At 41.9% G+C, this 72,089-nt stretch overlaps 2 non-coding genes across 2 annotated transcripts; both read left to right on the forward strand.

Moving 5' to 3' along the window:
* Positions 1 to 18,506: 18,506 nt before the first annotated feature.
* Positions 18,507 to 18,644, forward strand: LOC119935276. Its single transcript, XR_005453163.1, has one exon. It is a non-coding gene; the product is annotated as a small nucleolar RNA SNORA7 (small nucleolar RNA).
* An 11,870-nt stretch (positions 18,645 to 30,514) lies between these two features.
* On the forward strand, positions 30,515 to 30,652 carry LOC119935282. Its single transcript, XR_005453169.1, has one exon. It is a non-coding gene; the product is annotated as a small nucleolar RNA SNORA7 (small nucleolar RNA).
* Positions 30,653 to 72,089: the final 41,437 nt, after the last annotated feature.

A 72,089-nucleotide genomic window follows, 5' to 3' on the forward strand; every position in this document is an offset into this window, starting at 1 on the left:
GTACAAGTTGGCAACATATAGAGACGGTCCCTACCCAACAGTGGGCTCACGGTCTAGAAGATTCACAGTCTAGAATCTCAGGAAGGAAAGGCCACTTCACGCATTCTGGGCCCCCACTAAGTCTGACCAAGCCCCAGATCCCCCACTGGAGAACAAGTTAAAATGCAAAGAAGAAACATTCAACTGCAAAGGCCGAGTATCCTTAGACTAGGGAAGTATGAACTTAAATCCTTGATTTTGAACTTTGACTGCTTGACCCTATTTTTTAAAAAAATGTATTCATTGGCAGAGTCAAAACCTGCTTGGTAGACGCCTGAAGATTTAGAATGGTGATGGAAGATGTTAACAAAGGTGCATGGAGGAGATGGAGGGAGGAGAAAGAGACCCAAAGGGAATCATGCAATCAAGGTGGGCCCAGATTGCTAAAATGCCCCTGCTCAGCTCAAGTAGGAGCCTCAACCCAAAGATTTGAATCACCTCAAGTTGCACAATCTTCCCTGCAACACCTTTCTCCTCAGAACTTCCGAGTGGGTTTATAGCCCGGAATCCATTTGCATTGGAAAAGACATTCCACATTCAGTTTTCACAGTCTGCATATTGAGTTTGGAGAGTCTCCATGCCTCAGTTCTCCTCCTCCTGCTTGAATTTTGGCCATTCTGCTATAAATTTGTATCTCCCACTCAGAAGGTGAGCTGGGGAAATGAAATGCTAATCTGTCAGATTTGCTTTTAGTTAGCAGAACTGGTCAAAATTTTGGTATAGCCTTGTGTAATTCCCATATACGATGGAAGGTGATAACCTAATTTTATTCTATCAGGTAAAATTTCTGTGGACAACAAATGGCTATAGAATCAGAGAGCACTCTATTTTCCTGGCATATCCTCTCTTATGAGGCTTATGCTTTGGAAAATGAAGAGGAGCGTTTTTGTGAAGATCCAGAATTGCCTCTCTTCCCAATTTTTTTTTCCTCTAGGGCACCAGACTAAAGCAGTGAGATTTGCAAATTAGAGAAAGGATATTCTGCCAATCCAGAAAGACTTATTGACATACTGAGAAAGCATAATAAAAATATATAATCCTACTGTGATGCAGACCAAAACGTGAAGAACACCCAGAAGAGTGAGCTAATATTTTGTGCCCGGAAAGAGAAGTGTAAATAGTAGATTAGTGAGTGAATTGGGAGGCATGGGAGTTTCACTGCAGAAGGAATTGTCCTTCCACTTGAAAAATAAGCAATTTGCTAACGAAAGATTCTTCGGGCCATACTGATGAGCTATTTTGAAAAGGGACAACTCTTCAAAAAGCAACTTCCTATCACCCTACTCCAGACTCTCAATTCCAGTAGAGCCCAAGCGGCTGACCCCCTGATGCCAGACAGCGCATTGGCGATAAAGAAGTTGAAGTCCAGGTTTCTTCCAGAGGACGTCCTTTTTTTAAGCAGTTTGCAAGTGCTGTTATTAATAATAATATTTATTAAGCATTTAATGAGTGTCAAACACTGTATTAACCACTGGAGTAGGTAAAAATTCACAGTCCCAGTTTCACAAGGGGCTCTTATAACTCTGGAAAGGAAAGGCTTCAGAGGGTTGCATGGAGGTATACGCTATAGAGACCTCTCAAAGTATTTACTGGCTGCCTTCATTGGCCCTCTCAGCTCCCACTTCTGAGGGTTAGGAGAACTTTAAAAGGACCGCTCACCTCCTTTAAGCATTTATACAGTGCCTGGCACATAGTAAGCGCTTAACAAATACCATAAAGAAGAGAAGCAGCACGGCCAAATTGATAGAACACAAGTCTGACAGTCAGAAGGACCGGGGTCCTAATCCTGACTCCGCCTTGTGTCTGCTGGGTGACCTTGGGCAAGTCACTTCTCTGTGCCTCAGTCACCTCATCTATAAAGTGGGGGTTGACTGTGAGTCCTTTGTAGGATGTGGACTGTGTTCAACCTGATTATTTTGTACCAACTGCAGCGCTTAATACAATGCCTGGCACATAGTATGCACTTGACAAAAACCATAAAAAAAAAAAAAAGCCTGGGCAGACTAGTTTGTGTCTAGGGGTCAGAAGGGAAGCTCCCATCTCCCACGTGGATATTTCAACTACGCCCACTCAATGGACTCCAGGATAGAGCTGGGTTTTGGAAGCTCTATAGCCTTACTAAAAGAGGAGGATATGAAGACGGGCCTTCCAAGCTTTGTGGGATATCAAGCTTTCCTTCTCAATTGAAGACGCAATTTGATTTGACCTAAGAAAACAGAACAAAGATATAAATTCTTGGCATAGAAACATGTGTGAATCTAGTAGGGTTCCCATCCCTGTCCAAACTCTTTAATAACATAACGCAGGCCTTAAGGGTCCTGCTAAACAGCATGCGGGAGAGCAACAAATCGTAAATTATTTTGATGAATCTTGAAGTTTTTGCTGTTGTCTGTCAGAAAGCCAAAAAGGCCCTTGGTACTATCTGCCAGAAATGGCATTGCATAACACACCCCAAGCTGGACATCTGTGCTGTCCTACCAGGAAAGGGTTACATTGTTTTGAGCCACTAAGGAGGAAAACACCATGGTTAGGATTTGGAGAACAGCCATGGAAGCTGATGGCTATTTGCAGTCAAAATGGTTTTACTCCTGCATCCTTTGTTTGGCTCTGAAAACAAGATATGTAAACTTGCACTTCCATATGTGCCTCCTTGTGGGTCGGCGAGGAAAGGAAATGGCTTAAGAGTGGCATTTAGAGACTCATACTTATTCTGGTACTTTAATAGGTAAGTAAAGAAACCTAGTGGCTAAGGGCATTTCCTTCTGTGATTCCTTCACGTTTTGGGCCCGGCATCCTTGTGCTGTGGACAAAGGATATGTATGTGCTGCTAGCCTGACTGATTACAGTGCTATTATTTTGCCCATCGCACTTGTCCCGGAAGGTGGGATTTGAACAGGTAAATGCCTAGCTTACAGTAAGCCTTAACAGGACATTCAGTTCGAAAGTTTAGTCTTTTGTGGGTTTCTTTTTTGCCTCAGCTGATCTAGAACCCTGTAGCAAACCCCTAACAAGGACAGCCTGTCCCAAGAGAGGTAAAACTGAGGTTCAAGGTGACCCCAAATCCTGCCTTGGCTCAGTCTGTACCGCTAATTTGCTGCCCATTAAAGATCAGTTTCTTTTCAACAAGAGGAAGAGGCCAGTCCACACCAAATTCCATCCAGGCTCCTGCTCTTAATTCGGCAAACAGTTCCGTTTTATTTTTTTAGGCTATTACACATCGTTTCAAACCTCGTTTCACTATAGGAAATGAAAACAGATGTTTTGCCCCTTGGAAGTATCTGATGGGAAAAACAGGCTACCAAGCTCCCCGCCTCTTTTCCAAGTGGGGCTATTTGTAGAAGGGTGGAGAGGGTACTTGTGGGCAAATTACTAATCATCCTCTTTTATAGAGGTATTGTTGTGCAAATATTCGTTTCATTGTGCATTAATCAATTGCTAATTTAAAAAGATTTAGATCTATAAGCAGTATGTTTGCCTTGGAAACATTGCTTATGATTTCATCTAAAAAAAACTGTAATCTAATTCATTTGCCCGGATATAAAAGTGAAATACAACTTTCAATAGCATCAAATAAAATTCTTTCTTGAAAGGGTTTGGCTCTTTCTTTATCACCATTCCAGAGCAGGTGCAAGGTGATAAGCAGCCGATGGGATTAACACTCAGGGGAGTGTTTAGTGAACTGTGCGTGAATAAACAATATGCCAAGGAAAGCCCGGCTAAATCCAATAATAGTGTCTGGAAATTGCAACGGAAGTTGGAGAAAATGGTTGTGGAAGAATTCATTTCTGATCAACTGGGCAAGTCCTTGCAATTTTCCTTTTAGTAAATTAGGTGAATGTACATAGTACTCTAGGTAATTAAACTGTCTCCATATACCTGGATTTTATAAAAGGAGAAAAGAAACACTACCAGGAAGGATGGGACAAGAATTGGGAGGCCAGCCAGCCCAATCCACAGCAAAAGAGGGCTCCAAATTCTTACCCTCATCCCACATTTGTGACTCTGGAAGTAGAAATATCTATTTCACAGAGGAGGTGAGAAGCTAAATTAGTAAAAAGACATAAAACACTTTAAAGGGGAAAGTGTTCCTCTGCTGGGAGGCAGCGAAGTCTAGTGGAAAGAGTGTGGAATGGAGTCAGGAGAGCTGAGTTCTAGTTCCAGCTCTGCCAGTGGCCGGATGATGTTTTAGTGCCTTAGCTTTCTCATCTGTAAAATGGGGATGACACCTGCTTTCCCTGCTTCTTGGGATAGGGACTGTTTCATTCCATTAGACTGTGAGCCCGCTATTGGGTAGGGATTGTCTCTCTATGTTACCAACTTGTACTTCCCAAGCGCTTAGTACAGTGCTCTGCACACAGTAAGCGCTCAATAAATACGATTGAATGAATGAATGAATAATCTTACATCTCCTTTGCACATTAATACCATAATTCAAACCTAAGAAGAATATATTCATAAGAGTTATTTTACTCCAAACACCAAAAATACAGGTGTAATTAACCGAGAGCCAGTCTGCTTGTTTCTGAAGTAATAATAATAATAATGATGATGGCATTTATTAAGCACTTACTATGTGCAAAGCACTGTTCTAAGCACTGGGAGGCTACAAGGTGATCAGGTTGCCCCTTGCGGGGGGCTCACAGTCTAATCCCCATTTTACAGATGAGGTAACTGAGGCCCAGAGAAGTTAAGTGACTTGTCCAAAGTCACACAGCTGACAATTGGCAGAGCCGGGGTTTGAACCCATGACCTCTGACTCAAAAACCCATGCTCCTTCCACTGAGCCATGCTGCTTCTCTTAAGTAACAGCATCACCAGAAGAAAATCAAGATATTTCATTAGCACCATAAAATAAGGTATAGTGTGAAAAGATCATGGGACTGGAAATCAAGGGACCCGGATTCTAAACTCAGCTCTGCCACTTGCCTGCTGTATGCTCATGGGCAGGTCACATAACTTATCTGTGACTAAATTTCCTATTCTGTAAAAGGGGATTAAATACCTGCTCTCCCTCCTAAGACTGGGAACCTGTTGAGGGAAAGGGACTGAGCCCCCTCCTTCCCGTCCCCCTCCTCCTCCTCCCCACCCACCCTACCTTACCTCCTTCCCCTCCCCACAGCACCTGTATATATGTATGTACGTATTTATTACTCTATTTTATTTGTACATATTTATTTTATTTTGTTAATATGTTTTGTTTTGTTGTCTGTCTCCCCCTTCTAGACTGTGAGCCCGTTGTTGGGTAGGGACCGTCTCTATATGTTGCCAGCTTGTACTTCCCAAACGCTTAGTACAGTGCTCTACACACAGTAAGCGTTCAGTAAATGCAATTGAATGAATGAATGAATGACTATGTCTGACCTGAATATCTTTTATCTACCCTGATGCTTTGAACAGTGGTTGGCGCATAGCATGTAGCAAATACTATTATTCTTATTACTGTTATGATTATCATTATATGTGTGTGTGCATGCATTATGGGATGAATGATGCATTTTAGTGGGTGAGAATAGCTATATTATTTTGTCAGTTATTGAAGCCGTCAATCAGATTGAGCACTTAATGTGTGCAGAGCACTGTATTAAGCACTTGGGAGAGTGCACTATAACTGAGTTGATAGATATGTTCCATGCCCCTTTACTGGGATAGGAAATATTATAAATAGGGCAGGCCACATATTTGTGTTTCCAGGTTGGGCAGGTAGAGATAGGACAGGTGAGTGTATAGACAACTTTTGGGTGGATGGGAGCAATGGCAGCTTGGTGCTAAAATCTATAAAAAGGAATGGCAGGAAGTCCAGGAGACAGAAGAAGTGGCAGTCAATGGCAACCCAAGTCTAATATACCAGACACATGCTAGGACCCGGCAAACGTTCAGAGTATTAACCAATATTTCCCTGATATACACGAGGTAATTGAAACTTTGGAGAGAATTTCAAGTTTCTAAAAATTGTACATTCCTTTCCCCATTTCCAAATCTCTTTGCCTCAGCTTAGATCTGCTCTCATCCTTTCCCTCCCTCTGCTTGGGGAATAAAGCCCAATCAAATTGGTCCTTGTCTTCGAGTTTGTGTTTGTTTAATTAGATGGTTTTCTACATGACTTATTATAAAGGCCGTAATCATACAATCAAATCCCAGCCAAAGTAATAACTTCATGCAAAAAAAATCACATTTGGCAGGGTTTAAATCTAAAACAATAGTGCAAAAATCTAGTGAAAGTACTTCTGAAAAACAGGCTAAATTTATCCCAACTTTAATTTCCTTGCTCTAAAGCACAAAGGAATGTTTTATCTGTCTTTATTACTGTTCTATTCCATTTTATAGAATGTTTAAAACTCTACAAGGCATTCTACAATCAACTGGTGTGCCAATCAAAGACAAGATCCCTCCTCTGAAGGCTTTTTATTTGAGGCACTCAGGTAAAGAACCAGACTAGACAATACAAACACAAATCAAGCAAACACAGAGTGGCAAGCAAGTCACTGAAGCTAGAATGCTTTGGGAAATCAAATTTTAGTCCTTGAAGGGATCCTGAGAAGAGCCTAACCCCATCATCCTACCTCAAGGTAAGTCGCCCTTAACTAAAACCACCTAGGAAAGGTAAGAGAAGCAGCGTGGCCTAAAGGAAAAATAATGGGCCTGAGAGCCAGAGGACCTGGCTTCTAATCCTGGTTTCATCACTTGCTTGCTAGGCGACCTTGGGCAAGTCACTTAACTTATCTGTGCCTCAGTTTCCTCGATTATAAAATGGGGATTCATTACCTGTTCTCCCTCCTACTTACGCTGTGAGCCCCATGTGGGTCAGGGACTGTATCCTACCTGATTAAATTGTTTCTATCCCAGCACTTAGAGCGGTGCTTTACACTTCGTAAGCACATAACAAATACCACGAAAAAAGAAGCCACTGTATTTTTAGATCGGTGATTCGGCGGTAGAATGCTCACCTCCCACAGAGGAAACAGTGGATCCATTTCCAGCGTGTTCAGTTTTGTTTTCAAGAAGAACTTGGATAAATTCATGGACAAGAGGTCTTCACTGTACTGCTAGAGATATAGAGAGAAAAATGAGGTTTGTTAAAAGGTAAATCCCTAATCTATGATGGGTGTCTGAGGACATTCATTCATTCATTCAATTGTATTTATTGAGAGCTTACTTTGTGCAGAGAACTGTACTAAGTGCTTGGGAGAGTACAATATCACAATAAAAAGACACATTCCCTGCCCACAATGAACTTACAGTCTATAGGGGGAGACATATATTAATATACATAAATAAATTACAGATTGGTACAAAAGTGCCGTGAGGCTGGGAGTGGGGATGAGGGAGGGCAACCATCATATTATTCTTCCAAGCATCTCACTGGGCATATGGGAGAAAGACTGGCTTGGGTGGACCATGTTTTGGACTTTTTTTTGACATTTGTGTTCTGAGTAGAGTAGATGTCACAAACACATCCAGTCATCCGTTCCTACATTATAATTATTTCTATTTTCACTATTCTAAATCCCTCTTGCTATACAAGTTAAGATCGTGTGCTTCTTGTCCAGATGCTGAAGGGGATGGAGAAAATCTGGTTATCATCCTCAATGTAAAATCATCAATCATCTTTATTGAGCGCTTACTGTGTGCAGAGCACTGTACTAAGCGCTTGAATGTCTTCATGTACGCAGGATCTTCACGTACACAGGACTGTTGATGAATCATCCCTCAGGTGACTATTCTAATAAGAGTAAGAATCACTGTGGTATTTGTTAAGGTATCTGACCTTGGCTTCACAGACTCCGTCCTCTCCTGGTTCTCCTCTTATCTCTCCGGTCGTTCTTTCTCAGTCTCTTTTGCAGGCTCCTCCTCCCCCTCCCATCCTCTTACTGTGGGGGTTCCCCAAGGTTCAGTGCTTGGTCCCCTTCTGTTCTCAATCTACACTCACTCCCTTGGTGACCTCATTCGCTCCCACGGCTTCAACTATCATCTCTACGCTGATGACACCCAGATCTACATCTCTGCCCCTGCTCTCTCCCCCTCCCTCCAGGCTCGCATCTCCTCCTGCCTTCAGGACATCTCCATCTGGATGTCCGCCCGCCACCTAAAGCTCAACATGTCGAAGACTGAGCTCCTTGTCTTCCCTCCCAAACCTTGTCCTCTCCCTGACTTTCCCATCTCTGTTGACGGCACTACCATCCTTCCCGTCTCACAAGCCCGCAACCTTGGTGTCATCCTCGACTCCGCTCTCTCATTCACCCCTCACATCCAAGCCGTCACCAAAACCTGCCGGTCTCAGCTCCGCAACATTGCCAAGATCCGCCCTTTCCTCTCCATCCAAACCGCTACCCTGCTCATTCAAGCTCTCATCCTATCCCGTCTGGACTACTGCACCAGCCTTCTCTCTGATCTCCCATCCTCGTGTCTCTCTCCACTTCAATCCATACTTCATGCTGCTGCCCGGATTATCTTTGTCCAGAAACGCTCTGGACATATTACTCCCCTCCTCAAAAACCTCCAATGGCTACCGATCAATCTGCGCATCAAGCAGAAACTCCTCACCCTGGGCTTCAAGGCTGTCCATCACCTCGCCCCCTCCTACCTCACCTCCCTTCTCTCCTTCTCCCGCCACGTCATCCCGCGGGCCTGGAATGCCCTCCCTCTGCCCCTCCGCTAAGCTAGCTCTCTTCCTCCCTTCAAGGCCCTGCTGAGAGCTCACCTCCTCCAGGAGGCCTTCCCAGACTGAGCCCCTTCCTTCCTCTCCCCCTCGTCCCCCTCTCCATCCCCCCATCTTACCTCCTTCCCTTCCCCACAGCACCTGTATATATGTATATATGGTTGTACATATTTATTACTCTATTTATTTATTTATTTATTTTACTTGTACATTTCTATCCTATTTATTTTATTTTGTTGGTATGTTTGGTTCTGTTCTCTGTCTCCCCCTTTTAGACTGTGAGCCCACTGTTGGGTAGGGACTGTCTCTATGTGTTGCCAATTTGTACTTCCCAAGTGCTTAGTACAGTACTCTGCACATAGTAAGCGCTCAATAAATACGATTGATTGATTGATTGATTGATTAAGCACTCACTATGTGCCAAGCCCTGTACTAAGTTCTGGGGTAATTACAAGATAATCAGGTTGAACTCAGTCCCTATCCCATATGGGGCTCACCCTCTAAATAGAAGGCAAAAGAGGTATTGAATCCCAAATTTACAGGTGAGAAATTTGAATCCTTTGATTCCCAGGTCCGTGTTCTTTCCACTGAGGAAGAAAGAAGGAGTTGTGGCTTGAAAGATTAAGAAGTAGGAAGGCTGCCCCAAACACAGGAGACAACTCACAGGTACCAAGTCCTCAAAAGTGGGTGAAGAGAAGTCAGTGGGGCATTCTTTGCATCAGTCTTTTCAGCCTTACCCATGATGCGAAAATCTTGAAAATCTGTGTCAGTAGCTCCACACTTCAACTTGAATAACATCCACTAGGTGTACTCACAATTAAAAATGGTCCCTGTCAGATGTAAGTTGAAGGGTGTAAGAAAGAGCAGGGCCTATTGAGAATAATAATAATAATAATGACGATGATGATGTTGGTATTTGTTCAGCGCTTACTATGTGCCAGGCACTGTTCTAAGTGCTGGGGTAGATACAGGGTAATTCGTTTGTCCCACATGGGGCTCACAGTCTTCATCCCCATTTTACAGATGAGGTCACTTGAGGCCCAGAGAAGTTAAGTGACTCGCCCAAGGTCACACAGCTGGCAAGTGGCAGAGCCGGGATTCAAACCCATGACCTCTGACTCCCAAACCCGGGCTCTTTCCACTAAGCCACACTGCTTCTCTAGGTCAGGTCAGAAGGATCTAGTTTCTAATCTCAGCTCCACCTCTTACCTGCTGTGTGACCTTGGGCAAGACACTTAACTTCTCTGTGCCTCAGTTACCTCATCTAATAAATGGGGATTAAAGACTAGGAGCCCCATGTGGGACAGGGACTGTATCCAGCCAGATAAGCTTGTATCTATCCCCGTGCTTAGTACAGTGGTTAGCACATAGTAAGCACTTAACAAATACAATAAAAAAACAAAAGAGGTAATCAGAGGTGCAGAGGAGATGAAGTAGAGAAAATCAAACTTGATGTTGAAAAGACAAGGCAAAGATATGATGAAGAAAGCTCTCTGTGCTGGACAGACAGAAAGAGGTTCTTGAAAGAAAAATGTGTGAGGATAAAATGACAGGGTAAGATAGGAGGATGATAGGAAATTCCAGCCATTCAGAAGAGTTCTCATTTGAGCATGGACTTCACCATGGCCTGGTGGAAAGAGGAATCAGGATAGCTGGGTCCCCCGCTCTGCCAATACCCTACTGGGTGACACTGGGCAAGTCTCTGAACCTCTTCGTTGCCTCAGTTTTCCTGTCCACAAAAAGAGGCTGATACCTGAATAATAATGGCATTTAATAAGCGCTTACTATATACAAAGCACTGTTCTAAGCTCTGGGGAAGTTACAAGGTATTCAGGGTGTCCCACTGGGGGCTCACAGTCTTAATCCCCATTTTACAGATGAGGTAACTGAGGCACAGAGAAGTTAAGTGACTTGCCCAAAGTCACACAGCTGACAATTGGTGGAGCAGGATTTGAACCCATGACCTCTGACTCCAAAGTCCGTGCTCTTTCCACTGAGCCACTCTGCTTCTCTAACTCCCTGACTCCCTCCCTGAACTCCCTGACTCTTCCACTGAAAGATTCACATGGGTCAGGGACAGTATCTGATCATCTTGCGTCTACCCTGGGGCCAAGCCCAGAGTAAGAACTTAATAAATAGAATAATTATTATTATCCAAAAGGAAACAAAAGGCCTCCGTGGGTGTCTTCCCTTGAGGTGAATGGAGTGGAGAAATAATGAAAAGATAATTAAGAATTGAAGACTGATGAGAGTGATGGTGGGATTGGGAATGCAGGAGAAATTGAATTGGGGAGCTTGAAAAGAAAAGACTGGTTAGGTTGGGATCAGTTTCATGAAGGTAAAGTTTGAAAGGCCCTGAAGCAAACTATTTTCTCTGGACGCACTATTTCACACCGCATGAGGACACCACAAGCAACTGTCTCTTGCAACCAGTTTTATGGGCAGTCAGTCACTTTGGGGGGCAATTAGCCTGGACAAAATTTTGGTGAAGAAAGGTAAAAGGACATAGAGGTAGATTAGGAAGTCATCACTGTTTAGGAGAAAGGGGTGCACATATATAGAACAAACTGCCAAGGTGGCAGAGCATGAAAGGAAATAAAAGAAAGATGAGGGCAGAGTCCTCTGAAAAGTTCTGGCAACTCAGGAAGAGGAAAAAGCTCCTTTAATGACAAATGTTCAACATCTATATTATCCTACTGCTGAATGTAGAAACCAAGAACTTCCCCAAATGAAAATGTTTATCATTTTGATGCAGTCTACCTACGTTCCACCCTGATTTTTAAGTGTAATCATGATACTTCTAGACTGTGATCCTGTTGTTGGGTGGGGACCGTCTCTATATGTTGTCAACGTGTACTTCCCAAGCGCTTAGTACAGTGCTCTGCACACAGTAAGCGCTCAATAAATACGATTGAATGAATGAATACCAGCTTGCTCCCTTATTTTTTAACCTCTTGCTTATGTATCAACCCCTGTTTTAAGTGCTGGGGTAAATACAGGTTTATCACTCATTCATTCAATTGTATTTATTGAGTGCTTACTGTGTGCAGAGCACTGTACTAAGTGCTTGGGAAGTACAGGTTAGACACAGTCTAAATAGGAAAAAGAAGGATTTACTCCTCATTTTACAGATGAGATAACTGAGGCACAAAGAAATTAAGTGACTTTTCCAAGGTCACACTGAAAGCAATTGGCAGATGCAGGATTAGAAACTAAGTCCTCTGATTCCCAGGCACATGCTTCTTCCCTAGACCATGCTACTTCTCACCCTGACTTTAATTCATTGGAGTTATTTGGGATATATCTGTCTGTAAGAACTCGATGGCTGAAAACCATGCTCACAAAGGACTGTGGTGCATATTGATCTCTTTTTGATATAAAAAGTGGTATAAAACCACTTTTTTTTACATTAATGTAGTTCCAAAAGGTTATGCCTCCTATTCTTCCCTCCTCTTGTCTTCCCCATCACTTCTTACCCTGAAGTAAAACCATAGAAATTGATTCATTAAAAAAAAACACTACCAGGGTTTAATTGGGTGATGTGATTAAAAAAAAAATAAAACCCGGTACAGTTTTGGAGTGTGCGAGGATGCTTTGTTACCCCATGGAGCAGAGTGGTACCAATAAACCTTTTTAAAAGAACTATGAAATCCCAGTTCTCCTTTGGAATCTGCCATCTTGTATAATTCTACATAGTATGAGATTGTACTATAAGGACATTTAATTTTACCAGACCGCAGGTAATAGATGCGGGGACCATACCATTTATGGTGGAGACTCTGATTTCACTCTCTGCCCAGAACAAATAGAAGATACAACCCCAAATGAGAAACCAAGTTCTGAGAAGTGGTACATTGATTAGCAAAGGTTACATGCCCTAGTGCACTACATTAAATCAGAGACTTAGAGGTTAGAGATTTGCTGAATGAAACTGGGGGGTTCTGAAGGAAAAATCAATATTGCTGGGGCAGGGAAACCCACTTTGCACATCTTTAATTAGTCTAGAAGAATCTGATGGATTTCCATATTACGACTGGATCAAACTTATAAAATTGGCTTTGATCCCAGACTCATTCTACACATATGGTACATCCTCCAGAAGAAGCTCCATTCCAGACAATCAAAGGCTTTTCAGCACTGAATGATCCCCCAAGATCACTCTCTCAGTTCACATCCCTTCTGCATTATGTTCAGTGTCTGTCTAATGTTGTCTACAGCAAATCTCCCTGGAATTAGCCTGTAAGAGCTCCATTTATAAGAACAGGCAAAGGATCTTCAAACTGGTTAGCTCCAACTTTGGCTTGAACCTGCAAATCCATATTAATAAGTGAAACCAGGCATAAAGAGGCACAGCTCTTCAGATCTTTTATTTTTTATAAATCAAATAAATATTGGCCATATTGTTTGTATTAGGGCATGAACCCCTCCGTAAAGTCGTGCAATTCTAATAATGGAGTTGGAAAGGGGTTTCTGTATTTCTTCAAGTAATCAATACCAAAGCTGCTGATGCAAATTTATTTGAACCCCAGGGAACATATCTTTTGAAGTTCTGGGAAAATGTAAAATATAGCATACAATCAATAAGTGGACAAACCACTCCTGGCTGTCAGTGGTGTTCATTTTTATTTTGGGAGGAAATGTATCTTTAAATGCACTGTGCTCACCCCTCCTGAAGACTTCTTCCAATCGTTTCTTTTGCAAAAGGGTCTAGTGACGGACAACTGAACCTAAAACGCTCTTGTTTGGTCACAATTTGGAGCTCTGCGGAGAGGAGGTGTGCTCCTCTGGGCCCTTAGCTAAACTTCCCCAAACTGAGAGAGAGAGAGAGAGAGAGAGAGAGAGAGAGAGAAAGAGAGAGAGAGAGAGAGAAAGGAGATAAAGTCTTTTTGTTAGCACCTCTTAGTATTGTTTTCATTCTCAAGAGGATGAGTGGGTTGGAATACCCTCTGCCTTATTCCCTGTCCCCCCTAACATTCCTCATCCAGCTCAGAGCCTGCAGCAAAGAGGTTGTTCGAAGTCTTTCTTGGAGGGTTTTGTGGGAGGTGTTTCTTTTAATACGATGTGTCCCTAAGATTCAAAAACTATATTTTCATTACTGCCTATTTCTACAGTCCACTGAGCAAAAACACAAAGTGATTCTCTTTCTACCCCCTTTCTCCCCTCACTCTGGCTTCTTCCCCTGTGGAGTTCAAATTAAAGAAAGGCGAAAATTGAAGCTCTTGTACGCACGGCGATTGCAACATGCATATTTGATTTTTATGATGGATCTAAATTGCTGAATAAGGCCATGGAACAAAGGGAGACTGCGGCTTCCTGCCCATCACAGGCAGCCACTGAATGCAGAACAAAAGCTTCGGCCATTAGGGGCTCAGCAGGGAGACACATTATATAAATGACTTTGTCTTCTCTGCCCCCTCCCCCCCACTGGGTGCACTGGACAGGGATGTGTGTATGTGTGTGCGTTTAGGGGGGTTATGATTTGCTAGCACAGGAGATGAAGATTCTTGGGAGCGAAGATGGGAATGGAAATGAACAGCGGGTTATGATTCTAAGGGACTGCGCTTCCCGCTCTGTCGCGGTTCCCAGACAGAGTTGTGCTCCAGGACAATCTCCTGCAATACTTGGGATCTTTTGACCAGGGCTTGCTCTTCCTTACACTTTTGATCCCTGAATCAAGAAAAGTAAGGAGGAAACAAGCCCCCTGCCACCTCTTTCCTTTATAGCTTTAAGAAAAATCTGGAGGCCGAGGGTCTTGAATTGTGGTTTAATGGCCCAGTGCACAATCCAAGCCATTCCTAGACATGCTTACTGGGCAAGAGGACTTGTAATTCAACGGGACATTTATCCGTGCTCTAGCAAAGTTTTCCCCTTCTCCTCCTGCCTCCAGTCTCAAGTTTCTCTTTGGGAAACAATAAAAATAAAGGCAAATACAATCTTCTTCTTAGGTATTGCATATGTATATATCCTTAAATTATATGTTATAAATTATTTATTCTTATCAATGTCTGTCTCCTCCTCTAGACTGTAAACTCGTTATGGGCATGGGATGTGTCAGCTAATTATGTTGTACTCTCCCAAGTGCTTAGTACACTGCTCTGCACATAGTAAGTGCTCAATAAATATCACTGATCAATTGATTGTCACTGCTGCTATCTACTGCCGTCTCCCAAACCCACCTTCCTCCCAGCTGATCCCAGTATCTGTCTGACCTTTGGGAGACCCTTCCTGTATGCAGTGACCTTTGAAGATGCTAATGTTTCAACAGGGAGCACCAGAGGGATAGACTCTACTCTGAGAGTCTACCACTGCCTAGTGTTCTGTACTCAGTTCTTTTAAGGGGACATGAATCCTTAAATAATCTAATTAGAGCTTTCATATGGTACTAAGGAAAAATTCATGAAAAAAGACTATTTCCACATCATCTCTATTCAGTTCCTGTGAGTAGCATCAAAATGAGCGATTCCTTTCAGATTAGGAGGAATACTAGTTGGGCGAAAGGGCAGAGAAGATCTAGTCTTTATTCACCCAGCAATCTCTTCACCGGCTCCACCGGGTTTCGTTTTGAGGTGATTACATTTCTCTTTTTGGAGAGAAAACGGTCTGTTAATCAACCTACTAGTCACATGTCTTCTTTGTACAGGCTGCTTAATGGATTAGCAACTCCAAAGAGATTCATACCCCGCAGTGGCTTTAAGCAGCTGGTGTGAATGTGCAGAAAGAGTACTGGAGAGGCCTTCTCCCTGAATACTTGGCAAGGATGGACACAGAAGGACTACACAGAAGGGGATTCCTATTTCACTCCGAGGGTCTTGTTGTTTGTTTAAATACAACTCGAAGATCGGAGACAGAAAACACCTGCAATCACTCACTGAGATCTTCAGACACCTCAAATCTAGCCCTGTTCTATTAAGGGTCGATCTTGCCCATCAATTGTTTTGAAAATTGATCCCTTTGATGTAGCCATAACGGCGGGTTTCTTGCTGCCCACGGTCAATGTGTATTGGACAGATTTATTTGTTCATATGCATAACTGCTGGTAGGCGCTTAATATGCAAATTCGGAGGCTGGTAATGAACAGAGTTTCTGGCCCTCTCCAACCCAAATTTGTTCAGTACCAACTTTATACAAGGCTCTCCTACTGCTCCCACACAGTTGCAAACACCAGTAATTTGGAAGCGTGTGCTGTTATTAACAGAAGTTCATCATGTGGCTGATACCCAGGACAAGATGAATGGGTTTTTGCCTACCCAGAGGTATGTGGGTTTTCTCTCAGGATATAGACAGCCAATTCTATGGCAGGTCACTGAACAAGTGCAGCAGTGCCCAAAGCTATTCTCTCTGCACAAATTTTGATGCTGGGAAACTAGGACTGTCAGTTCAAAGTGTTCCTTTGTACTGCTTTTTGCAACCAGGAAACTAACTTATCTTCTAAGTAAGACTTCAGAAATGAAACAAGACCAGTAAATGGAAATGTAAGGAAATCACTTTGGCAAGTGAACGACCTGTTTGAGGTCACTAGTCAATTACTGCTCCAGTGCTCTTAAGGGTATCCTAATGGCTTGACAGGGGAAATCACCTCCCAAAGTGCCTTAGTGTTTTTTCAGAGAGAAGCCTACACACCCACAGTATCTGGTCCATTGTCCATTACTTCTAGACTTTCACTTATATTCAGCAAGCCTCTGCCCACCCCAGCCCCTTTCTCTCCCGCAGGACAATCACTAGAGCAGCAATAGGAATTGTATCTAAAGCAGAACACCAGCTCTGGGCAAGCAGAAACGTATATGTTAACTTTATACAGGTAAGAGTATTTTTTAATCCGATTCATTTTACAAATATTGGCAAAATCTAAAACATGTCCGTATGTGTGACAGCACATTGAAAACATTTGTATTCATCTCTAGCAGACATAACCAGGGAAACCTCTTTATTTATACAGACACTATTGACTATCAAATTACAAGATAATTATCACAAAGAGGAGGAATGATAATAGAGCAATTTCTCTCTTCTAAACAATAATTCTGGCTATAATATGCATTTTTCAAGTGGGAAAAAATGGATATACTAATTAAACTCTGAAGTTACCAAAAGAGAACTCTCTTCCCAAATTGATAGCCCTGTTGGTTTGAAAGGAACGAAAAAGAATATTGCTCTCCTTAAGATATTTTGTATTTAACAAAAATGCCAGAGTCATGAATACTTGAAATTTTGCAAGGGAAGAGTAGAACTTTAAGAGGGTCTGGTCTCATGAATGGGATCATAGAAAACAGAATCTGAAAATCTAATCCATCCCCTCTGGGCTTATTAGAGGTTGTTATTTAACAATATAGTTCTTGATGTTTTGTCAAATCTGGTTTTAAATCTCCCCTGTGATACTCCCCCCATCACTTTCCTTGGGCATTCCATTTCCCCATTATAAAGGTTTTTCTGTTAGTCTAAATTTCCTCTTCCAAAATTTCATTTTTAGGAGGTAATGAGCACTTATTAAATCTCCTAGTTATATCCCCCCTGGTGCCATGCTCGGTCTCCCCTTTCTCCTTGAAGTTTCAAATGTTGGTAAACAGTTATCCAGTCCTCATTTAGTCTTTGCTTAGCCAAGCTATACATGTTAAATTCTATTAATCTTTCCTCATAAATCAATCCCTCTAGCCCCTTAATCTCTGTAAAAACACTCCTATGAATTTCCTCCAATTTGCTTTTAATAAGGTGTTCAAAACTCAATGCAATATTCTGAGGGTGGTCTCACTAGAGGGGTAGAATTAGCGCAACACTAGTCCTTTCAGTTATGTGCCGAACCAGATTTTCAGAGAATTCTTGCTTCAGCCAGCAAGAAAATATCTGCTGCAGGCTCCCATCCCTCTTCTATTTTCAGCCCCAGCCTCTCCTCAGACATCTTAGCTATCCTCCAACCCATTCACTGATTTCCTTTGAGCTTTACATTCGAACACCTCAGTTTTTCAGTATCTTCTGGATTTGCTCCTCTACATTTTCCTTGTCCCCTAATAGCACATTCTCTAATGCCAGTCCTTGCCATTTACTTTGTCTCTCTTCTCTGAGCCCTCACTCCGACTCGACTTGTGCTGCCCAAGCCTTATGAATCTGAGTCACTGTCTCCTCTGCCTCTTAAAGTCTCCGTTTGCTCTCTGCCCTTCAACTGACCCTCCCTGTGAAGCTTTTTGTGATACTATTTATAAAAGCTGAATCAAAACTGCCTGTTACTAGGGAGTAGCAGAAATGTGTGACACTATAAAGAAATGCACTTGGACTACAAGGCCAGGTCTACACAGGAAAAAGGGAATAGAAAATTACCCTGGGAATTTGGGGCCATCTACACTGCCAATCCAATTCATTCGGGGAAATAAAATTATCTTTTGCCTTGGTGATTTAGACTACTTCAGGAAACACCAGATATTATTAGCTGGCTACATAGGCCTCGATTTTCTGGATAAACTTGCTGCCCTCTGCTTCACTTTGACTAGGTACCCAAGCCCAAAGAAAACAAACCTGTTGTTTGGAAAAATAGAGTCCTTTAAGAATTACCTACTAGCCTTGAAAGGCATCAGTTTTAACTGATATTAAGAATGGGGATGTTTTCAATTCCTTCTCAGTTATTTCGTGTTAGTCTTTTGAAATGTTTCAAGGTGCGGATCTCTCTACTTAAAGCAGTCAGTGGTATTTCTTGAGCATTTACTTGGGAGAGTAAATTAGAGTAAGTAGACACATCTCTGATCTCTAGGACCTTATGATCTAGTAGGGGACACATACGTTAAAATAAATCGCAGGTGGTATAAGGATGTGTACTTAAGTGGTCCCCCTTTCAGGATCGCACCTGGAGGGTTTCCAGTACTCTACCAGTCTCGGCCATGTGAGGGAGAGTCAAGCAGAGGCATATCCATTCCATTTCTACTTTGGCCAGTGGGTAGCGAGTGGAAGGCAATCTGCTACGAGTCAAAACTCACCTGTGCTGGGCAGCAGCGGGATGAAGGAGAGTCGAAAGCAGAGACTCAAGTTTACTGCGCAGAAGAAGGCAATGGTAAAACAGTTCTGTTTAAACTCTATGGATACAGTACCAGAACGATTGCAGCTGGAGGTGGGCCATTCTGGGAGAGATGCATCCATGGAGTAGCTATGGGTTGGGAAAGACTTGTAGGATAAGACAAGACAATCAATCAATCAATCAATCAATCGTATTTATTGAGCACTTACTGTGTGCAGAGCACTGTACTAAGAGGTTGGGAAGTACAAGTTGGCAACATATAGAGACGTCCCTACCCAACAGTGGGCTCACAGTCTAGAATGGGGAGACAGAAAACAAAACCAAACATACCAACAAAATAAAATAAATAGAATAGATATGTACAAGTAAAATAAATAAATAAATAAATAAAGTAATAAATATGTACAAACATATATATATATATATTTATTTAAGACGACATAAGTGGTGTGGGGTGATTGCGTATATGCTTAGGGGGAATGAACACAAGTTCATGGGTGACACAGTAGGGGTGGGGAAATTAGATGGAGACGTGAGACTTAAGTCAGGGAAGGCTCCCTGGAGGAGATACGATTTTAATAGGGCTTTGAAGGTTTTGTCGGATGTAGAGTTCCAGGCAGGATGAAGGGCGTGAACAAGGGGTCCTTGGTGAGAGAAGCAAGGGTGAGGCACAGTGAGGAGCTTGGCATTTAAGGAGTCAAGCTTGCGGACTAGATTATGAATTTCTTTTCTTCAGGTCCTTCTTCTCCAGGCTCAGCTTGGACTGTAACTGTCACATACACACTCGTTTACTGGGCATACAACACCCCCAACTCCAGTAAGGTTGTTTACAGGAATTCCTGTAAAGCTTCAATTATTTCCTGAGCGTTTGTCCTCACGGTAATGACCCTGAATCTCGGTAGCACTAGCTCGTTAGTGTATTCAACCGCCGAAACGTAGTGTTCTTTTGATAAATCTCCTCCCCAACCTTCAGTCTATTTTAGGTGTGCTGAAATACCACTGGGGTGAGGTATGAATTTGTGGAAACAGAATCATTATCTATGGATATTGTTTCATTCATCCAACAATAATTAATATTTAATTCAGCAAAACTCCACGCCTGAGGGAGAGCTGATTTTAATGCATTCAGTTCACACTTTGTATAGAAGAGATAAGTGAAAAATCTTAAGGGAATAACATCAAAAACAGTAAGATGGAAATAGTGGAGGAAGCCCACAAAAGAAGAAACCCGTGGGACTTTAGAAATTCCTTATTTTTCTTTTTAAGATTTACTAAAAACCCAGGCTAGGAGAATAGAGGGCTTTCCCCTTTTCATTTTCATATAAGCTGAAGGAATACAGAAGCTGGATGAGACAGGATTTTTTAGGGTCAATTGCCCTTACGTGATGCTTACTGACTATGAGTGTAAACACAGCCAAACAGCCCAACAAAAACTCACCAAATGGGACTATAAAATAGGAAACAAAAAGGAGTTTGGGAAGAGCTGTAGATGTTTCAATTGTACTTTTTGATGGCTGCACATTTTTTCCCTTTGTTCGAAGCTCCCCAGTGGAGAGGGAAGTGGTGCCCAGATGAACCAGAAATTCCCAGAATGCGTTCTGCCACGTTTGGGGCCACACATCATTAAGGCTACCTAGGACTTTTTTTCTTCTTTGTTTTTTAAGAGGGCAGGATCTAGTAATAACTCAAATGCCTAGACCTCTCCCCAGACATCATTTTTCTAACGGTCCAAGAGGAGCTGATCCAAGGTCATAGGTCATAGGCTGTGCTCCATTTGCCAGCTGGCAGTAAGCTCCCCGGACAGAGGGTGCAAGAAGCGTGACGATGCCTCAAGATGCTCATTCACACGGCATTGAAGGTATCCCCACGGATAGCTCAAATACTCATTTTATCTCAGTTTAGTTGGCCCCCAAAACAGGGGTCATTTTTTTCCTGTGATAGCTTTGCAGGAGTCCGCATTCAACAACCCCATCTCAGCATCCTTAACTCTATTTTACACTGACGCAATAAGGTTCAAGATAAGATAAAATGTTTCTTACATCTGTGTTCATAGATATGTGCACATATATCTATGTATATAAACATAGACTCCAAATAGAGCATAGCTGAAAGGAAGGCAAACATCTGGAACCAAGGCTTGAGGAATAGCAGAAGTTAATGTAGACATTACAGTTGGATGTAAAATTAAAACTTTTAAAACCGTAAGGCAATCTAGGCGGTATTTTTTTTTTTAGTGTGCCTTTCTCAAACTTCTTTCCCGCTTGCTGGTGACCCAACCCCACTCCACACCCAGAGCTTGCCTGGCTGTGGTTTTCCCCTGCCAAGTCGCTAAACTGAGATGCTGTGTGTAAGAAATGGAAAGTGACAAGATATGACCGAAGCATTGGAAATCAATCCAAACTAAATGTGCTTCTTAACTATAAGTGAACAGTTGAAAACAATCCTCTTTTATAGCCATGGAGATAAATACTCTGTTTTTATTAGGAAAAAATTGCTTTGGACTGAATAAAGTCGTTTGATTAACAAGTCAAAGCAGATGGTTTATTGATGTTTCAGAAAGGAGTTTACAAGGTCCAGTGAAAAAAGAGACCCAGCTCTGAATTAACAAATTACCTTGGTATATGGGACATTGACAGTTCACTGCTAATAGATTTATGGGTTACTGCTGGGTGTTTCATCCCCATTTGGTTTATTATGATAAAATATTGGGGCATGGGTAACCTATAGCCTTATTGCAATATACTATATCGACCTCTGACCTGTAGGACCTGACAGCAAACCTATGTATTAGATTCTTAATTTGTCTTAATCTAACAGGATCAGCATCAGTGTAGTGTGGTTTATTTTGAGGAGGACATTCAATACAAGTTGGACTGAGGAGGCCTTTGCTAGAGTTTAGGGTAAGGCAGACCGAAGAACCCTCAAGCAGGGATCGAAGACTACAAAGTAAGTCTCTGTAGTAAAGTGCGTATTTGGCGGGATGGAGAAAGCACCTCTATGGTTAGTATGTATTCAGTACAAGATGGGACTGAAGGAAGAGTTCTTTAATCACTTAGGGAAATTTCAAAATTTCTGGATGGCAAGGTTCGTCAGCTTGAAAAAAAATGGGCAATTGCTGTTAGTAATTGTTTGTTTTCGCTAAAATAAATTAGGGTAGAACAAGCTAAGCAAGTAGTAGAAAATTTCATATTCCAACTTCAGAACAGAGTGTGAGGGGATGGGATTTATAAAAGTATTTTACTCAACATGTAATGTCAGTCTTGACCCCAAAATTAGATCCGTGTCCTAAAAGAAATCTGTGCAGTAATCCTAAATATCCATAATGCCATCAATCTTCTTTTTCTCACACTCTTTTAAAAAGCCTTGGTAACATGTATTGCATTTGCATTATACAGGATTTTGAGATAGTGTATATAAGGTGGCCTGCTTAAAGGAGTGCCATTAAAATGACTATGCATGAACCAGGGCCTGCATTAAGTATTCTGCTCTATTCCGAGTACCATCAAATTTTCATGATACAGAAGACATTAAGTTTGTCATATTATCCTTTTACCTTTTGGAGATATAATGGATCATTTCATATACTAGCATAAATACCTATATATGGAAATAATTGTATAAAGCATCTACAGGCCTGTAAACATTTTCACCTTTCCATAAAAATTATCATCAGCCTATTCAAGCTTACTTAGTCAATGCCAACTCTAACCATTCCTCCTTTTCCTCATTTTACTGGAGTAATAACACCATATAGCTACCACCAGCCCACCAAGCCTAGGTAGTATCTGCTTCCAGACTGAAAAAATAATCAAGCAAAGGTAAAGAGGCCAAAAAATGTATAAGAAGTCATGAACTGCAGTAAAGAAGGGAATATGGAAAATGAGGGAGGAAGAGAGGAGAAAAGTGGAGGAATAAGATGGTATAGGAAGGGGAGGAGGAAGGCCTTGTTGGAATTTTTACTGACCCTCCCTCGATTATTTTTAAATGACAGGTTTAATCCCATAGGGTATGTGGTGACAAATATTCTTAAAGTCCAGTCTTATTCCACTTTTCTTTCTGGGAAATGCTTTCAAGAAAATTTGCTTTATTCAGAAAAATCATTATAACATTTTGCAATTCACATTTCTCTAGGAATCAAATCACCCTCTAGGTCTTGGAGTGAAGACATGTCATTCCTGTGACTTCTCCAATCTAAAGAATGTGACTTTCACCAGCTGCCCCAGCTACTAGTACCTTTCTTACACTGGTCACATTCGCTTACGATAGAAGAAGTATTAAGGAACATTCCATGGGTGATCTAGAGACCTAAGTTCATTTACTGTATTAAATTTTAGAGTTAATTTTTATTTGGGGAATGTAAGAGAGTCAGGCTATTAGTTGAGTTGGGGACAAAAGAGCAGGGGCTCGTTGTTTCTTTGCCTCATTCAATTCTGCCAATGCCACCTCACTTCTCTGCAACTAACCCTGTCATTACAGCCCCAGATTCCCATACAACACTGAAAATTGCCCCCTATCTTCATCTCCATCACATCTAATTATTTCACGATGGGATTCCCTATGGCTTTGCCTGTGCACCTTAGCCTTCCTCTGCAACACCCCGCCCCAAATTAAACTCCACCCAAATCTGCCATTATACTTATCTGCTAGCCTGCCACTAGTATATTAATTTGCCTTTATTTAGATCTTATGGGGAGAGGCTTTTTTATGTTTTAAGGCATCCGACCCAGAAATCACAACATTAATTTCACTGGGGGAAGGGAAGGAGAATGTGGGAGATGCTTCTCGACTCATTTGGTGAGTACTTTTGAAATATATTCGTATTCTGGGGTTCAAGATTAAATCTCACACCAAGGCAATAAGAAGTCAACTCGTCTATAATATTTGAGAAGATCCCTGAAAGTGAAAGGAGAGCATCAACCTCACATGATATATTGCCAGTAAACGAGACAGGGAAAGAAGCTGGAATATTTTGAACAGGGGCAAAGGGAAAGCTCTGGAATCAGGGAGTATGTGCTAATTTGCACTAAATCCCAGTTCTACAGCGGTGCTAAACAATATCTGCATCTGAAGATGACATGGTGATGAATGGGACACGAATGCATCTTTTATTGCCTCTACCGCTCTCTCTCTCTCTCTCTCTCTCTCTCTCGCTCTCTCTCTCTCACTCTCTCTCTCACACTCACTCTCTCTTTTAGGAACTGCTGGACAGCTGGATACAGAAATTCATATGATTTGTTCTGCAACCACTTCTTTCTTCACTATAATAGGATCTGCAGAAATAATTTAAAAGGCTGAAAGGTAATTTAGTATCTTCAATCCCCAATCTCCCCCTCCCCCTTCTCACTTCTCACAAGCACCAGGTATCCTCCAGATGAACTAATCCTGCTGTAAAATATTATATCTAATCTTTATTCTTCTAACTTATTAACTGCAATTTTATTTGCAAGGCTCTGGACTTCCTCCAAGGAATTTACAGTCCCCGGTTTCTGTCTGCTTTTGGGACTTGCTTTACTTTTGTTCCTTCTGTTTTCTCCCTTCACTATCTCCTTGGTACCTTCTTCCAAGAGGGGATTCTTTAAAAACAATTGTTTAGGTCTTATTTTTATTTTTCTGCATTCTCATAGCTTTCCTTGCTGTTTTGCAAAAAATCTAATTGACGGGAATTTCGATTTGCCAAAAAAATGTAAATAGTGCCTTGAGAGAAACATCTCTTTTTGAACCTGAAACATGACAATAGGCTTAAGACTCAACAGACCTGGGTTGTTAAGCAGTTCAACTTGCACGTGACTTAAAATAAGGTATATACATGAACTTGATCTCGCCAAAAATCTGGTCTTCCTGACTTTCAGGGCAAACCTATTATGGCACTTAGGTACTGTGAATCTTTACGTGCAGTCTATACAGCATTGTTAAATGGCCTTAAATGATTTACTGAAGTAAGCCCATACTTTTTTTCTCTCCAGTGAACCCACCCTTAACAAGATAATGGCAATGTTGGAGCAAGACAGTGTAGTGGGAAAAGGCTAAAGAATATCTTTATCAAATGTGCTTCTCTCTCAGGTTGCACATTTTTGTATGTGTTTTTTGTTGCTTCATTCCTTCTGCTTGTTGGTTCCCTGAAACAACACGATGGGTTAATAGTGAAGTATAAACAATGACTTAGAATCAGACCAACATTGTTCAGGGGACAGGGAAGAGGAATAAGAGGCCCAGAGGCCCAGGGGGATAGCTAATCTGGGGTGCAAAGTATGACAAGATCCTGAAAATAACAGTGGCTCTTATGCTGGCCAGTTTGGGTTTTTTAAAAAATTAGTATAAAGGCACAAATATCAATCCCTTTCCCTTCTATTCTTAGATGTGAGATTAACCTCCCCACCAAAAAAAAAGAAAACAGATCTAAAGGTGGGAGGACATTTGGGAGCTGGTAACCACAAACTAATCGAATTTCTGATGCAAAGGAGGGTTACAATTATGGAGAGCCACAGTAGGACATTACAGTTTCATAAAGCAAACTTTGTTAAAATGAAGAAAATAATAGCTACTGTAAAATAGGTTACAGCTGGGAAAAGGGCAGAGGATGGAAGAGTTTAAAAAACAGAATACTACAAGCCCAAGGCAAACAATTCCACCTCAAATTAAACATACAAGGAAGATAAAAAAAACTGGTGGATGAAAAGAGGGTTGGTGAAAGAACTGAATACAAGAAAGAATTGTATAGGAACTGGAAAGAGGGGAGATTGAAAGGATACAGTATGTTAATCATCAAGGAATGCAGACATAAAATAAGGGAGACAAAAAAGCAAAATGAAATAATGCTCACTAGGGGAGTTAAAGGAAATCAAAAAGGACTCAATAAATACATTCAGAAAGAGAAAAATTAGGGGAAAAATAGGATCACTATGAAGTAAGAAAAGCGAGTATTTGGCAGGAATTTTAAATAGCTCCTTTGCTCAGCTTTCAGTAAAAAGGATAACGAGAAAATCAAGAACTCGGTGCAAAAAGCAGAGAAATTAAAGACAATAGTTGCAAAGGCTATAAGCCTAAAGGGTAAACAAAGAAATGGTGAAAGAGACTAGACAAAGCCGAATACAGTGTATGTAAATCTGCAGATCTGGATGAAATGCACTCCAGAGTTTTTGAAGAACTAGTAAAGGAAATCTCAAATCCTCAAAAACAATTCTAAAGCCTTGATACATGCATGGTAGAAAAAATGAGGAGAAATATCCATGTCTTTAAGGGGGAAGAAGCAGAAGAGTACGTCACATAATCAAGCATCCGCTCTTCGCAAATTATTTAAATATACATTAGATAGAGTCCAGGTGATTTTTTAAAGAGGTGTCATAAATGATGAGGATCTTTGATTTTATAAAAAATCATTGCAATAATGTATCTTCATATAATTAAGGATTTGATTGACAGCGGGAATTCAATAAAAAGACATCAAGAAATATTTGAATTTCAGTCAGATATTTACAATAGTGTCATGTAATAAATTTATGAAGACACTGGATAAATTCCAAAAAGTTAAAAATATTCTAGCATGGGTTGTACACAACTGAGGAAAAGTAATAATAATAGTAATTATGGTATTTGTTAAGCACTTACTATGTTTGGTTTTGTTCTCTGTCTCCCCCTTTTAGACTGTGAGCCCACTGTTGGGTAGGGACTGTCTCTATATGTTGCCAACTTGTACTTCCCAAGCTCTTAGTACAGTCCTCTGCACACAGTAAGCGCTCAATAAATACGATTGATGATGTGCCAAGCAGAGTTCTAAGCACTGGGGTAGATACAAGGTAATCAGGTTGTCCCACATGGGGCTCACAGGCTTAATCTCCATGTTACAGATGAGGTGACTGAGGCACTGAGAAGTTAGGTGGGTTGCCCAAGGTCACACAGCAGACAAGTGGTGGAGCTGGGATTAGAACCCACTTCCTCTGATTCCCCAGCCTGTGCTCTTTCCACTACACCACACTGCTTCCCCATAAAAAGTTGAATAAAAGTAGACTAAAAAGAATCCCAACTATCTGATTGGTTCTGGTGATCAGCTAATCAATGGTATTTATTGAGTGCTGATTTATGCAGAGCCCTGTACCAAAGCACCTGGGAGAATACATTACAACAGAGTTGATAGACCTGTTCTCTGCCCACAAGGAGCTTACCATTGAGAAGGGGAGAAAGATATTAAAATATATTATGGATATGAACACAAGTCCTGGGGGCTGAGGGAGGGGTGAACATTAAGTGCTTTAAGGGTACAGTTCCTAGCGCCTAGGCAACGCAGAAGGGAGAGGAAGTAGGAGAAATCAGGGCTTAGTCGGGGATGGCCTCTTGGAGATGTGATTTTAATAAGGCTCTGAAGGTGGGGAGACTGGTGATCTGTCTTATATGAAGGGGGAAGAAGTTCCAGGCCAGGGGGTTGGTGGTAAAATAGATGCGATCGAGGTTTAGTGAGTTGGTTGGCATTAGTGGAGAGAAGTGGAGAGAAGTTCAGCACTTAGAACAGTGCTCGGCACATAGTAAGCGCTTAACAATGCCATCATTATTACTAAGTGTGCAGGCTGGGTTGATTGAGTGCTTTAAAGCCGACGGCAAGGAGTTTCTGTTTGTTATAGTGATGGATGGACAACCATTGGAGGGGGTTCTTCAGGAGTGGGTTGATGTGGATTGAACATTTTATTAGAAATAGCATCACTAGACAGCAGAGCCAAGTAAGGACTGGGGAGAGAAGAGACAGGATCATAATAATAATGATGATGATATTTGTTAAGTGCTTACTATGTGCAAAGCACTGTTCTAAGCGCTGGGGGGATACAGGGTGATCAGGTTGTCCCACGTGGGGCTCACAGTCTTATCCCCATTTTACAAATGAGGTAACTGAGGCACAGAGAAGTTAAGTGACTTGCCCAAAGTCACACAGCCGATAAGTGGCAGAGCCAGGATTACAACCCATGACCTCTGACTCCCAAGCCCGTGCTCTTTCCACTGAGCCACGCTGCTTCTCAGGATGCAGGGAGGTCAGCAAGGAGTATGATGCAGTAGTTAAGGCAGGATATGATTAGGGCTTGGATCAGTGTGGTAGCAGTTTGGTTGGAGGGGAAAGGGCGGATTTTAGTGATGGTGATATATTATCTTATGTAGTTTCCCTCTTTTTCACATGTTAAGAGTTTGGTATTTTACTTGCCTACTTTGCTAAAGAGTGAATTTTAAGCACCAGCATATCACAGGTGAGAAAGTGAATGGTGAAACAGCAGTAGACAATAGTGGAGAGACCACTGAAATTAATACTGGCATTTATTAAGTGCTTACTATGTGCTAAGCGCTGTTCTTACACTGTTCTAAGTGCTAGGGAGGTTACAAGGTGATCAGGTTGTTCCACGGGGGGCTCACAGTCTTCATCCCCATTTTACAGATGAGGTAACTGAGGCACAGGAAGTTAAGTGACTTGCCCCAAGTCACACAGCTGACAAGTGGCGGAGCCAGGATTTGAACCCATGACCTCTGACTCCAAAGCCCGTGCTCTTTCCACTGAGCCACGCTGCTTCTCATGCTGCTGAAAGGAGAATTGTATAAAGGGAATACTGCAGGAGAGCATGCATCTCTACAGGTGCCCCCCAAAGTTGACGAGGGAGCAAAAGCAATACTGGAAGAGAAAGATCATGCAGAAAAGAGTAAAGTTTAGGCATGAAATGAAATGTTCCAAATGTTCTCACTTCTAAATTTGGCAATGGCAGGTTTGAAGCATAACGAAAGTCTTCCTTTCCATAAGCATAGTAAAAGATTTGATTTCTATGGAGTACAGACTTTTGAAGAATCAAAATTCGATGGTGTTTGCTAAAAGTCAGTTACGAAAAATCAAGAAAGTCAATGAGTGTGTACTATTGACACCAGTCTTTAATATAATGAAGACAAGAAGTATTCTCTTCCTCAAGATATTAAAGGAATAGGGAGTTGACCACTGAAAGGAGAAAATATCAGTGGTCCCTCACAGAGCAGTCAAATCTATGCAGACATAAATAAATTATAATGAATGCAATTTATCATAGAGCCACGGCATCTAGCACTGTTGTGGTGCACAGAGGAGAGGTGAGAAGTACAAAAACCTGTAGTTTCAGACAAAATGATTGAATACAGGGAAAGCTGGGAGCCCTGGAGAGTGGGTTTGATTGATTTATTATAGAAGAGGTCAGGAGTCACAGGCCAAGGCAGTGAGTGTTAAAACAATATTTGAAGAGTCAAGAAGTTTATTAGGTCCTTGTATGCAAAGAAGCTGTTGCTAGTTGGAGAGGCCTGTGAGGAAACATCTGCCACTCACTATAGTGAGACAGAAAGGAGAGGGTAGGAGAAGTCTTGTATTTTACACAGTGCAAGGGATGGACTAAGGAATCGAATTCTGGGCCACATAGAGCAACTTTCTAAGTGATTGGGGAAGCAACGTGGTCTATTGGAAAAAAAAGGGGCCTCTGACCTGGGTTCTCATCCCAGCAATGCCACTTGTCTCCTATGGGACCTTGGGCAAGTCACTTAACTTCTCTGGGTCTCAGTTGCCTTACCTGTAAAATGGGGATTTGATACCTGTTCTCCCCCCTACTTAGTCTGTGAGCTCCATGTGGGTCTCGTACTGCATCCAACCTGATTAACTTGTATCTACCCCAGCACATAAAATGGTGGTTGATACATAGGAAGCATTTAACAAATACCACAAGGAATAAAGAGAAGTAGTATCCCACACACTAATCTCATTAGCTTTTTGCCACCTTATATTTTGAGGGATTGTATTTAGGAGATGGTTAGAGCTGAGACTCCAGAAAAACTTTGAGCTATCAACCTGATTATTGTGTAATCAAAATGAACATGTGTGTGTGTGTGTGTGTGTGTGTGTGTGTATACATAATCTATATATAGAGAGCTATATATTATATAGATTCATTATTTAGCTTGGAGAAGGAACCTGGTTCTGTTCTTAATATGAACAGAGTCCTTGGTGAGCAGTTTCAAGATCCAGAGGGGCATCAACAGGAAATATGGCCTTTAGTGATGATGATGATTTTCATTCATTCATTCAGTCGTATTTATTGAGCGCTTACTGTGTGCAGAGCACTGGACTAAGCGCTTGGGAAGTACAAGTTGGCAACATATAGAGACGGTCCCTACCCAATCCCTATCCATGATGATGATGATAATGATGATGATGGCATTTATTAAGCGCTTACTATGTGGAAAGCACTGTTCTAAGCACTGGGGAGGTTACAAGGTGATCAGGTTGTCCCACAGGGGGCTCATAGTCTTCATCCCCATTTTACCGATGAGGTCACTGAGGCACAGAGAAGTGAAGTGACTTGCCCAAAGTCACACAGCTGGCAATTGGTGGAGCCAGGACTTGAACCCATGACCTCTGACTCCAAAGCCCGAGCTCTTTCGGAATTATAATGGAGGGACTCTTTGGGGCTTGGAAAATTACAGGAACTGGGAGACTAATGAGAAAGGTTATGGGCAATGGAGGTGCCCAAAACACCTTATGAGTCTCCTCCACCAATCAGTGCTGTAGAACACCCCCCTTTTAGACTCCCCCCTTTTAGACTCCCCCTTTTAGACTGTGAGCCCACTGTTGGGTAGGGACTGTCTCTATATGTTGCCAATTTGTACTTCCCAAGCACTTAGTACAGTGCTCTGCACATAGTAAGCGCTCAATAAATACGATTGATGATGATGATGATGTAGAGTGCAGAATTTATTCCCTCTCCCTCTGCCACCTACCTTACAGTCCATCCCTTGGATAAGCAGGAGTGAAGCCGCACAATTACCTGTCTGCAGCCTTGGATATACCCCTCTCAAGGTCACACCTGGAGAGTTTCCAGTTCTCTACCAGTCTCAGCTATGGGAGGGAGAGTCAAGCAGAGGCATATCCATTCCATTTCTAGCTTGGGCAGTGGCTAGCGAGTGGAAGGCAATCTGCTACAAGTCAAAGCTCACCCGTTCTGGGTATCAGCGGCATGGGTGAGTCGAGGGCAGAGACTCAAGTTTATTGCATGGAAGGAGGCAATGGTAAACTATTTCCATATTTTTACCAAGAAAATTCAATGTATATACTACCAGAATGATTGCAGATGGAGGTGGGGTGTTCTGGGAGAGATGTGTCCATGGCATCACTATGGGTCGGAGATGACTCCACAGCAAAAGACAAGAAAAGGCAAGCCTTAGATGTCAAAGATTTTCAGCCTAATCTTATCCAATCATGTCCCAAGGACCATTTTAACATATAATCAAGAGAATTCATATTCCATTAAATTCGGAGGCAATAAAGAACATAGTAGAAAGAGAAAATTAGGCTGTGACTAGACTCTAGCCTGCAAAAAGAGAAAGAGAACCTGAAAACTGAGAATGAATGTGTTAAACTGAGCTTCTTGGGGGTTTAGTGGAGAAGAATTAACAGAATTGCCTGTCTTCAGTTTTGAGAATATGGAATGTTGGCTTGAGGCCAGCTTCATCTGCCCTCCACTTCTGAAGACAATTTGGGTTTGAGTTACTCAGCTATGGGATAACTGTGTGTCCTTTCCCAACGGATCTTTCCGGGACGACGGGACAAGGCAGTAGCCATACAAGGGGGGCTTCTGTCCACTCAAAAGGCTAGGTATCCTTAATGATAAGGGGTCACTTGTCAAAGGATATGAAGCAGAATCAGCAGTTATAAATGAGTAGTCGCTTGTGCAGTATTTCAGTATAATTTACTGAAGATGAATATACTTGTCCACAGTGTTCTAAGGCTTAATCATTTTTATTACTTTTTCTATTTTGTCGACATTAGTTAGGTACCGAGTTGCCCAGAAATGAGCACCGCTTTCCAGATGCCATTTCACTAGAGCTGTGTAGAGAGGGAAGGATTATCAAAGTCCTGCTCTGTGGAATGATGTATATGCACATGTAGTCTTCAAAATCACCATACCATAAATTCATATCTAATTTGTTATTCACTCTCACCCCTAGGTCTTTTTGACCATTACTGGTTTCCAGAGCTCTCTCTCCCTTTGAATACCTATTTTGTTTTATTGTTTTTTCCTCATGCAGTAGTTTATATTTTTCCAGTCTGAATCTCATTTTGTTATTTCCTGTCCATCTATCTAAGCTCTCTAGGTACTGTAATATTACTTTTCGGTCCTTAATGGTATTTGCATCACCTCCCAATTTAATATCATCTGTGAATTTCATTAACATGCTTTCTACTCCCTCTTCTACATCATTAATGTAGGAGCGATATAAGACAGGACATAACTGATCCCTGCAGCACCTAGACACATCCCCCAACTTGATACATTGTCATTTATGGTTTATCAATATCTTTTATGGTTCTTCAGCCAGTTTTCAATCCTTGTGACTGTGCTTATATTCAGAACAATTTGAATTAATTTTGCAAGTAAGATGTCATGAGACACTGCATCAAATGCTTTTCTAAATTCTAGAAATATTATGATCTATTGTGTTTTCTTCATTCCTTTATTTTATCACATCAAAAAAGATCAAATTTTATGTCGTGATGCATTCCAGTATTGCTTAATATTTATAATTCAATTATTTTAGATCTTTAATTTTTCTTTTAATATTGTTTAATTTATTCCATTATTTTCTAATGATGAATGCTACCAAAGCAAAACGTTCTGAATTTGCTAGACTATCTCCATTTTTTTAATGAAGACATTTGCTTTTTCTTCTCAACAACCTAATATCTCCTTATCGATCAATCATATTTATTAAGAGAATAATAGAGAAGCAGCATGGCTCAGTGGAAAGAGCACAGGCTTTGGAGTCAGAGGTCATGGGTTCAAACCCCGGCTCTGCCAACTGTCAGCTGTGTGACTTTGGGCAAGTCACTTAACTTCTCTGGGCCTCAGTTTCCTCATCTGTAAAATGGGGATTAAGACTGTGAGCCCCTCGTGGGACAACCTGATCACCTTGTCACCTCCCCAGCGCTTAGAACAGTGCTTTGCCCATAGTAAGCACTTAATAAATGCCATCATTATGATTATTATTAAGGGTACTGTACTAAACACTTGGGACAATATACTTTAACAGTATAACAGAGTTGGTAGACACATTCCCTGCCCACAACAAGCTTTCAATCTAGAGGGGGAGACAGATATCAATATAGATAAATGAATTATGGATATGTACATAAGCGCTTTGGGGCTCAGAGAGGAGTGAATAAAGGGAGCAAATCAGGGCGACGTTGAAGGGAGTGGGAGAAGAGGAAATGAGGGCTTTGGAAGTCCTTTTGGAGGAGATGTGCCTTCAATAAGGCTTTAAAGGTTTCCCTGAAGGGGAAACAAGCAAGTTGTACCTATTAGTGTTTTTATTTGATTACCTCCCCTAGTGGTAACTAGTGACCTGTTTTCAGAAGTGATGAAGAGGAGCCAGAAGCTCAACCATTGAATGATTGCCGGGGAAACCTTTAAGCAAAAACACTCTTCTAGTTCCATTTAGTTAGAACCCTAGACTAGGGGAGGGGCAGGCATCTAAAGCATTGAGTCCTCACTCTTTGAAAGCCAGTCACAGAACCTTAATGGGGATGGTTTCAACATTCAAGCCCGCCTGGGGTCTTCGTGGGAATGGGGTGTGTCGACAGGGAATTAATCGATAGGGAGGGGGTCTAAAGGAGGAAGGCAAGGAGAGACTCGGTAGACAAGCCACTTGTCAGCTGTGTGAGCTTGGGCAAGTCACTTGGCTTCTCTGTGCCTCAGTTCCCTCATCTGTAAAATGGGGATTAAGACTGTGAGCCCCATGCGGGACAATCTGATCACCTTGTATCCTCCCCAGCGCTTAGAACAGTGCTTTGCACATAGTAAGTGCTTAACAAATGGCATTATTATTATTATTATCATTATTACAAGCTAAGCAATCGTTTGCCTGCTCACACGTTAGTCAGTGCCCTGCGGCAACTCCTTGGGCTCTAAAATCTTCATATTGGTTATTTCAAAGTTGGGTGAGATGACCCTTGTTTTCCTGTGTCTGTTCCATCACAATAGACATCTCCACCATCCTTTCTGTCTCACAAACCCTTAACCTTGGCATTATCCTTGACTCTAATCTCTCATTCAACCCACATACTCAACCTATCACTAAATCTTCTTGGTTCTACCTTCTCAGTGTATAGACCACGGCCCTGAGACTCAGAAGGTCATGAGTTCTAATCCAGGTTCTGTCTCTTGTCTGCTGTGTGACCTTGGGCAAGCCGCTTCACTTCTCTACCTCAGTGCTTAGAACGGTGCTTGGCACATGGTAAGCGCTTAACAAACACCATAATTATTATTCTCTGGGCCTCAGTTACTTCATCTGTGAAATGGGGATTGAGAGTGTGAGCCCCATGTGGGTCAGGGACTGTTTCCAATCCTGTTTGCTGTATCTTCCACGGTGCCTAGTACACTGCCTGGCACATAGTAAGTTCTTTAAAAATACCACGATTATCATTATTATTATTATATGAAGAGGGAGAGTGTTCCAGGCCAGAGGCAAGATGTGGGGGAGAGGTCCACGGTGAGATAGGTGAGATCAAGTTACAGTGAGTAGACTGACATTAGAGAAGCAAAATGCATAGTCTGGGTTGAGGTAGAAAAACAGGGTTTTGGGCTTGCGAGACAGGAAGAATGGTGGTGCTGTCTACAGTGATGGGAAAGTTCCCACCCGTTTCAAAAAAGAATTCCCAGTACTTCAAAAAACTCATTAGCTAATTCCCATGACATCACAGGAAGTATCTTTGTAAATATTCAACTTTCCCAGTGATATCTTTTTTAGTGATGCATATTTTTCTTCTCCATTACAAAATAAGACCCAAAAAACAAAAAAAAAACCCCACAACCACAATTTTCCTAAAAGGCCTAACAGTCACAAAATTAAGCTCTCTATTGAAAGACCTCTTGGAGGTGTGTATTGTGTAGTGGGAGGAATTCCCCAAACAAACCCAATGTACTAGATGTTCTGTCCATGTAACCATTGTATAATACAGTATTTCTGATAATTACATGAAAGAAGGATCTGATTCAATATTTGTTCTATTTTTCATTCATTTTATTGTAATTATTGAGCACATATTGTATCCTAAGTACTGTACTATTATTGCCATGTTATCAGCAATTCTTCAACAGGAATCCGGGAAGATGAAGGAAGAGGCTAAAGAAATGGTTATGAAGTGTCTTTAGGCAAATTGCTTTTCTCCAGTGAATTTTGATTTTTTTTCTAAATTAGGTTTGACCCAACTGCTCCACTGCCCTTGTCTTTTTTTCTTTGAAATTTATAAGAGTGAAAAGGCAGAATGACTCACTTTCCTTTGAAATAATCTCCTGAATCAATGTGCTATGGAGACTAGAGATCGTGTTTCACATGAGAGGAATGATTTGAAAGAAAGAAGATCATATATTTCCCATATGTTATACAATAACATTCTTCCTATTCTTGCTATATTTTTATACTTTCTTGAGGGATCTGTTTTTTAGTTCCAAGATCCTACTTGACGTTATCTTTAGTCCCCTTCTTGGTGATGATGATAATGCAGGTTATCATAAGATAAAAATTAGCCGAAGAACCTCCCCATCATCACCACCAATAATAGCCTCTTGTCTTTCATTTAGGAAGACAAAAGTATCTTTCTTTTACTTGGCAAGTTTAGAAATGCTGAAACCAGATGGAGTTGCTTCTGTACTTTGACAAAATTATCTTTTAAGATGAGAAAAAAAAATCAATAGAGGCTGCAAGTGGCCTGCCACTTAGGATGTTAAAAAGCAAACAGTTACTTGTTATGTTCTTGAGAATCTATCTTTTCTGAGGGATTTCATACAGTCATTCTATGAACCTTTGCCAACTAGCATGTGGGAAGTCCCAGCTTTGGCATTTTAGCGTGCTTCTGTGGTAATATTTCAGAATGAGTAACACTAGGATTACGTGTCTGATGGTGCTGGGGTGTGACTGAAAAGTGACAGTAAGGTTTTAAAGATTCCCTATTGGTAATCGACCCCAAATCCCCCAAACACACACCTTAATTCTGTTCTTATTGATTCTTATTGCTAAACATAGAATCGTAAAGTTTGAAAGGAACCTCAATAAATCATGTGACCCAGTCCCAGATTCTAGGCAGTTAAATACCTAAACTATCAAGGGTAGATAGTCTAGTGCTTTATTACCTTGAAGTTCGAGGAGTTTCCTCATGCCGACTTCCAGATGAAACCCACGTTTACTGCTTTTTACCAAATGCTGATTTGCTTCTTAATTAAAGAGGAAGAAACAATTTCCTTAGTTCCTGAGGGCAGGTTGAAAGTGTGAGGTAATGCTTTCTGTAGGTAAAGCAACATTTTTGGTTGCTCATGAAAACATTTATGAAGCCGCTGTAAATTCCTGGCTGTCTTCAACACTGTTCAACACTATTCTTTTTTATGGTATTTGTTAAGTGCTTACTATACACCAAGCATTGCACTAAACACTAGGGCAGATACCAGATAATCGGGTTGGATACAGTCCCTCTCCCACCTGGGGCTCACAGATTAAGTAGGAGGGAGACCAGTCATTGAATCCCCATTTTACAGATGAGGAAATTGGGGCACAGAACAGTTAAATGATTTGCCCAAAGTCCCACAGCAGGCAAGTAGCAGAGCTGAGATTGGAATCCAGGTCTTATAACGCCCAGGTCTGTACTCTTTCTACTCTGCCAACTGCTTCTCCAAGAAGTCTCTCTTTTTTAGCAACTATCTGCCTTTGGTATTAATATTGTACCAATCTGGTTCTCTTTCTATTTCTCTGACTGCTCGTTCTCAGTCTCCTTCGTCAGTTGTTCCTCTTCTTCCTCCTCCGCTCCCTCCTTCTTCTCTTCTTCCTCTCTTAGGCTTTAATTGTGGCTCACCCACAAAGCTCTTCTCTGTGTCTTCTTGCTCTATACTCATCGTCTCTGAGAGTTCATCCACTTTAGATGGTTTCAGCTCTGTGTGGATTACCTCTATGTGGATGACTTCCAAATCTATCTCCCCAACCCTTACCTCTTTCCTTTTTTATGACCCTCACATTTCCTCTTACCTCCAAGACATCTTTACATGGATGAATGACAGGTGACAAATTACAGAAAAATAATTTTTCCTCCTAAATCCACTCCTCATCTAAACTCTCCCACAGGGGTTGATAGTACCACTCTCCTCTATCCATCATGTTTATCGAGCACTTCCTGTGTGCAGAGCACTGTACTAAGTACTTGGGATAGTGCAATATAAAAGACTCCCTGCCCACAAGTAGTTTACAGTCTAGAGGGAGTTTATTCTCTGTCCTAGAACCTTACAACCATGAGGTCAACTCTAACTCCTTCCCGTCTTTCTCTAGCATACTGTTTCCCTAAATTCCGATTGTTTTTCTTCCACAATATTTCCCAGATCCATCCCTTCCTGCCCAGACTCTTGATTACCATCCTGATTTAAGCTCTAATTGTCTCCTAGTGAGACTGACCCAATCAATCCATCAATGGCTTTTACTGCGTCAAGCACTGTACTAAGCACTTGGGAGGGAACAAAACAACAGAATTGGTAGATATGTTCCCTGCCCACAAGAAGCTCACAGTCTAGATGGGGATATTGATATTAATAATAAAATATGGATCTGTATATAAGTTGGGCTGAGGGCGGGGTGAATATAAAGTGCTTGAAGGGTATAGATTCAAGTGCATAGGTGTCGCAGAAGGGAAATGAGTGTTTACTTGGGGAAAGTTGAGCAATTTGACATTAGAAGAGTGAAGTGTGTTTGATGGATTGTAGTAGGAGGTAGGGGAGATGAGGTAGGAGGGGAAGAGCTAAGTTAGTGTCTTAGATAATAATTAATAATAATAATAATTATGGTATTTGTTAAACGTTTACTATGAGCCAGGCACTGTTCTAAGAGCTGGGGTAGATACAAGATAATCGAGTTGGACGCATTCCCTGTCCCACAGAGGGTTCACAGTTTTAATCCCCATTTTACAGATGAGGGAAGTGAGGCACAGAGAAGTTAAGTGACTTGCCCAAGGTCACACAGCAGACAAGTGGCAAGAGCTGGGAGTAGAACCTAGATCCTTCTGACTCTCTGGCCCGTGCTGTATTCACTAGGTCACTCTGCTTCTTCTGTTGGATAAAAAAGTGGGTAAGCAACCATCGGAGGTTTTGGAGAAGAGGGGAGATATGAACTGAGGGTTGTTCTTTTTTTATAGAAAAATGGTCTAGGCAGCAGAGTGAAGTATGGACTGGAGAGGGGAGAGAAAGGAGTCTGAGAGTCAATGTGGGATATAAGTGCTTGGATCAGTGTGGTAGCAGGTTGGCCGGAGAGGAAGGGCTGAGGTCTAGAGCTGTTATGAAGGTAGAACGGACTGTATCTGGTGATAGACTGAGTATGCTGGTTGAATGAGAAAGATGAGTCAAAGATAATGCCAAGGTAACTGGCTTATGAGATAGGGAGGATTTCGGAGGGAAGATGAGGATTTAAGAGACACAATCTCTGCTTTCAAGGATTTGGGGAGATCTAACCTAGGGCAAGGAGAAATTAATCAGGGATAGTGGAGTTCCCATCAAGAACAACAGAGCATCCTCAGTTCTGAGACTTCAGGAAAAGGAACCTATAGGAAGGAATTTGTTGTAGTGATAGTAGTTTCCTCAGTGTCCCTTGCACTCTTTTGTCACTGCCAGTCATTTTCCTTCTGGGGCCAGGAATAACGTATGCTATAAAACGGCAGCAATAAGGTACAACGTCAGAGGGAATGCAATCCTGTTATGACATGGAAATGAAAACAAAGGTGGTCCTAGACCCAAGCAAAAAGTACCAGGATTATTTCAAGTCTGCTGTAGGTAGCAGGATCATGAGTTCAGGCCCACAGAGTGGGTTGGCCTTTCACCTCATTTTAAAAAAATGGTACGTGTTAATCAGTCAGTCAGTGGTATTTATTGAGTGCTTACTGCTTGCAGTGCACTATGCTAAGATATAAGATAATTAGGTTGGACACAGTCCCTGTCTCACAGAAAGTTCACAGTCTAAATCGGAAGGAGGAGGATTTAATTCACATTCTCCAGATGAGGTCATTGAGGTACAGAGAAGTGGAATGACTTGCCCAGGGTCATGTAGCGGACAAGTGGCAGAACTAGGAATAAAATTCAGGTCCTCAGACGCCCAGGCCCATGGGTCTTTCCGCTCCTTCCCCATCCCATCCCATTTCAAGCACTCCTTAAATCTCTATATTGGCAACATGTCTTTTGAACTGCCTCTTCTCATGGAAACATGATGAATTCCTTGTGTACAGTAAGCCTACATCTTTAAACCTCCAGCAACTTAGATGACTGTGACTTGACAATGCAGGTGGCCCATGTTTTCTTAAGTGCGCCTGTCTTCTGGAGAATGTATTACTCAGCTCATTAATGTTTCATACTAAAGTATTCTAATGTATTTAATTTTTTATTTAATGAAATTTCTAACCTTCAGGCCGAGGAAGTTATTCAGAAAGTGTTTCATCCACATGGCTTGAAAAGTGCTCATTAGAAGGGTGTTCCAAATTGGAATAAGGAATTGGCTGGCCAGAAATTTGAGAGCATCTAGATTTAAGCTTTCATGGTGTTTTCTTGCTTTAAATCTAGAGGAGGAAATGACATGTTCGGGGAATTGCTCAGTTACTTAAATTCTTGAGGTTAATTCATTTGGCATGAGTGGGAAATTTCCTTATGTGGATCTAATAGTTTTTAACAGTAATGGAGAAGTCCATTTTGGACGCTGTAGTCTGCTTCTTACAATTTGTAGAAAATCCTGATCTTTCTTCCCCTCTAGAAGTTCTTTCTACTAATGCTTTCTAGCTTCATTTTCACAAGAGACATATAAGAGGATGAAAAATAAAGGGGATTAACTTGTATCTGGTTACTTGAACCCATTGAAAACAATCTAATGGATTTAAGAACTAAGTTTTAGGTATTGATTGTGTAGCTGTGCATAACAATTGTTTAAAGAAATCAAAAAGGAGCTGAAAAATAGGAAGCAGATTCATTCCTTCATTCAATCATATTTACTGAGCACTTACTGTGTGCTGAGCACTGTACTAAGCACTTGGGAGAGTACAATACAACAATAAACAGACACATTCCCTGCCTACAAAAAGCTTACAGTCGAGATAGAAGTCTACAAACCATTAATGAGATGTTTGTATTACTTTGAAACACCTGGATCTTTTTTATTTCTAATCGATGGTGGTATAAGCCTTGTTCAGCTGTGAGCTGTGTAGAAATTGACGCCTTTTCTGCTCTTGATTCTTCCAATGAAAAATACATCAACTCGAATCCTTGTTCACATTTCTACCATTCACTTCAAGGTGTTTTTAATTCACTAAAAGTTGAAAACTTGTTTTTTTTTCCTTTTTTCTCTAACAGACCACTATTTTTTCAAAAGAACAAAATGAATTTCAGACAAGGGGCTCAGGAAAATAAGTGCTTATTACAGACCTCTGCACAGAGTAAGCGCTCAATAAATTTGGTTGATTGATGAGGGAGTGGGTAGGGGTGTGGGTGTGTGGATGTTTGGGGGGAGGAGACAGAGTCCCGGGCCTCTCCACCCCTAGGGCTCACCTTGGGCAAGTCATTTTACTTCTCTGCCTCAGTTACATCATCCGTAAACTGGGGATTAAGACTGTGACAGGGGACTGTGTCCAACCTGATTAACTTGTAGCCGCCTCAGTGCTTAGAACAGTGCCTGGCACATAGTAAGCACTTAACAAATACTATTATTATTATTATTTTGATCTCAGATTTAAAAATGGCACTCCTACATGCCTCGATTATCTATTTATAAATGAGGATAATTAAGGGGCTTCGAGGGGTCGGGTCTCCTAACTCCAAAATGCCCCATCTTTGGAAGAGTTGGAGCCTGTAACCTCCTCTAGACTGGAAGCTCGTTGTGCGCAGGATATGTGTCTGCTAATTATGTTGTACTCTCCCAAGTGCTTTTTTTAATAGCATTTATTAAGAGCTTACTATGTGCAAAGCACTGTTCTAAGCACTAGGGAGGTTACAAAGCGCTTAGTACAGTGGTCTGCACCCAGTAAGTACTCAATAAATAATAATAGCCATTATAATAATAATGGTATTTGTTAAATGCTTACTATGTGTCAAGCACTGTTCTAAGCCCTGGGGTAGATACAAAGTAATGAGGTTGTCCCACGTGGGGCTCACAGGCTTCAGCCCCATTTTACAGATGAGGTAACTGAGGCCCAGAGAAGTGAAGTGATTCGCCCAAAGTCACACAGCTGATAAGTGGCGGAGCCGGGATTAGAACTCATGACCTTTAACTCCCAAGCCCGGGCTCTTGCCACGAAGCCACGCTGAATTCATCCATTCATTCGATCGTATTTATTGAGCGCTTACTGCGTGCAGAGCACTGGACTGAAAAAATGGCGGATTTTGGGGCGCTCATCTAGGCTCTCGATTGGGACATGCCACAAACCCGACTGCAACAAGCAGCGTGGCTTAGTGGAAAGAGCCAGGGCTTGGGAGTCTGAGGTCATGGGTTCTAATCCCGATTTTGCCATTTATCAGCTGTGTGACTTTGGGCAAGTCACTTCACTTCTCTGGGCCTCAGTTACCTCATTTGTCAAATGGGGATAATAATAATGTTGGTATTTGTTAAATGCTTACTATGTGCCAAGTGCTGTTCTAAACGCTGGGGGAGATACAAGGTAATCAGGTTGTCCCAAGTGGGGCTTATAGTCTTCATCCCCATTTCACAGATGAGGTCACTGAGGCCCAGAGAAATGAAGTGACTTGTGCAAGGTCACACAAGCGCTTAGTACAGTGCTCTGCACACAGTAAGCGCTCAGTAAATATGATTGAATGAATGAATAAAAGTGGCGGAGCCAGGATTAGAACCCATGACCTTTGGCTCCCAAGCCCGGGCTTTTTCCACTGAGCGACGCTGCTTCTCCATTAAGACTCTGAGCCCCACGTGCACTTCTTGTATATATATTTGTACAGATTTATTACTCTATTTATTTTACTTGTACATATTTACTATCCATTTATTTTCTCAATGATGTGCATATAGCTTTAATTCTATTTGTTCTGACGATTTTGACACCTGTCTACACGTTTTGTTTTGTTGTCTGTCTCCCCCTTCTAGACTGTGAGCCCGTTATTGGGTAGGGACCATCTCTAGATGTTGCCGACTTGTACTTCCCAAGCGCTTAGCCCAGTGCTCTGCACACAGTAAGCGCTCAATAAATACGATTGAATGAATGAATTTATTTCACTTGCACGTATTTACTATTCTATTTATTTTGTTAATGATGTGCATATAGCTTTAATTCTATTTGTTCTGACGATTTTGACACCTGTCTATGTGTTTTGTTTTGTTGTCTGTCTCCCCCTTCTAGACTGTGAGCCCGTTATTGGGTAGGGACCGTCTCTAGATGTTGCCGACTTGGACTTCCCAAGTGCTTAGCCCAGTGCTCTGCACACACTAAGCACTCAATAAATACGATTGAATGAATGAATTTATTTTACTTGTATGTATTTACTATTCTATTTATTTTCTTAATGATGTGCATATGGCTTTAATTCTATTTGTTCTGACGATTTTGACACCTGTCTACACGTTTTGTTTTGTTGTCTGTCTCCCCCTTCTAGACTGTGAGCCCGTTATTGGGTAGGGACCGTCTCTAGATGTTGCCGACTTGTACTTCCCAAGCCCTTAGCTCAGTGCTCTGCACACAGTAAGCGCTCAATAAATACGATTGAATGAATGAATTTATTTTACTTGTACGTATTCACTATTCTATTTATTTTGTTAATGATGTGCATATAGCTTTAATTCTATTTGTTCTGACGATTTTGACACCTGTCTATGTGTTTTGTTTTGTTGTCTGTCTCCCCCTTCTAGACTGTGAGCCCGTTGTTGGGTAGGGCCCGTCTCTAGATGTTGCCGACTTGTACTTCCCAAGTGCTTAGTACAGTGCTCTGAACACAGTAAGTGCTCAATAAATACGATTGAATGAATGAATGAATTTATTTTACTTGTACGTATTTACTATTCTATTTATTTTGTTAATGTTGTGCATGCAGGTTTAATTCTATTTGTTCTGACGACTTTGACACCTGTCTACATGTTTTGTTTTGTTGTCTGTCTCCCCCTTCTAGACTGTGTGAGCCACGCTGCTTCTCCATTAAGACTCTGAGCCCCACGTGCACTTGTATATATATTTGTACAGATTTATTACTCTATTTTACTTGTACATATTTACTATTCTGTTTAGTTTCTTAATGATGTGCATATAGCTTTAATTCTATTTGTTCTGACGATTTGGACACCTGTCTACGTGTTTTGTTTTGTTGTCTGTCTCCCCCATCTAGACTGTGAGCCCGCTGTTGGGTAGGGACTGTCTCTAGATGTTGCCGACTTGTATTTCCCAAGTGCTTAATACAGTGCTCTGCACACGGTAAGCGCTCAATAAATACGATTGAATGAATTTATTTTACATGTACGTATTTGCTATTCTACTTATTTTCTTAATGATGTGCATAGAGCTTTAATTCTATTTGTTCTGACTATTTTGACACCTGTCTACGTGTTTCGTTTTGTTGTCTGTCTCCCCCTTCTAGACTGTGAGCCCGTTATTGAGTAGGGACCGTCTCTAGATGTTGCCGACTTGGACTTCCCAAGTGCTTAGTACAGTGCTCTGCACACAGTAAGCACTCAATAAATACGAATGAATGACAACCTGATGGCCTCGTATCTACCCCAGCGCTTAGAACAGGGCTTGGCACATAGAGAAGCAGCGTGGCTCAGTGGCAAGAGCCCGGGCTTTGGAGTCAGAGGTCATGGGTTCAAATCCCGTCTCCGCCAACTGTCAGCTGTGTGACTTTGAGCAAGTCACTTCATCATCATCATCATCAATCGTATTTATTGAGCGCTTACTATGTGCAGAGCACTGTACTAAGTGCTTGGGAAGTACAAATTGGCAACATATAGAGACAGTCCCTACCCAACAGTGGGCTCACAGTCTAAAAGGGGGAGACAGAGAACAAAACCAAACATACTAACAAACTAACTTCACTTCTCTGGGCCTCAGTTCCCCCATCTGTAAAATGGGGATGAAGACTGTGAGCCCCCCCCCCGTGGGACAACCTGATCACCTTGTAACCTCCCCAGTGCTTAGAACAGTGCTTTGCACATAGTAAGTGCTTAATAAATGCCATTATTATTATTAGTAGTAGTAAGCGCTTAACAAATACCAAAAGAAAAGAAAAAACAAGGACTCATCATTTCACGTCACCTTGAACAGGACTTTCATTCATTTAATTGTATTAATTGAGCGCTTACTGTGTGCAGAGCACTGTACTGAGCGCTTGGGAAGTACAAGTTGGCAACATCTAGAGACGGTCCCTACCCAACAGCGGGCTCACAGTCTATACTTGACACCAGTCCACGTTTTGTTTTGTTGTGTGTCTCCCCGTTCTAGACTGTGAGTCCGTTGTTGGGTAGGGACCGTCTCTAGATGTTGCCAACTTGCACTGCCCGAGCGCTTAGTACAGTGCTCTGCACACAGTAAGCGCTCAATAAATACGATTAAATGAAATGGAAAAAATGAAATGTAAGGGGGAGGCAGACAACAAAACAAATTAATGAAATAAAATAAATAGAATAAATATGTACAAATAAAATAGAGTAATAAATACGTATATACAGGTGCTATGGGGAGGGGAAGGAGGTAAGGCGGGGGAGAGGGGGAGAAGGGGAGAGGAAGGGGGGGGATCAGGCACATAGTAAGCGCCTAACAAATACCAAAGAAAGGAAATACAAGGACTCTCATCATTTCACGTCGCTTGGCACATAGTAAGAGCCTAACAAATACCAAAAAAAGAAAAGAAAATACAAGGACTCTCGTCATTTCACGTCGCTTGGCACATAGTAAGCGCCTAACAAATACCATCATCATCATCATCATCATCAATCGTATTTATTGAGCGCTTACTGTGTGCAGAGCACTGTACTAAGCGCTTGGGAAGTACAAGCTGGCAACATATAGAGACAGTCCCTATCCAACAGTGGGCTCACAGTCTAAAAGGGGGAGACAGAGAACAAAACCAAACATACTAACAAAATAAAATAAATAGAATAGATATGTACAAGTAAAATAAATAAATAGAGTAATAAATATGTACAAACATATATACATATATACAGGTGCTGTGGGGAAGGGAAGGAGGTAAAATGGGGGGGATGGAGAGGGGGACGAGGGGGAGAGGAAGGAAGGGGCTCAGTCTGGGAAGGCCTCCTGGAGGAGGTGAGCTCTCAGTAGGGCCTAAAAAAAAGAAAAGAAAATACAAGGACTCTCATCATTTCACGTCGCTTGGCACATAGCAAGCGCCTAACAAATACCAAAAAAAGAAAAGAAAATGCAAGGACTCTCATCATTTCACGTCGCTTGGCACATAGCAAGCGCCTAACAAATACCAAAAAAAGAAAAGAAAATACAAGGACTCTCATCATTTCACGTCGCTTGGCACATAGCAAGCGCCTAATAAATACCAAAAAAAAAAAAGAAAATACAAGGACTGTCATCAATTCACGTCGCTTGGCACCTAACAAGCGCCTAATAAATACCAAAAAAATAAAAGGACTGTCATCAATTCACGTCGCTTGGCACATAGCAAGCGCCTAACAAATACCAAAAAAAAAAAAAGAAAAGAAAGTACAAGGACTCTCATCATTTCACGTCGCTTGGCACATAGTAAGCGCTTAATAAATACCAAAAAAAAATAAAAGAAAATACAAGGACTCTCATCATTTCACGTCGCTTGGCACATAGCAAGCGCCTAATAAATACCAAAAAAAAAAAGAAAATACAAGGACTGTCATCAATTCACGTCGCTTGGCACACAGTAAGCGCCTAACAAATGCCAAAAAAAGAAAAGAAAATATAAGGATTCTCATCATTTCAAGTCGCTGGAGGAGAAAGGATGGGGAAGACGGAGGGGGCGGGGCTTAGGAACACTCCTGGACCAATAGGCGCAGCCGCCGTCTCCCTGGGAACGAATAGACGCTCAGCTCCGTCGTCCGGGGCGCTTGGGCTGCACCAATCCCGTGGGCCGTTACGAGCGTCTCTGCCTTCCGATTGGTGGAGCCCCCCCCTCCAAGTCCCGCCTCCGCCCGAGCGGCTCGATTGGAGCCTCAGGGAAGCCGTTGTCCCGGCAACGCACCCCGGCGGTTGCTGCCCGACGGAGAGGGCGGGCTCTGATTGGCTGGCGCCCGCCCGAGGAAGGCGGGACGATGAGGGCGGCGCGGCCGGTGATTGGCTGATCTGTCGTTCACTCAGGATGGAGGGAGGGATAACGCGGGCGCGGGCTCCCATTCGAATCACCCGAGCGCGGTAGAGGGGCGCAGCGTGTGGATGGAGACGGTGAGAGGCGGGGAATAATAATAATAATAATAATAATAATAATAATAATAATAATAGTTGTTAAGCGCTTACTATGTGCCAAGCACTGTTCTAAACGCTTAGATACACGGTAATCAGGTTGTCCCACGTGGGACTCACAGTCTTCATCCCTATTTTAATAACAATGATGGTATTTGTTAATAATGATAATGATGACTTTTATTAAGCGCTTACTATGTACAGAGCACTGTTCTAAGCGCTGGGGAGGTTGCAAGGTTGTCCCACGTGGGGCTCACAGTCTTCATCCCTATTTTAATAACAATGATGGTATTTGTTAATAATGATAATGATGACTTTTATTAAGCGCTTACTATGTACAGAGCACTGTTCTAAGCGCTGGGGAGGTTGCAAGGTTGTCCCACGTGGGGCTCACAGTCTTCATCCCTATTTTAATAACAATGATGGTATTTGTTAATAATGATAATGATGACTTTTATTAAGCGCTTACTATGTACAGAGCACTGTTCTAAGCGCTGGGGAGGTTGCAAGGTTGTCCCACGTGGGGCTCACAGTCTTCATCCCTATTTTAATAACAATGATGGTGTTTGTTAATAATGATAATGATGACTTTTATTAAGCGCTTACTATGTACAGAACACTGTTCTAAGCGCTGGGGAGGTTACAAGGTTGTCCCACGTGGGGCTCACAGTCTTCATCCCTATTTTAATAACAATGATGGTATTTGTTAATAATGATAATGATGACTTTTATTAAGCGCTTACTATGTACAGAGCACTGTTCTAAGCGCTGGGGAGGTTACAAGGTTGTCCCACGTGGGGCTCACAGTCTTCATCCCTATTTTAATAACAATGATGGTGTTTGTTAATAATGATAATGATGACATTTATTAAGCGCTTACTATGTACAGAGCACTGTTCTAAGCGCTGGGGAGGTTACAAGGTTGTCCCACGTGGGGCTCACAGTCTTCATCCCTATTTTAATAACAATGATGGTGTTTGTTAATAATGATAATGATGACATTTATTAAGCGCTTACTATGTACAGAGCACTGTTGTAGGCGCTGGGGAGGTTGCTAGGTTGTTCCACGTGGGGCTCACAGTCTTCATCCCTATTTTAATAACAATGATGGTGTTTGTTAATAATGATAATGATGACATTTATTAAGCGCTTACTATGTACAGAGCACTGTTCTAAGCGCTGGGGAGGTTGCTAGATTGTTCCACGGGGGGCTCACATTCGTCATCCCTATTTTAATAATAATGGTATTTGTTACTAATGATAATGATGACATTTATTAAGCGCTTACTATGTACAGAGCACTGTTCTAAGCGCTGGGGAGGTTGCAAGGTTGTTCCACGGGGGGCTCAAAGTCTTCATCCCTATTTTAAGAGCAATGATGGTATTTGTTAATAATGATAATGATGACTTTTATTAAGCGCTTACTATGTACAGAGCACTGTTCTAAGCGCTGTTGGGGGGGTTACAAGGCAATCAGGTTGTTCCACCGGGGGCTCACAGTCTTAATCCTTAGAGAAGCAGCGTGGCCCAGTGGAAAGAGCCCGGGCTTTGGAGTCAGAGGTCATGGGTTCAAATCCCGGCTCCACCAATTGTCAGCTGGGTGACTTTGGGCAAGTCACTTCACTTCTCTGGGCCTCAGTTCCCTCATCCGTAAAATGGGGATGAAGACTGTGAGCCCCCCGTGGGACAACCCGATCACCCTGTAACCTCCCCAGTGCTTAGAACAGTGCTTTGCACATAGTAAGCGCTTAATAAATGCCATTATTATTATTATTATTATTATTATTATTTCAAATTCCGGCTCCGCCAACTGTCAGCTGGGTGACTTTGGGCAAGTCACTTCACTTCTCTGTTACTTCATCTGTAAAATGGGGATTAAGACTGTGAGCCCCACGTGGGACAAACTGATCACCTTGTAACCTCCCCAGCGCTTAGAACAGTGCTTTGCACATAGTAAGCGCTTAATAAATACCATTGTTATTATTATTAATCCCCATTTTACGGATGATGGAACTGAGGCCCAGAGAAGTGAAGTGACTTACCCAGAATCACACAGCTGACAATTGGCAGAGTCGGGATTTGAACCCATGACCTCCAACTCCAAAACCCGGGCTCCAAGCGCTATGTGCCAAGCCCTGTTCTAAACGTTAGGGTAGATACAAGGGAATCAGGTTGTCCCACGTGGGGCTCACAGTCTTCATCCTCATTTTAATAATAATGATGGTATTTGTTAATAATACTAATAATAATGATGGCATTTATTAAGTGCTTACTATATGCAGAGGTTACAAGGCAATCAGGTTGTCCCACAGGGGGCTCACACTCTTAATCCCCACTTTACAGATGAGGGAAATGAGGCCCAGAGAAGTGAAGTGACTTGCCTAAAGTCACACAGCTGACAATTGGCAGAGCTGGGATTTGAACCCATGACCTCTGACTCCAAAGCCCGGGCTCCAAGTGCTGCTTATGTACCAAGCCCTGTTCTAAACGCTAGGGTAGATACAAGGTAATCCGGTTGACCCACGTGGGGCTCACAGTCTTCATCCCTATTTTAATAATAATGATGGTATTTGTTAAGCGCTTACTATGTGCCAAGCACTGTTCTAAACGCTAGGGTGGATACAAGGTAATCAGGTTGTCCCACGTGGAGCTCAGTCTTCATCCCTATTTTAATAATAATGATGGTATTTGTTAAGCGCTTACTATGTGCCAAGCACTGTTCTAAACGCTAGGGTAGATACAAGGTAATCCGGTTGACCCACATGGGGCTCACTGTCTTCATCCCTATTTTAATAATAATGATGGTATTTGTTAAGCACTTAATATGTACCAAGCACGCTTAGTATGTGCCAAGCACTGTTTTAAACACTAGGGTAGATACAAGGTAATCAGGTGGTCCCATATGGGCTCACAGTCTTCATCCCTATTTTAATAATAATGATCGTATTTGTTAAGCGCTTACTATGTGCAAAGCAGTGTTCTAAGCGCTGGCATAGATACAAGGTAATCCTGTTGAAGAAGCAGCATCACTCAGTGGAAAGATCATGGGCTTGGGAGTCAGAGGTCATGGGTTCTAATCCCGCCCCTGCTGCTTGTCAGCTGTGTAATTTTGGGCAAGTCACTTAACTTCTCTGTGCTTCAATTGCCTCATCTGTAAAATGGGTATTATGACTGTGAGCCCCACGTGGGACAACCTGATCACCTTGTATCCCCCCAAAAGCTTAGAACAGTGCTTCACACATAGTAAGCGCTTAACAAATGCCGTTATTATTATTATTACTATTATTTTAAGTGCTGGAGTTGATACAAGGTAATCAGGTTGTCCCATGTGGGGCTCACATTCTTAATCCCTATTTTAATAATAATTATGGTATTTAAGTGCTCACTATGTGCAAAGCACTGTTCTAAGCGCTGGGGTAGATACAAGGTAATCCGGCTGTCCCACGAGGGGCTCCCAGTCTTAATTCCCATTTTACAGATGAGGTCACTGAGACCCCGAGAAGTGAAGTGACTTACCCAAAGTCACACAGCTGATAAGCGGCAGAGTTGGGATTAGAACCCCCACCTCTACAGATGAGGGAACTGAGGCACAGAGAAGGTAAGTGGTTTGCCCAAGGTCACACAGCAGGGAAGTGGCAGAGTAGGGATTAGAACCCACGTCCTCTCTCCAGCCTTCCGGACTGCTCCCTTCATCTCCGTCGGCTTTCACCCTTTTTTAGCTCCATGACATCCCCTTAAGGGCGTGAGAATGGGGGGCGGAGGGGAGTTTCTGGGTCCTTTCTTGTCATTCATTCCGTCAATCGTATTTATTGAACGTTTACTGTGTGCCAAACATTATGCTAAGCGTGGCGTAGTGGATAGAGCATGGTCCCAGGAGTCAGGAGGTCATTTATTTGTTTATATTAATGTCTGTCTCCCCCTCTAGATTGTGGGCTGGAATGTGTCTGTTGTTATAGTGTACTCTCCCAAGCTCTTAGTACAGTGCCCACAGTAAGTGCTCAATAAATACGATTGAATGAATGAAAAAAGGTCATGGGTTCTAATGGCTCCTCTGCCACGTGTTTGCTGTGATATCTTGGGTAAGTCATGTCACTTCTCGGGGACTTAATTACCTCATCTGTAAAACGAGGACTGAGACTGAGCCCCATGAGGGACAGGAACTGTGCCCAACCCAATTTACTTGTGAAATTCACCCCAGCATTTAGTACAGTGCTTGAGACATAGTAAGTGTGTAAAAACTACCACAATTACTTTGCCGTCTCTCGTTCTGTTGCCCCAAAAGGATCACCAATCAATCAATCAATCGTATTTATTGAGCGCTTACTATGTGCAGAGCACTGTACTAAGCGCTTGGGAAGTACAAATTGGCAACATATACAGTCCCTACCCAACAGTGGGCTCACAGTCTAAAAGGGGGAGACAGAGAACAAAACCAAACATACTAACAAAATAAAATAAATAGAATAGATATGTACAAGTAAAATAAATAAATAGAGTAATAAATATGTACAAACATATATACATATATACAGGTGCTGTGGGGAAGGGAAGGAGGTAAGATGGGGGGGATGGAGAGGGGGACGAGGGGGAGAGGAAGGAAGGGGCTCAGTCTGGGAAGGCCTCTTGGAGGAGGTGAGCTCTCAGCAGGGCCTTGAAGGGAGGAAGAGAGCTAGCTTGGCGGATGGGCAGAGGGAGGGCATTCCGGGCCCAGGGGATGACTTGGGCCGGGGGTCGATGGCAGGACAGGCGAGAACGAGGTACGGTGAGGAGATTAGCGGTGGAGGAGCGGAGGGTGCAGGCTGGGCTGGAGAAGGAGAGAAGGGAGGTGAGGTAGGAGGGGGCGAGGTGATGGACAGCCTTGAAGCCCAGGGTGAGGAGTTTCTGCCTGATGCGCAGATTGATTGGTAGCCACTGGAGATTTTTGAGGAGGGGAGTAATATGCCCAGAGCGTTTCTGGACAAAGATAATCCAGGCAGCAGCATGAAGTATGCTCACCTCCTCAACTCAACTCTATAGCCATCCTCCAAGATAGGGTTTCCTCTCATCTTTTCCCCATCAATGAATGTCTCTGGTTTCTCCCACCCTCCCAGAAAGGACACCTCCCCTGCCACCCTTTTCCTGTGCCTTCTTAATAAGCTCACAATGTGTTCATTCCCAGATGTAGAGCACCACTGACCCTATACACTTGTTCCCAATTCCCCTAATGATTACTTCCCCGGCTCAATTTCATACCTCCCCTCGTTAGCCTATTAGTGTATGCCATTCCCACCTGATCACAAAATAGTGCGCTTGCAGTCTGCTGTGTACCCTTTCCCCAAGCCCTCTGAACCCATGACCAATTGGTCCCTGGAGTTCTTCTTCCCATCACAGGGTAGTAAAATTATATGAAGCAGAGTTGGCCCCCAAATAAGTATTTTCTAGATATTCTGTAACTGATCATCTCACTTCACTGATTTTTGGAAGAATAAAAACAAAAACAGTTTAAAAATAGAAAAGACTTTAAATCCCAAACTCTTATTGGTAAAAGAAATTTAGGCACCAGATCCTTCCTCCCCTTATGTCTGGAAAGAATGCATTTCCTTCTCCCTATAGCCACCTCCCCAAAATGTTCTGGGTATAATAATGATGATGATGGTATTTGTTAAGCATTTATGTACTAAGCACTGTTCTAAGCGCTGGGGGAAATACAAGGTAATCAGGTTGTCCTACATAGGGCTCACTGTCTTCATCCCGATTTCACAGATGAGGTAACTGAGGCACAGAGAAGTTGTGATTTGCCCAGAGTCCCACAGCTGATAAGTGGCAGAGCTGGGATTAGAATAATAATAATAATAATGATGGCATTTATTAAGTGCTTACTATGTGCAAAGCACTGTTCTAAGTGCTGGGGAAGTTACAAGGTGATTAGGTTGTCCCTTGGGGGGCTCACAGTCTTAATCCCCATTTTGCAGATGAGGTAACTGAGGCACAGAGAAGTGAAGTGACTTGCCCAAAGTCACATAGCTGACAATTGGCGGAGCCGGGATTTGAACCCATGACCTCTGACTCCAAAGCCCGGGCTCTTTCCACGGAGCCACGCTGGATATGTGCTTCTGGGAGTACCTGATCAAATATGTTCTGACAAGTCCTCACTACTGCTTCTGTACTAAAGTGGTTTTCCCTCAAATCAACACATCCTGTAGTCCATGAAAGCCTCTGGTTCATTCTGTAGTACTGCTTATCAATCAATCAATCGTATTTATTGAGCGCTTACTGTGTGCAGAGCAGTGTACTAAGCGCTTAACCCCATAACATACATAGCTTAGTGGATAGAGCATGGGCTTGGGAGTTAGACGGACCTGGGTTCTAATCCTAGCTCCACCACATTTCTGCAGTATGACCTTGGGCAAGTCATTTAACTTCTCTGTGCCTTCGTTACCTCATCTGTAAAATGGGGATAAGAGTGTGTGCCCCATGTGGGACAGAGACTGTGTCTGACCGGATTATAGCTTGAATCCACCCCAGTTTTTGGAACAGTGCTTGTAAGCACTTAATAAGTACCGTGATCATTATGCACGTCACTATTAAGAGTTTCTCTATCTTTTATTAGAAGCAGGATTTGGCGGAGATCTTTGCTCTTCAGAGCCATAGAGGCATTTGGGGGAGTTCCATGTGCTGTACCATGCTTGTCTACGTCATTTGGAATCAATGGATGAGGAGCATGAGGTAATTCTCAGAGTGAGTAATTCTGAAAAGGGCTTTCTAAATTCCAAATCAGTCTGAAAGCATTCAAGATTCATGAAAAGTCCGTACCATTGTTATAGAATATGATTAAAACATTCTTCATTTTCCGATTGCCCTATAAATTGTTAACAATGACACATTTGTTGGATTGACCAGCAGGCTATCTGACAGAAAACTTTGTTACAGTTCTAGGGTTCCAAGAATGTCATTCAGTTCTCTGTTAATGGAGGTTATCTCCTTTCTCCAGTGTATAAGTTACCAAAACAATAGCATATTTTTACCCCAATTTAATTAATGTGGAAGTTGTCTTTGACTCGGCCTGAGAAATGACCCAGTGCTCTTTAAAATATTGAAAGAGAACTGTGATGAAAATGTCAGCATGAATGAGTTGTGGCAGAGATGCATGTGCACCAATGTAAGGCATGTAGAATTGTGCTGTTCATTCATTCAACCATATTTTTAGAGCACTTACTGTGTGCAGAGCACTGTTTTAAGCGCTTGGGAAAGTACAATACAATGGCCTGTAATTCTCCACATCTCAAGCGTTGCTGCCACTACTAAGACTGCAGAGATGAAAATGGAGGGAGAGAGAGGGGGAGAGGGAGAGAGAGTGTGAGAGTGCGCTAGGGAATTTGCCACTCCTGTTAGCACCTCTCCTTTTTTTTCTGCTTTTCCTTGCTATTACTACTCCGCTGTGCAATGGAAAGAAAAAACAACTGGCTAGAAACTGAGGGAGAGGTTTTTTTGGGTTTTTTTGAGGCACAGTTAGAGCCTTGAATTGAAGCAGTCTTCCAACTTGGTTAATATGAAACTGTTCTTTTTACTTAAAAAGTCTGTTAACAAGGCTTAAGAATTATTTCCCTTTTTGAACATATTCAAGATGTGTCCATGAGATTCAATTCTCTATTCTTAGAGCAGTTTGCAGTTGATAATTGTTCACTAATTGTCTTCCATATTCTCCAGCGTATTCAATGCATTCAGTCCTCTGTTTCTGTCTCCCGTAAGTCTAGTGCCATGTCACTGTTTGAAGTTTTCCTTCATTGGGACTTAAAAGCATTTCTTCTGTCCACCCTGTTAATAGTTACCCTATTTTAGCTCATCATAGAGGTTGTGTATGTGGGTAACTTTATATCCCTCTCAGGAAAGTTATCGCTTTAGGAGGCAACAAGGTATCATGGAAAAACCACAGGCCTGGGAGTTTGAGGATTTGAGTTCTAACCTCAACTTCTCCTCTTGTTTGCTGTGTGAATTTGGGCAGGTCACTTAACTTCTCTGTGCCTTATTTTCCTCACCTGTAAAATAAGGATTCAATGCCTGTTCTCCCTTTTAGGTTGCAAGCCCTATATGAAACAGGTACTGTCCAATCTAATTTTTCTGTATTTCCCCCAGTGCTTAGCACAGTGCCTGGCACATAGTAAGCACTCTACAATAACACCATTATTATTTGAATTCTATTGATGTTCTAGGACCTCGTTGTTTGTAGTCCTGACTTAACATGTGCTCTCAAAGAAGCTGCTCTAGAAGTCAAATATGGTAACTGTCGGGACAGGGGGCATAGCTCTCACACAAGAAAAAGTGTAACACCAGGATTGACTTATATCCTTTCACTAGATCTAAATATTTGTGCTATATTGTCACCTACGGTCAGTTTCCAAAAAGTTCTGCCAGCCTTCCTGATTATTTTTTTTCCCGCTTTCTTAGCTTTACTTGTTTACTTGGACAGTGGGCTGTTAGGAAGCAGAAGTCACTAACAGGTGGAGTATAACTACTAGTATTTTTCAGTAGTTGCTCCAGGGGGATTCTGGCTTGGAGAGCAACAGTGGAGAGCAGTGAGATTCAGTGATAGTTTCTGCAGTCACCCTTTTTTCCTAAAAATAGGAGGTAATGATGGCTTCTTTGAAATCTTGTTGTATTTCTTCTGAATTATATAGGTTGAGGGAGTCTGGGTAGATGACTAAGTCATCTTCTTCCTGCTTGTACCTCTTGATTGGTTTACCACAATCAGAATTTGAAGGGACTAGCTTGGAGAAGAAGCTATGGGAAACTTATAATAATAATAATAATAATGGCATTTATTAAGCGCTTACTATGTGCAAAGCACTGTTCTAAGCGCTGATAGCTTATAGCAACACCAGCTTCTGTGGTTAACAGTGTAGAAAAAGGCATGCCTTACTTGTTTGAGAGTGACGTTCATTCATTCAATCATATTTACTGAGGGCTTACTGTGTGCAGAGCACTAGACTAAGCGCTTGAGAAACTACGATACAATAATAAACGTGACATTCCCTATTCGCAATGAGTTTACATTCTAGAATCAGAGTCAGTACTGAGTTGATTTGATCAACCGCAATCATACAAACCAGTAAAAAATCTCACCATCTGTAGCATCATCTTTGAACTCAAAGGACAGGTAAATATAGATGCCTTTGCTCACAGGCTCCCTGAATTAGAAACTTTGCCTTAAATAGATTTGTACCTTCGGTAAATAAGTTGTAAACCGTCTCTGATAGTTTAGTTTGTTTGAATTTTGTAGTTATTAAATGCCATATTTGATCCAAATGGCATTATGCATTACAAATGCAACAGCACCACAAAGAATGATCATTACATGCTTGTAGTGTGCAGTGGTTAGCTGTCAAGCATCAATCTTTTCAGCCACACACAGAGAAAACCTAGTCATCGGTAGCATCAATTTTGAACTGACAGATGTTTGTCATGCCTTTTCATCTTTTTTCTTCATCTGCTGTGGCTTTGATAGAAGGGAAGGTTTTATCATTTTCTTCTATACAGCACATAGTTCATTGTTAGCCATTTGTGCTTACTGTGTGCAGAGCACTGTACTAAGCACTTGGGAGAGTACAGTGTAGCATAATTGGTAGCCACATTCTTTGCCCACAATGATATTCAATTCTGTAAATATTAAATTAGGCTTTAATTCAGCAAGGCAAGGTGTAATTCCCCAAAGGATACAACCTATTTTGTTTGAAGCTTTAGCCCATGCATATGCCTAACTGTCCCCAATTTTCCTGCTGATCACAAATAATCTTCCCCATGACACCCTAACTCCCCTGCGCCTCTGCTCCCAAACGCACAATCCCACAGGAGCTGAGATAAAACTGTCAACATTGAGTGATTTTTTTTTTTTTTGGAGGAGGTGGCTCTGCCTAGAGTTTCTGAAAGATTTTCAAGGTGTTGAGAGACCTCCTGAATATATAACCAAAGGAATTGAATTTAAGCGACCGGTTAGAAATGGTTGATGTAGGTGTCATTGGGAGTTAACGGCATCTCATTCAGAGGAGTCGTTGTCCTTTGAGAGCTTCACTGAGCTTCAACAATCCAATGGATTATTGCAGCATGCTGAAAATGACACTGAGAGTACACTTGAGAGAGTAAATAAAAATAATAAATAATTATGGTATTTGTAAAGCATTTACTATATGCAAGGCACTATCCTATGTGCTGGGTTGGATGGATACAAGCAAATCTAGTTGGACACATCCCTGTTCGTGGGGCTCACAGTCTCAAATCCCCATTTTACAGATGAGGGACTGAGGCACAGAGAAGTGAAATGAGTTGCCCAAGGTCACACAGCAGACAAGCGGCAGAGCTGGGATTAGGAACCGTGACATTTTGACGCTCAGGCCCAGGCTGTAGCCACAAAGCCATGCTGCATCTCAGAGAACAGTACTACAAGGTTGGTAGACATGATCTCTGTCTACATGAGAAGCAGCATGATTCAGTGGAAAGAGCCCGGGCTTTGGAGTCAGAGGTCATGGGTTCAAATCCCGGCTCCGCCACTTGTCAGCTGTGTGACTTTGGACAAGTCACTTCACTTCTCTGTGCCTCAGTTTCCTCAGCTGGAAAATGGGGACTGTGAGCCCTCCGTGGGACAACCTGATCACCTTGTAACCTCCCCAGCGCTTAGAACAGTGCTTTGCACATAGTAAGCGCTTAATAAATGCCATTATTATTACTATTATTATTATTACAAGTAGCTAACAGTCAAGAAATATGGTTTCTTCACATATGAAGCTTTGGTTTTCTTGCCTCATTTTTCAAGAAAGCAGATGACTTTATAAATTGTATTGAAGACACAACTAGACAGAGGAATTAAAGGTGTTTGGAGGAGTTCGGAAGGAATTAGCATACTACAAGGTGCTTTAGGATGAAAAGGAGGCCAATTTGGACAAATTCATCACAAAAGTTGGAAAAACTACAACCTATTCAACAGACTGTGAGCCCCATGAGGGACAGGGACTGCATCCAACCTGATTAACTAGTATCTATTCCAGTGTCTGGAACAGTGCTTGATGCTTAGTAAGCGCTTAACAAACACCCAGGTAATCATGACAAGCTTCTGCAGCCCCCTGCCAAAACTCAAAATCATATTACAACTCTGCATTTAGTATTGTTCTGCTTTGATGTATTTAAAACAGATTCAAATAGTTTAGTAACATTTATCTTTACAGTATAGAAAATGTAAATAAATCTCATATCACTTCTCTGGAGATTCTAGAGTGAATCCTAATTTCCACCTTGAAAATCTTTGGGCAAACCTATCCCATGGTACAACTATTCACTCTACAAATGCATTTGCAAGGAAAATAACCTGGCATGCCTGTAATAATGTTGAATCTGCATTACCTCAGATCTGTATTCAGGCTGTGTTTGCAAGGTTATGTTTTTGTCAGACTCTTGGATGGCTCACTGATAAATGAGAGAATGCAAGACTCCAAATGTTTGTCGAAGTTGTCTACTGTTAATTGCTCCTGAAGGCACCTGAAAGTCAATTCACCCCATATTCCTAGCAAACAAAATAGGCAAGAGTCCCACTAAATTCTCAGCTAACATCCTAGTGATCAACTGGCTCAGTTTTCCATTATATTGTCTTTCTTAGGAAACTGGTTTAAACAATATGATGTGACTATGAGAGTGTGATGTTCTTTCTTGCACTTCCTGCCCAGACACAGTAGCAAGTACTGTGGACAGTGGAAGGTAGTGTGTGGCTTTGCTTCTTTTCAGTGCTCAGAATAGTGCTTTGCACATAGTAAGCGCTTAACAAATGCCATTATTGTTATTATTATTATTATTATTATTATTATTACTATTATTATTACTGGAGCCTTCAAGGACTTCAGCTTCACAAACATGTTTCCTTCCCCTTCACCGTACTCCCATAGACTGCTTGTAGTTTATATAGTTACCACAGCAGAGTTAAGAGCAGGGAGAAGAGGCAGTTGAGTTGTTGAATGGGGCATGGTATTCTTACTCTTTCCAGTAGAAATGCTTCTCAAGTCACTTTTATTTGTCATTTATTCTCCTTCAGGGTCATGTACTATGTGTATTTTTTCCTCTTCCCTGTAGGTGCTCTTTAATTCCTTTTGCTTGATTCTTCCCCCTTCTCCCAATTTTCTTCTGTTCACTTTTCCATCTTCTTCACTTCATTTGGGAAGAGACTCCATGCTTTTGTTATATCAAGTGAATATCACCTCCTCAAGTCCTTCTGGAACAAGCAATTCTATGTAGCCTTTTTAGCCTTTTATGAGATACCATATGGTAATATATTGAGCAGCTTCCTCCTAAGGGCACAGACAATAGAAGGGACAGAAAATTAGTAAAGCGAAATGAGCAGTTATCAAGCTTTCACTGAGACTCATTGATTTCCTCCTCTATTGTTTGAAGTACCATTTTCCTGCCTTATCTAGATGGTAAGCCTATTGGAAAGGAATCTTATCCTCATTTACACAATGCCTTTCTGCAGGATGATGTGCAGGCAGAAAATACCACTAAGTTCAAAAGGATAAATTCACTGACAATTAGTCCATTTTGGATTATTGGAAGAAAAACTCTGGTGTGTTACAGTGGAAATTTAGTCGTGTTGGAAATCTCAAGAAAGGTTTAGCTAGAAACCAGACTGAGCCCTCTCCTCCCTCTCCCCCCCATCGCCATCCCCCCGACCTCCTTCCCCTCCCCACAGCACCTGTATATATGTATATATGTTTGTACGTATTTATTACTCTATTTTATTTGTACATATTTATTCTATTCATTTTATTTTGTTAATATGTTTTGTTCTCTGTCTCCCCCTTCTATCAATCGTATTTATTGAGCGCTTACTGTGTGCAGAGCACTGTACTAAGCGCTTGGGAAGTGCAAGTTGGTAACATATACAGTCCCTACCCAACAGTGGGCTCACAGTCTAGAAGGGGGAGACAGAGAACAAAACCAAACATATTAACAAAATAAAATAGAATAGACAAGTAAAATAGAGTAATAAATATGTACAAACGTACATACATTTATACAGATGCTGTGGGGAAGGGAAGGAGGTAAGACGGTGGGGATGGAGAGGGGGACGAGGAGGAGAGGAAGGAGGGGGCTCAGTGTGGGAAGGCCTCCTGGAGGAGGTGAGCTCTCAGTAGGGCCTTGAAGGGTGGAAGAGAGCTAGCTTGGCGGATGTTGGGAGGGAGGGCATTCCAGGCCAGGGGGAGGACGTGAGCCGGGGGTCGATGGCGGGACAGGCGAGAACGAGGCACGGTGAGAAGGCTAGCGGCAGAGGAGCGGAGGGTGCGGGCTGAGCTGTAGAAGGAAAGAAGGGAGGTGAGGTAGTATCTCTTACTACCTTCCTTCAAGCACCCTAGTATATTGTTGTGCCCACAGTAGGAATTCAGGAAGGTTAAATGAGTGGCTTGCCCAAAGACCAATGATGTCTATTCTGTTGCCATAGATGGTAGCAACCTGGAGTGAGGGAGAGTGGTAAGAGAGACAAGAAAGCAAGGGTGAATGTGGCTGTTCATCATTTTTTGTATTACAGTTAGAACTGCTACTTCATGAGTTCCCTGGGGAGGCTGTTTCAAGGGGAGAAATCCCATAGAACCAACAGTAACTATCTAAAAAAAGCAGAAAACTGTGGCTGCCTTCCAATGAGGGAAGACGAAATGTAATTTTAAAAAAATGCGAGGGCCCAATTTATGTCAAGATGAGATAATAGATATTATTTTTCCAGTTTTCTCTCTCCCTTTTGGCGCTTCTGGTAGGGAACCTATGAAGAGTGAGTGGAGGGAAAGAGTTGATATGAGTGGAGGGAAACCCCCATCTTCACTGATTCAAAGATAGGCAGTGGTGCCCCCAGATTCTAGGTAGCTTGTGAGGAGGAGAGCTTACTGATGTAAGGTATCAGCCCCTAATATTTCCCTACCCTCAGTAGCAAGTGAATTAAACTAGTAAAAGTAATCTGTAAACAGGGCAGAAGTTTATATTTTGAGGTCTAACTGTCTACCATTGCTCTCATTAAAACTTTCTCTCTGGTTATTAAAAATAAATTAATCTTTCAGGTTTTTTTTAAACTTATTTCATGACAAATGTGACCCCTGAAACTTCATGACAGTGTATAATAATTATACAGAAAGAAAGCAATGCATTTGAGATTTTCTTTGGGTTTTCCTGTTCTCTTATTGAATTACTCTGTGGGCACATATGTTGGGAGTGTTTGAGAGTTCTCATGCTCTTCCCTTTCTACTTCGCCTGGTGGTAATCACCAAAACCCTAAGGCTATGAAAGGAGCTTCTTTCTCACAAAAACGCTTTCTGAGCTCTGAATATCTTGACTGTGAGCTCATTGTGGGCAGGCAAAATGTCTACCTTATCTGCTGCATTTTAATCAATCAATAGTATTTATTGAGCGCTTACTGTGTGCAGAGAACTGTACTAAGCACTTGGGAAGTACAAGTTGGCAACGTATGCTGCTTAGAACAGTGCTCTGCCCACAGAAAGTGCTCAAATACCATTAATTTATTCATTGATAGATCACTGTTCCCCAAGCTATGAATTGTCTGGGCTCCAGGCATCTATTACATTGATTCTGCAAGAGTTGTTTTTTTGTTTTTTGTTTTTTGTTGGGTTTTTTTGCCCCGGTAAGGAGGATACTCGGCTGTAGGGAATGTCGGCCTGACTAGGATGGCCGTAGTTTTATGTTCTAATAGAAATACATAATAAAGAGGAGAAACTGGGAAGAATTCCATTTTCAAAGTTTTTCAACTTTTGGATGGAGGTGAAGATAACCAAAGATGACCTCCTCAAATCTCATGCTAATGACTTTATAAAAAAGAAATGATGAAGATTTTACTTTTAAATATGGAGTGATTTAGAGGCTGAGGGAGCATGCTAAGCAGACCAGAAACAAGAGGAGCTTTCTAGTGACAAAAAATGATAGCTTAAAACCTAAGGGTAAGGAGAAACTGGCAAGCTAACTTTTGAAAAAGAAGCTCATTCAGGTTAGGCCGAGAGTTTAAGATCTTTGAAGGTACAGTTTATGAGATGTATTATTAGTGTATGTGGTACCCTAACAAATGTCATTTTAAAAACTGTTACATGTGGTTTTGTTCATTCATATTTGACACACAAAACCTGCAAAACAGGAACATTAAAACATTGGTGGTATTGGTTATTTTGCCAATAATAATTATTATTGTTTCGATTTTAAATCCAAATTGAAGAAATTATTCACCTTGTGAGCTGCATTGCAGAATATTCCTGTTTTACTGGAGTTCAAAATTACTTTAGTCTTTCCATTACAAACCTCCTTTATGGTATTCAAAGGTTTTACCTCAGTGGTTTAAAAAAAAAAATTGCTCCAGGCTGTTACAAGGTATGCAAGTCAGAAAACACAAATCACTATGGCTGTTTGTTAGAAGAGGAACATAGTGGTTTGACACTTTGCAAAAAATAACTTGGGTGGTTAGGTAATATTTCGTAATGTAGGCTACTGCAGATAGATGGTTTAAAAAATTAAGAAGATAGTTACGCTAATTTAATGATAAATGTATTGATGTAGTAAATCATACGTTAAAATTAGAACATGTACAAATAAATGACTTTTATCTCCTTAAGTGCGTTGACAGTGAAGTTGCTGATCTAATAATTAAAATTCAGAACACAATTCTTTGTAAATAAGGTATGTTTTATTTTAAGCATTTGACCAAAGACCTGCTTTGAAGAGAGATGCTTTGGGTCATCATGTAAGTGAAATGAATTAAGGTAAATTTTAAAGATTTCGAAAGCAAATTCTAGAAGCAAATATTGCTTTGAAAATTCACATAATATTTTTATAGTGTCTATTATGTCTGGAACTTTTTAATGTAGCTGGCATGACCCTTGATTCAGTAATTATATCCTGCTGGAATATAGTTCCCAAGCAATCAAATATCTGAAGATAATGCTGGCTTCTCATCTGAGTTACCTGATTTTACTGGCCTGTTTTGCAGCCTATCCAGTAGTTGGCCTGACTAGGCAGACGGTGTGTAGGTCAGGCTGTTGGAGAGTGAACTGGTAACCCCGTGGAGAGAATTCATTTTACTTAATTAGGGATTTAATTATAGATGCAGGGAAAATGAAAGGTGTAAATGTAGTTCATTCGTGGTGGTTCATTCTTTGTGGAGTGCATTTTCGATGGCAAGCAGCTGCATATTTAAGAAGTGTGTGGGCTTTTTGAAGGGCCACACCAATTGGGCAGTGATTCACAAAAACTCAGTGGAACTAACCATTTTAATCGTGCCAAAGAATAATAATAATTGGCATTTGTTAAGCGCTTACTATGTGCAAAGCACTGTTCTGCGCTGGGGAGGATACAGGGTGATCAGGTTGTCCCATGTGGGGCTCACAGTCGTAATCCCCATTTTACAGTTGAGGTAACTGAGGCCCAGAGAAGTTAACTGAGGCCCAAGATCACACAGCAAACATGTGGTGGAGTCGGAATTCAAACCCATGACCTCTGACTCCAAAGCCCGTGCTCTTTCCACTGAGCCACGCTGCTTCTCTAATAGTCCATCCAAGGTCAGTTACTTGTTCTACGATTATATTGGAAAAAAGTCAAAGGTCACAAAACCTTAAATCTTGCGGAATGAAGACTGCAAGTTGTTCATGGCAGGGAATAGCCCTGTTTTTAACTCATAGATCATTTTTCGAGAGGGAAGATCTGGAAAGTTCTCTTAGAATTATTGTCATAGTAATGGTATTTAAGCTCTTACTATGTGTTAAGCACTGTAGGAAGCAGCATGGCCTATTGGGTGGACCATGGGACTGGGAGTCAAAGCTCATGTGAACAGGGACTGTGTCCAACCTGATTTCCTTATATCTACCCCAGTGCTTAGAACAGTGCTTGACACATAGCACTTAACAAATACCGTCATCATCATCATCACTGTACTAAGCACTGAGGTAGATACAAAATATTCAGGTGGCACACAGTCTCTGTCCCACATAGGGCTCCCAGCTTAAGTAGGAGGGAAAGCAGGTATTGAATCTTCATTTTATAGATGAAGAAACTGAGGCACAGAGAAGTTAAGTGATTTGTCCTAGGTCACACAGCAAGCAAGCGGCAGAGCCGGGAGTAGAACCTCATTCCCAGGCCCCAGCTCTTTCCTCATACGGCTTCATCTTTTTGAACTTCATAAATGGGTAGTTTCTGATCTTTTCCCCATTCTTTTTTTAATAGCATTTAGTAAGCACTTACTGTATATGAAAACATTGTGCCAAGCAGTGAGGTAGCAAAAAAAACCCACAGGCACAGGCTTTGTTCCAGATGGAGTTCAAAATCTAAAAAGGTAAAGCAGATCCTTGTTGTCTATCTCCCTCTTCTAGACTGTGAGCCTGTTGTTAGATAGGGACTGTCTCTATATGTTGCCGACTTGTACTTCCCAAGTGCTTAGTACAGTGCTCTGCACACAGTAAGTGCTCAATAAATACGATTGAATGAATCCCCATTTTACTGGTGAGGAAAAGGGGGCACAGAGAGGTTAAGTGACTCCCTCAATGTCATGCAGCAGGCCAAGGGCAACACTGGAATTAGGAACCAGGGTTTCTGACTCCCAGTCCAACACTCTTTCCTGTAGACCGCGATGGTTCCCAAAGCATTAAGAAAGATTTAAGAGGAAAAGATCTTTTCCTTTACAATTTTAGTAAAGATTTTAAGTGACGACTAAATGCATTTTTGTAGAGGCCCTCAAAGCCTAGCAGTGTAATCCCCAAACACTGCTCAAGATCCCTAAAGAGCTTAAGCATGTGAATTGATTTGATGGCACCCTGTGAAGCCAGAAGCCTGGGTGACGATTCAGTTAATCAAAATGGAAAGACGTTATCTTGTGTATAATATATAAAATTGTAAGCTGGTTTTGCCATTACCACCCTGCATATTGGCTGACATTCCAATAGCCTGGCCGCCGTGGCTTATCGGAGGAGTCCCCACCATGTTGACTGTCAAAGTGATCCAAGCAGTTGGAGCTGCTTATATTTCCTTCCCTGAGACCCAAGTAGATGCATGGGTAAGGAGATGTGTGGAGCCAGTGTCTCTTGGACTTAGCCAGGCAGGTGAGGATCTGTCACAAGAGCGATGGAGTTGGAAAAAAAAGGTAGTTTCATAACTTAGGCTTGTCCCAAGGACCATACCTAATTTTTTTTTTCAGCTTCCATTGTTCTGAAGCCCCTAGGGGGAGGAGTGACTGAGGAAGAGGGATGTGGTGGAAGGGAGAAGCCAGGGAGAGAAGCAGTGAAGTGGGATGGTGAGTTGGGATACGCTAGTATTTATTAAAAAAAAAAAAGAAAAAAGAGCAAAGAAAGAAGAAGGGAGTAGAAAAATGGGAGATGGGAAATGACAGATAGAGAGAAGAGACTAAATAAGCAATGAAAGGAACAGGAGGGGAGACACCCAGGATTTAAGGATGCTAGTGGTAGGAAGAAATGAAGAAACAATCGTGGGTGAGAAGTATAGCATGACAGGGGGAAAACTAGAGAAATGAAGCCAAAGGGGCACAGAGAGACGAGGTAGATAAGTACATGGTTGCTCTGACCCAAGTGAGGATTAGAAATAATGAGTTAATGAAAACCAAGAATAATTTTTCTAGTGTTTCACCATCCTCCTCCGCCCTGCTTTTCAAACCATATCCTGCCCCCTTATACCTTCTTCATTCCTTCAAGCCTGATTGATAAAGTTAGAAATGGAAAAGCTATAGAAAGTTTAAAGAATAGTTCTTGTATGGATTTGATGGCACTGAATACACCTTACCCTAAATGCTACCGAACTTTTGATTGCCTTCTCTTAAAATCTAAGTCCCATAAGGGAAGAGACCCTGTTCTTTTTTGAAATGCACAATAAGATGTTTAATCAGTGTTAGGTTGATGATGAGGATATATGTTTGAGGAATATAATAGGCTTAGCAGTTTATCTTTTGCCCCACTGAAAAATAAAAAGGTTTTACTGCAGCACATCCAACAAGTTCTGTATGCAAATTGGTCAATCCCCACAGTCTGTTCTCTCCAAGGAAGTACCAAGGTAGTAAAGCAATTCGGATAATCATTCTCTTCTACTCTCCCAGGATAATTCTTCTCCTCTGGGCAAGCAGGTATTTAAATAGCTCTCTTAACAGTATCATGAAAGATACATTTTTTGATGTACCCCATGAGAAATGCTCTACATTATAAAAGTGAAGTTTTGGTTTAGTCCTTGGATAATTTCAAGTGTGGATTTGAGAGTGAAATAGAACCAAGGAAAAAATGATTCCTTACTAGAAGCATACAAACTAGTGACTGTATCTTGGCCAGTGTTCCCTTTTTTCCAGTAAGCTGTCTGCTGTACGGAGGTGTATAACCCTAATGGCTTGTTGTATGCCATTAAAAGGTATTGTACACTCATAAAAGAATGACATTTTGATCAATGCTGTTAAAAGAATTACTGTCTTGACACAGAAAAGCTTTCCTGCTGCAAGTTTAAAAATATGCCTTTAAAAGCTTTTTATTGAATACCTTTGCATCCTTCAGAAATGTGCCATTTTGGCACGAGGTTGCTCTGAAGTACTTCACATTGTAACTTAAATGTAAAAACCTTCTATTTACCATCAGAAGGCGCAAAGCCAGACAGGTGTGTTTGACTATCAAATGAGGATTAAAAGCATAGAAGCATCTTAAATCACTTTATGTGAGTTAAAAATAGGATTTTTAAAAGGAAAAGCTGAAATCCAAATTCTCTTAAGAGAAGCCCAGCTTTATTTCATTTTGTTGTTTGGCCCTGGCTTTTTGTCTTATTTAATTTAAACTTGATGGTTGAATTTCTTTTTGGGCGCAGAGAGTATGCATTAAAAAAAAAATTTACCTAGGCTTCTTTCTAGACAGCCAGGAATTGACCCAAGTTCCATCTATGCTCATTGGAAGCCTCCTGGGAGCGATTTTGCATATTCTCTTTCTTTGGAGCTCATAATAAACATTTATAGAGATCTTGTTGACATAGTTACAATGGAGCTGGGGGTTTTCTCCACATCACTCTCTGTCTGGAAGGACAGATCTTTGATGATACTGGTCATAGCTACCAGGGGGAAGCATATTTTGTGAAGACTTTTTGAGGGAGAGGGGGGAATCTATTTTGGCTTATCAAATCTACCCAGGGAAGACCTAACTTTAAGTGCCAATTACACCTATGTAGAGATTGCAATATGGAGACAGGGTTACCACGACAAAGCATGAATCTAGTTATGGATCCTGTCTCAGAGGTTGGATAATGTGGAGCCGGGCCACACTTCTCCTTCCTCCCCTGGTGACCGTTTCTTCTTCCAGCATGAGATCCGATAGGAAGGTCCCCATTCCAGAAACTAAGCCTCTGGCCAAAGGCAGCAGGACAAGAGAGATGGGCCTATTAGATCCTTCCTCCCACAAATCTTGCCTTTCTTGCCCATTTTCTAAGCCATGATAGCACCTTCTGAATGATTTCAGGGCTGTAACCTGCCCCCCAAACCTGGAGAAGGACCAGAAGGCAACTCAAGTGACTCAGGAACCAGTTCTGATAATGTACGTGCAACTGGGATTCTTGTCATAACTTGCTGGATTCAGCTGCATAACCTGCATAAGGCACAGTACAGTCCCCTCTTCAGTGACACTTGTTGGCAATATGAAAACTGTATGAAAAATATGAACAATGTACATTGCTTAATAAATGCCATTGTTATTATTATTATTATTATTATTACTTATATGACTCATATTTGGAGTTGTGGGATTTTAGAATTCTTCCAGTTTGGCAGTGCATCCCTAGCAAACCCAGAGCAATCCCACTGTTCTTGTCCTACCTCTTAACTGGATTGAAAGACTGGATTCAGGATTTTTCATACTTTATCCCAGGCCCGGCTTTGGATCGTACGGAGTGGCACATAAGAGGAGCGGTGAAACCCGCCCCTCCCAGGGCATGTGGCACAATCACAGCAGCCATATTTGTGTTGTGATCCTGTCACTCAGCTGATATAAATAAAGGCTCTGCCGCAAGGTTTACTTGCTTTTAGTTTTTTTTTTTTTAATTTAGTAGCCGATGGGGGCCCTGTCCTTAGCCATCCGTTTGCATCCTGGGTGCTGACTCGTGGGCACCTGTAGCCATGGGAGCACACTGCTGCTGCTTTGCCCATCCAGCCATAGGTCTTGGAGGATGCCCTGCAGAGAAACCAGTTGCTCTCCTGCCTCTCCTGTCTTGATTAACCCCAAGAAGCTGAAGTGGCCAGCTTCTCCAGGGTGAGTCCAGGACTAGGGCGTGGAGCGGAGCAGCAGTGAGGTAATGTAGTGTGGCACAAATGGTATCAGAGGCTCTGAGTGAGAATCATCCCCCCCCCCCACCCCGATCTACTTTTCCTGAAGACTGTAAGCTCCTTGTGGGATTGCGTCTGTTTCTTGTTACTTTGTATTCTCCCCAGCACTTAGTACAGTACTGCGTTCGGTAAGTGTTCAATAAATACAGTTGATTGACTGGCAAGGGAAGCTAGGGAAGGGATCGCAAAGAAGGGGATATTCAGCCATTCTGAAGGGAGGAAAGGGGAGAGTCAGGAACTGGCCCTTCTCATGGCCACGCAGCATTTTTCACAGTTAACGGGGGTTTCTGGGAGTGTGGTTGCTAGTGCCTCCCTCCCCCTGGTTATGGTGGAGGCTGATCTGGAAAACTGGTCACGTTATATTGGGGCAGCACCGACCCAGCTTCCTGGCCCTGTCTTGGCTCCCTCTTATCTCCTGGCAGCTACTACCCCATTCTTCCAGGACCCAACGGGCAGCCAGATTGCCCTGCCCCACGACTGGAATGAATCATCATCATCATCATCATCATCATCAATCGTATTTATTGAGCGCTTACTATGTGCAGAGCACTGTACTAAGCGCTTGGGAAGTACAAATTGGCAACATATAGAGACAGTCCCTACTCAACAGTGGGCTCACAGTCTAAAAGGGGGAGACAGAGAACAAAACCAAACATACTAACAAAATAAAATAAGTAGAATAGATACGTACAAGTAAAATAGAGTAATAAATATGTACAAACATATATACATATATACAGGTGCTGTGGGGAAGGGAAGGAGGTAAGATGGGGAGGATGGAGAGGGGGATGAGGGGGAGAGGAAGGAAGGGGCTTAGTCTGGGAAGGCCTCCTGGAGGAGGTGAGCTCTCAGCAGGGCCTTGAGAATGAATGACCCGGATTTAATATTATCAAGGCCCCCAAAGACTGCTCTCTAGGAAGGTAGTGTAATTTGATGATGGTGCACCACGTGACATCATCAGGTCATGTATGCAAGAGGGTGGGGTGAACACAGCCAATTCAACTCTTGCATTAGGGCTACAAAACGTCTGAAGCCAGTCCTATCTATCCTTTTATCAATAGCCGCATAGTCCATCAGGACCCGTAGCACGTGTGTCATTCCCCTACTTCCGTGGCCAACCTGATACTAGGTTTGCCTCATGCAGGCACAGCCTTCTTATAGTTACGATTATAGACTTATTTCTCACATTATGCAATTCGTGTGTCTGTGGTTTCTAAAGATCTGTGAAGTATTGTGGGGCTTTAATAGAAAGAGGTCAATATATGTTTCTGCTTTCCTACTCCCCCCTCTACCCGATGATCTGTACAGACCCAAATAACTGTGTTGTCATTTCCCAGGGATCAATTATTGAGCAGGTTTTTATTTTTAACTTTTTTTTATTGTCCTGGTACTTATTAGGCCTGTGAAAATGTACGATAAGCCATTAAAACCATTAGTTGTCTTTTGTTTTTTCCATCCTATTAATTAGCCAGAACAATTGAGGTGCAAGATAGAAAGTGAGATGATGTAAATTGGACTTTAATTTTGGTGAGGAGAAGTGGGTGGAAAGAAAATGTTGAGGTGAAGCGATTGAGAAATGGGGTTGCATAGTTCACTCCTATCCTTCTTGCTAACTTTGCATTTGGACTGTCTTTTGAGCTAAGCTGTAGACCAGGGCCTTCCTATTTCTCCCTTTGATAGATTTGGGGGACCTAATAAGACTATTTAGCCAAGGAGAGAATTGCTGAAGACCTTAACATTGTTTTAAAAGGCAAAAAAAATCCATAGATGAATAATTTCTGTATTTAATACTTATTAGATGTCAGGTGCTGCGCTAAACATTGTGGTAGCACTTGGAGATAAAGATAATCAGATCAGGCACAGCCCCCTCCCAACACGGGGACACAAGGTCTAAGAGGGAGACAGAACAAGTATTTTATCCTCATTCTACAGGAGAGGAAACTGAGGCTGAGATACATTAAATGGCTTTTCCAAGTGCCACAGCAGGCCAGATGTGCCTGGGAGTCGGGAGACCGACTGTTTTCGTTAAGCCCCGGTGCTCCCCAAAGTACGATACAGAAAGCACAGTGGTGACTTCTTCTGCCTCCAATTTCCTGTGGTGGGACCTCCCATCATGAACAATGGACTAGTCACCAAGATTTTGGAAGTGTGAATCTGCATAAAGAACTTATGTGGTGTTACTGTTTTATGCAGAGCCCCTCACACTCTTCTGCTGGGACAGTGAGTGCAATGAGCAAGTAGGTTGGCAGGAGCACAGCAAGAATTTTCCATTCAAAACCTATTTATGGCCAAAGTGACCTTACTATTCTATTTATTTTGTTGTTAACAATTTTGTTAATTGTTTTGTTGATTGTTTTGTTTTGTTGTCTGTCTCCCCCCTCTAGACTGTGAGCCCGTTGTTGGGTAGGGACCATCTCTATATGTTGTCAACTTGTACTTCCCAAGTGCTTAGTACAGTGCTCTGCACACAGTAAGCACTCAATAAATACGATTGAATGAATGAATACCAATATTATGTCTAGCACTGTACACCAGCGCAGCGTGGCCTAGTGGAAAGAGCATGGGCCTTGGAGTCGGAGGACCTGGGTTCAATTCCTGTTTCCACCATTTGTCTGCTGTGTGAGCTGGGGCAAGTCATTTAACTTCTCTGTGCCTCAGTTTCCTCATCTGTAAAATGGGGATTAAGGCTGTGAGCCCCATGTGGGACAGGGAATGGGTCCAGCCCTATTATCTTGTATTATCTCCTCACCTCCCTTCTCTCCTTCTCCAGCCCAGCCCGCACCCTCCGCTCCTCCGCCGCTAATCTCCTCACCGTACCTCATTCTCGCCTGTCCCGCCATCAACCCCTGGCCCACGTCATTCCCCGGGCCTGGAATGCCCTCCCTCTGCCCATCCGCCATGCTAGCTCTCTTCCTCCCTTCAAGGCCCTGCTGAGAGCTCACCTCCTCCAGGAGGCCTTCCCACACTGAGCCCCTTCCTTCCTCTCCCCCTCGTCCCCCTCTCCATCCCCCCCATCTTACCTCCTTCCCTTCCCCACAGCACCTGTATATATGTTTGTACATATTTATTACTCTATTTATTTTACTTGTACATATCTATTCTATTTATTTTATTTTGTTAGTATGTTTGGTTTTGTTCTCTGTCTCCCCCTTTTAGACTGTGAGCCCACTGTTGGGTAGGGACTGTCTCCATATGTTGCCAATTTGTACTTCCCAAGTGCTTAGTACAGTGCTCTGCACATAGTAAGCGCTCAAATACGATTGATGATAGTACAGTGCCTAGCTCATGGTAAGCATTTAACAAATACCATAGTTATTATTAATCAATGAGCAGTTATTGTATGCAAGACCTACTATAGAGATGTGATCCCTACCCTCCAGGACCTTACTAAGTCATTGCTAGGGAAGCTCCCTCAGTAAATACTATGGTTTTCATCACCCATGTCACCTTGTAACCTCCCCAGCGCTTAGAACAGTGCTTTGCACAAAGTAAGCGCTTAATAAATGCCATCATTATTATTATGTTAGCTATTTTCAAGATTCCTGCTGAATTTGGCCACTCTGTAAGATAATCTAGGTGAGCCTTTGATCATAAACCTTCACCAGTGATGATATAGCCTCAGTAGGCATTTCCTTGCTTTTGGCTGTAGCATTATCGTAACGAGGTGAGGGTGAGTCTTGGGGAATCATATAGCTTTCAGGGAATAATTTTGACCAGTCAGTGGTATTTATTGTGTGCTTTTTAAGAGCAGATCCCTGTAGTAAAAGCTTTAGAAAGTACAATAGAATAGAGTTGCTAGAAGCAGCGTGGCTCTGTGGAAAGATCACGGGCTTTGGAATCAGAGGTCATGGGTTCAAATCCTGGCTCCGCCAATTGTCAGCTGTGTGACTTTGGGCAAGTCACTTAACTTCTCTGGGCCTCAGTTAACTCATCTGTAAAATGGGGGTTAAGACTGTGAGCCCCACGTGGGAAACCTGATCACCCTGTAACCTCCCCAGAGCTTAAAACAGTACTTTGCACGTAGTAAGTACTTAATAAATGCCATTAAAAAAAAAAGAAGCTTAATGTCTACAAGGGGAGACAGATGGAAATAGTAGAGCATAATGATATTTACATGAGTGCTCTTAGGCTGGGGCGTGTATTAAAGTTCCCAGGGGAAGCAATGGCTTAGTCAAGGAAAGCCCCTCGGAGGAGATGAGATTTTAGGAGGGTTTAAATCAATCAATCAATCAATAGTATTTATTGAGTGCTTACTGTGTGCAGAGCACTGTACTAAGCGCTTTTTAAAGGTGGGGAGAGTGGTGGATTGTCAGATGTGAAGGGGGAGGGAAAAAATAAACACTGCTGGGAGATTTACAATATGAAAGTTGGAAGGGCACAAATGAAAATGCAGTGAATGTAGCCCTCAAATGTGAGAGACTAAGATTTTTAAATTACCTTGTAACCTCCCCAGCACTTAGAACAGTGCTTTGCACATAGTAAGTGCTTAACAAATGCCATCATCATTATTATTATTATTATTATTATTAATAAATACGGTTGAATCAAAGAGTGAATGGTGCAATAGTCCAGGCTAGATAGGATAAGTACCTGGATCACGTGATAGCAGTTTGGATGGAAAGGAAAGAGCTGA

The sequence above is a fragment of the Tachyglossus aculeatus genome, chromosome 11 (assembly GCF_015852505.1).
Source record: "Tachyglossus aculeatus isolate mTacAcu1 chromosome 11, mTacAcu1.pri, whole genome shotgun sequence".
NCBI lineage: Eukaryota > Metazoa > Chordata > Mammalia > Monotremata > Tachyglossidae > Tachyglossus > Tachyglossus aculeatus.